Genomic DNA, 60,948 nt, shown 5'->3' on the forward strand with positions numbered 1-60,948 from the left:
CTGGTGCAACCACTGTGGAAATCAATATGGAAATGCCTCAAACAACTAGGATTGGAAGTCCCATTTCACCCAGCTATTCCCCTGCTGGGTATCTTCCCAAAAGAATTAAAAGAATCATACCACAGTGATATATGTGCACCCATGTTCATAGCAGCACAGTTTGTAATAGCTAAAACTTGGAAACAACCCAATTGCCCATCAACTGGAGACTGGATAAAGATGTGGGTTTTTTATAAAATGAAATACTACTCAGTCATAAAGAACAAGAAACTAGAGACATTTGTAGGTAAGTGAATGTGCATTGAGGCCGTACTCTTAAGTGAAATAAATAGGACACATGTGTAAATACCAAATAGTTTCTCTGGTGTGAAAAACTAAAAGTGTAAATAAGGATCAAAATGTATAATTGATATTGTGAAATAGGAAGAAGAGGTCTAAAGGAGCAGGGGAAGTGGGAGGGGTAGGGGAAAGGAAAGAAGGGAAAAGAAAAAATAGGAGAAAAGGGAAAAAAACGGAAACAAAGTCTTTGCAAATAGGGAAGGGTGGAGGACCTCAAGGGAGGGCAGGGGAAGGGGGAAAAATAAGAACCAAGATGCATCATGTAAAGGTACAAGATCCCAGTGATGAATGTAACTGTACTGCATATCAAAAATTACCAATAAAGTTAATGAAAAAAAAAAGAATCCATAGATTTTACTGAGAAGTGTGCATTAAAGTCCAACAAATGGGAAATTAAAAGGGCACCTTGCATTATCTAATGAGGTGTCACTGCTTCATGGATGAGCCTTAAGGATTAAACTAATCAGATGCAATGTTTCATTCTTCAGTTTCGTTTAAATTCACTTGCAGAAAGTCATACAGTTCAGTTATGGATTTGGGAAAATCATCTTCATTCATATGAAGACCCCACACACAAACACCTAGAAAAGCAAATTAAGATTGCAAATGTAGAATCTTCAAGATTCTAAACTGTGTGAGCTAAACAAACTGCTAGCAACACTGAGTGTGAAGTCTATCAGATCAATTTTCAAATACCAGGGCCTACTGGATCCTTCTCCCTTTGGATAAACTTCGGCATGGAAAAATAACCCTTCACTGAGATTCCTTAATATATTTACATTATACATAAATATTAATGATTAAATACCATTATTATTAAATAATATTCAATAATAATCACGTTATATATATTGTGTTGTATATGTTACATGCAAGGAATGATCAACATAGACAAAGAATATGTACATTTTTTAAAAATTATTACAGTAAAAGACACATTGCCATTAATCTCCCTCAAAATACTCCTCACTTCAAATACATTTATCCCGTCATTCTTGACACTTTTTGAAGTAGTTCTAGAAGTCCTGTTTTGTGAGTGTCTTTATGAGGTGTGGCTGATATCATCCAATGGAAAGGTGGGCTGGTAAAAACATCACACTGTGTCTTCACCTATTCACTGCATCTGCCACTCTGTATCTTTTGCCTCTTCCCCCAGGTCAAAATGACCATGAATTTTAAATGTTTTGAATCCCTTGAGGACAGAAAGCAGCAACAAGAGCACAGCTAAAGATGCTCATAGAAGAGGACTTCCAGAATTGCTCCAGAAAGTGGCAAGAACGATGGGATAAGAGTGTTCAAAGTGAAGAGAAACATTTTAATGAGAATTGATGGCATTGTGTCTTTTACTGCAATAAATTTTTAAAAATTAAACATATTTTTAATCACACCTCATGTATACGTTATGAAGTTTTTGAAAATCAAATCCAGTGACAAGAATTATAAAATTTACTAGAACTTTAACTTGAAATCTCTTCAAGTTTTTAAATTCGCTTTCATTTTTCTTGACATATCATCCAATTAATATTCAAAATTACTTAGCACTGTTGCATGCATGTAGAGGTAGTTTATCTTGGTGGTTGCTGTCTTTTTTCCATCTCTAAATCTATGCCTTCTCTTTTGCTAGCTCTGATGATATTACTAGCAAATGCTCTGCTGCTCTCTGCAATGGCTCATTTATTTGCTAGTACAGCTACTTATTTAACAAGGATGAAATAGTTATTATTTCCAAACTCCTGCTGACATTCTCTTTGAATTCAGGGACACTTCTTCCATCCATAGCATTATTCACCGGACACTTTGTTTGTGGAATATTTTTATTTTACAGCTGCTGCCCTCTCCCATGAGAGTTGAATCCATTCATGTATGTTTTTGCTCCTATAACAACATTCTGATAAAGTATTCAAAATGGTTTCTGTGCACACAGTATTTGCAGTAAGAAATACTGAGAAATATGACTGAGAATTAGAAGATGATAAAAATAAGACTAGTGTTTGAGTAGGTCATACAACAAAATGTGTAATTTGTCCAATGTAAAACTAACTGTGAAGCTGAAATTGTCCTAGAAGGAAACACTACAATCGAATAAAAGAAACAGATACAGGAATTTATAAGCTTTTTGTCAAATGAATAGGAAAATATTTTTAAATTTTGAATCTCAGTAAAATATATATATATATATATATATATATATATATATATACATGTAACCCCTTTATATTGAAGGAAATTTTCAACTGAGAAAAACTATGGAAGTAGGCAAAATTACTGATACTTGTTTTCTTTTATTTTGTTTTTTCAGTTTAAAATAGCCCACTGATTCTGATACCCTCTTTAAGTACAAATAGAATTTAATGAAAGAGATGGAAGGATAAATGTATTCTTTCTTTGTGTTACTCTGAATATGATAATAAAGAAATGAGACTGAATGTATAAAACTCAAAATCAGGTATATTGCATATGCACTCAACACTTCCCTCATCAGAATGTGATACCAGGCAACTAGTGACAGCCTCTCTGCTCCAGACCTTCCAAAATTATTCAAATTGACAACTTAAATAGGATTTCTCAAAGCCTAACTGATCCCACCCTGACCCCTCCATAAGCTGCCCCTGCAGTTCCAGTTTGTCAGGTTGGACAGTTGTGAGTGCAGTACCTGTTGGGACTCCCCAGGCACCTGCATGCCATCCTCAAAACCTGAGATCCATCCAGGGAAACCACTAGGTGTCCGGGGCACCTGTGGACCATCCAGATGGAAATGTTCAACAAGCAGGTATATTTTTCAGTTCTACATGTTAAGGAGCAGATACCAGAAAGAAAATTGGGTTCACAGATGGCAATTGCAAACATAGGAGTGGGCACAAGCGTTTAGAAAATAAGCGTTCAGTGAACAAAAGAGAGGCCTGTGTACTGAATCCTGCAAGGGAAGATCAAGCACTGGTCACATGCTAGGGAAATACCACGCTCACAGCAACTTAGACAGCCATTATTGGGAACAAACAGGGAAAAGACCAGGAGCTCTTGCCACAAGATATGTATGAACCTTTCTATCAATATGAAGGATTTAGAAATGAGTGAGAAGTCATATTTCTATTCCTACGTCCAGAAAATCAACTAAAATGTACATTTGACATATATTAGGACAAGTGCAATATGGAATTTCTCAGCCTCCAGAATTGAGCAAGCCAATTTCCCTTAAAAATTCACCTCATATATCTACTCATAGATATATCTTATTGGTTCTGTCTCTCTGGAGAATCCTGACTAATATATACTCTGTTCTCTAATCTGTATTTTAACACTTTATTATGTGGGATCTGGTGAGAAAAAGAGAAAATAGGTCTTTTTATCTACCCATATATTTTCCCCATACCCTTTGTTAAGTATCTTCTGATCTTGTTAATCCCAAAATTCTATGGTTAAGAGAAACTGCTAGCCACTGCCCCTGAGTCCACCCAATGTGTGGATCCAGCCACATGGACACCATTGCAGCATGGGAGGCAGTGGCGGCCAGGAAGAGGGACACCATCCTTTATGCTGGCCACCAGTGCTCTACTCTGCAGCTTCCTGCTGTGCATGAGAAAAGGCAGCTACAGAGAAATGAGCACTTGCAAGGAAGTACAGTTTGTAAAAGTATGTAATTTAAATGGTGCGTAAGAGGATTTATGTAAACTTTCGATTGCACATGTCCTAATATAAATATTAAAAACTGGTTTGGTAGGCCTAGTGGAAGCGTGAGGGTTTTTTCCCCTTTGCAATATTTCTAAACAGAAACAAAAGTATAACTGATGTCAGGCATAGTATAAAAACCAGCTGTTTATACTGTGTAGTTTGATAAATCCTTCTGATGAACATTGGTAGATTTCACAGTGTATAATGAAGCATTTTGAGGTTTCTTGTTTTATAACTAAAAACTTCAGAGTGATCTGTGGATCGGTAAAAAGGAGAATGACAGAGACAAAGACTGTTTTCCTACATGAGTGGCCATGAAGTGAAAGTAATGGATGAGGGACTAGGGAATTTGTTTCCTTCTGATCCTAAAATCCTCTCATTCTATGCATGAAAACTCAGGCAGTATGAAGTTTGCATACTAAATGTTCCTATGTTACTGTTTAAGAATGCATTTAATACATTCTTCCTGACATAATCTCCTTTGTTTTCTTGTCTTACTCCTCCAATAATGATCTAATTAGTATTAAAATCTGGTGCGTACTGTGGATGGTGAAGTTTTACAAACATTATCTTTACTCTTTCAAAAGCCCCTAAAATATATACAGTATTATTTTCATTACCCAATTTTAAAAAACTAAGTTTAGAGAGTTTGAGTACTTTGTGCAAGGTCACAATATGCTAGAATAGACATGGCACTGGGATGTGACCTCTGATTTATTCCTTCCACATGCTGCCAACTCTTGGAGCAGATGGGTCAATGGACATTTGTCTGACATGGATTTGGTGAGGCATTGTAGTTGTGTGAAATCAAGCATTGTCAGGTCCAGTCATGGCCCTCCCACCAATTACTCATAAAAAATAAACACCATATGACCAATTGCTATAATTCCTCAATTTAAAAATAATAATTGAAAAGCTATAAGAATTCAGAGAAAGCATGAAATGTGCCCTACTATACATATTGTGTAAACCCTCACTCACAAAGCTACCTCCTCCCTGACCAGCTCCAAAACCACTAGTACTCTCCTAGTCACCTTCTAAATTTCATCTGTGTAGTACACAGTTTTATTCACACATTTATGTCTGTTTGTAGAACAGCAATGATGGGGAATTCTCTGTAATAGTAGTAAGTGTATCAGTATTAAATATGAAATGCAAGGTACACATGTGAGTTTTTTTGAAAATTGCTTCTGTGAAATTCCAACCTTGTTGTTCAAATAGCTAAATATAACCTTCTATATTTAGCCCTTTTTGAGCATAGATTAGACTTTTAGCAACAGTACTTCTATCAGTGTTTGATTGGCTTGAAGCCATATACCTTCATTCAGCTGTCTCCTGCCACAGCTTGCAGGAAGGGTAGGCCTTGGGTAAAACCGGGTCAGGTAAGCTGTACTGCCCTTGGACAGGAGCATTAGTTCAGTACATATCCTTTAGTGGAGAGAGGTGAACTTGGGACAATGGGGATCAGCTTACTGGGTGCTTTGTTGTTTTCCTTACAAGCGATTCTTTTTGGTTTCCTGACCTTATTTGAGTCACTAATATTCATATAATACAAACTCGAGAGTCATCATTATACAAAGTAATTATTAGGTAATTTTCTGTGTTTTCCATCTATCAAAGACAACTAATTTAATAACATTATCTATCGGCACACTCAGAAACACAAATCAGCAAATATGCAAATTATCACCATCAATTCTTATTGGTGCTAAATTATACATATCACAATTCATTCATCACATTGTGTGTTTCCCAGAGCTAATAAAATTTTGTCAAGATCAGAATCACATTCTATTGTATATAAAATCATCATAGGGAATTTCCTTTTCGGGCTGAGGATTTATCTCAGTGGTTCTGCCGCCTGCCTCACAAGCACAAGGACCCGAGTTCGATCCCCGGTACCAAAAAAAAAAAAAAAAAATGCCCTAGAGAATTTCTTTTTCTTCAATGATCCATCTTCAGGGCCTATTTTAGACTATAACAGAATTTAGAATTTAATATCAACTTTATAGACTCATTGCTTTGGATTCTAAGGTTTTATAGAACCCCAAAAATGTCCATAAATTTTCCATTTGTTGCTAGCATATTTACACAAAGGAGGTCCATAATTTGTATAAGATTTCTAAAATATTCTGTGATTCTGTGAAATTCACAAACATAGACACATTCCCACACTGGTGCCATGCAAATGAACTATGCTGTTGCAAATAAAATTCAATCTTGACCTCATTCCCCTCTCAATGCACCTATTTTACCCCTATTGTTTTCTCTAGCCTGTAAATGCTAAAGGAGATTTAGTTTTGCAATACCTATATAGTTTTGAATCTCATGTGTTTCTTATTAGAAATTAATAAAACATTTTATCAGTGCTAATCAATGAAATTCAGCAAGTATTTATCAAATACATGTAACACAGCACTGTGCTAACCCCTATGGACACAGATGGCAAAGTGGAAGCAGAAACACAAATTTTTACGATGAGTTAGCAATCATCTATATTGTAGGATATTCAGTAGCCAAATGACTGCTATGTCCAAAAATACAATGTGGAGCCTTACATAATTTTACAAAAGAAGACTAGAATTTACATTTTTGAAAAGCCAAATATTCCAGAAGAGGGAACAAATTAAGCCATTAACAATCTTACTTTAACTCATGTCATCGAATAAATTTTTTCCTTTATATAGCAAATCAAGAACCAATTTCTCCGAATGAATTGAAAGAAGAGTAATTCATATGAGGTATGTTGTATAAATAAAATGGGAAAATTTGAGCAGGATATCAACTAGGAGTATAACAGGTATGATCTTGTTAACCACATACTGTAGAAATTGTCTATGTACTTAAAAAGAAGAGGTGGAAAGTGAAGAGATAAATCCAGAAGAAAATGAAGTCTTGGCCTTAATAGTTTTGCAAAGTTCTAATCAGAATATGAATGTAAGAACTCCATCCTCAACAATGGGTTTTCATATTTTAGAAGTAATTCTTCTAAAGGGATGCACAACCTCCCACAGTATCAGCATCCCTTACCAGAGGGGTACAAATGTTTACAATTAATAAACCTGCATTGGTAGATTGCAATCATCCACGGTTCTTGGCTCACATTAGGATTTACTCTTGGGGTCATACATTTTATGGGTTTGGATGAATGCATAAGGACAGAGTAGGAGTTTTATAAGTTTAATGAAGTTCAACTCATTAGTTATTTCTTCTATGCATTGTGTCTTGAGTATTCTGTCAGAGGAATCAGCACCATGCCCATGGTCATCTATAATGACTCCTTTGTTATTTTCTAGGAGCCTTGTAGTTTTTCATTTTATATTTATATCCATGACCAATTTCTAGTTGATTTTTGTAAAAGGTGTAAAGTCTACATTTAGGTGCATATTTTTACACATGGACAGCCAGACAGCTGTTCCAGCCCCTTTTGTTAAAAGGACTATCCTTATTGTATGGCCTGTGTTCCTTTGCCAAGATAAGCTTACTATACTTACAGAGTCTATTTCTAGGACATTTATTCTATAACATTCATCTGTTTCTCTATTTTTTTGCCAAGAACACACTGCCTCAATTACTGCAGATTTATGTTGAGTCTTGAAGTTAGGAACATCAGGCCTCTGACCTTGTTCTCCTTCAAAATAGAGCTGGCTAGTCCTCTTCTTTTACTATTCCATATAAAATTTATAATCAATTTTCATGAAATAACTTTCTGAGATTTTAACTGGGCTTTCAGTAAATCTATTGTAAGCTAAATGACACTTTGACAACACTGAGTCTTCTTATCATGAATGCGGAATCTCTTTCCATTTCTTCAGTTCTCTGATTTTGTTTGTAAGAGTTTATAGTTTTCCAATATAGATTTTGTGCACATTTTTTATTTATCCATAACCCTTTCATCTTTGTGGTTCTGATAAAAAGTAGTATTGTGTTTTTAGTTTCAAATTCCACTTGTTCGTTTCTGAGTAAGACATGACCTGTCTTATTCCCCCATCTGTCTCTCCACTCTTGGTTGAGTGGTTTATTCTGTGTTTTTATCTTTCTCAGATCTAAGATGTGCTTATTTCCTTCTGTATTTCAAAGTTTTACTTGTTAGAATGGAGTAGTGACTTCCAAAGTCCTCATATATAGAAGCAGAACAGAAACTGGAAGTCTGAGTAAGAATTTCAAACTAAGCACTGTGACATTCTCTGTGGTCTTTCTCAAAAAAAAAAAGATGCCAGAGATGTGTTTTACACAGTTAAAGCCAAGCACAGGGGCCCTGTGCCTGTATAGTGACAGAAAAGCAATTCTACTTTGATATATTTTTACACACTGTTCCTTAACTTTAAAAAAAAATAACTGATTCCCCTACATAGAGAAAGAGGATGAAAAGAAGGAGGAGGTGAGGAGGAAGCACGTGAGCAGGGGGGAGGAGGAAGAGGAGAAAAAGAGGGAGGGGGAGGAGAGGAGAGAAGGAGAAGGAGAGGAGGATGAGTTAGAGATGAAAAAGAAGAAGGAGGAGGAGGAGACAGAGAAGAAAAGGAAGAGGAGGAAAAAAGACACCCAGAGAAAGATTATTGCTAAGTAGATAATAAAGAGATGGATGGATAGAAATGGGGATAATGTTCAAGTACAAAGAGCATGCCTGATTTCTGTGGATGAAGAAGACACATAATTCTTTTTTTTTTCATTTAGTTTATTGGTACATTTTAGGTATACAATACAGTTACAGTCATCACTGGGATCTTGTACCTTTACATGATGTATCTTGGTTCTTATTTTTTCCCCATTCCCTGTGCACCCTTCACCCCTCCACCCTGCCCTATTTACATAGACTTTGTTTCCATTTTTTCCCTTTTCTCTTATTTTTTCTTTTCCTTTCTTTTCTTTCCCCTACCCCTCCCACTTCTCCTACTCCTTTAGACCTTTTCTTCCTATTTCACAATATCAATTATACATTTTGGTCCTTATTTACACTTTCAGTTTTTCACACCAGAAAAACTATTTGGTATTTACACATGTGTGTCCTATTTATTTCACTTAAGAGTATGGCCTCAATGTGCATCCACTTACCTACAAATGTCTCTAGTTTCTTCTTCTTTATGACTGAGTAGTACTTCATTTTATAAAAAAAACACACACACATCTTCTTTATCCAGTCTCCAGTTGATGGGCAATTGGACTGTTTCCAAGTTTTAGCTATTACAAACTGTGAAGGCACATAATTCTAATTTTATGCTCTGAATCAGTCTTGTTCTATTCCTAACTCTCCCTGGTTAAGGTTATACAAACTTTGCTTTTAGCACTACAATATTAAGAATAACCTCTCAATATGTACAGTATTGTGTAAGCACACTAGATATAGCATCTTTTTTCTAGCCCTTTACTATCTTGTCTCTAATGGTACTTTCCTCTTTACCTGGTAAATCTAGCCATATGACTCTCCTTTAATTTTCTCTTCAAACTCAATATTTCTACTTAGTATAAACAAAAAAATCTTTAAAATGAGTAGGTTATACTAAAAGTAATTTTTCCACATTAATTTTATTAATTGTAAAATCAAAAGTGAGAAAATGCATAGAATAAGGGCAACATGGAGCTTAATATGCAAAGCTTTTCATCCAGGTAACTTTTCATTTCATCTCTAGCATTACTTAGGAATCTATGTAGACACAAGTTGCAAAAAATAATATCCAAAATCCAATAATATCTCTGTACTTGTGCTTTTCTTCACTCAAGATATATATATCCTTATTTAGAATTCAAGGATAAATTTTGTTCTTACTCTGTGAAAACCTTTCATCTGACCTTACTGTTAGTGAAATATCCAGATTTTCTAGTTATTTGTCTTACTTGTTAAGGAAATTCCTAGAATGGGGAACAAAAATAAATATTCAGAGACAAGACTGATTTATGTTTTTATTCAACTTATCACTTTGTCCAGAGAAGAATACTCACATAATCTAATTCTCTACACCCCTGCATCTGTATTTTCTCTGCTGTCTGCCACAGAAGGGCAGTGAAGATGCATATTAATGAGACTGGCCATGCAGCCACCCAAGGCATTTTCTCAACCTGGAAAAATTATCTGAAAGATATTTACGAAAGTCTGAAAGGACAGTTGCTTATGCAACTGTCAGCTTAAAAAGTGCTTAGGAGATGAGAGAGAGAGAGAGAGAGAGAGAGAGAGAGCGAGCGCTAGACAGTGGTACCAAAACCTACGCATGGGAAACAGTATTTATCTTGTTCGCTGTTCTAAAGTCATATGGCACAGAATAAATTTTGCTCAAATGTCCTCTATTTACATAGCATTTTGTTTCAACAACATGGAATCTGAACCACATAGAAAAAATGAGCCGATTTATTGAGAATTAGATAAAAACATCTACCTGTGAGTGATTTTGTACTCAAGACTGTGTTGCTAAGAGATTTACTTAATGCTGAGTGAGGTAAATGTGAGCTGATTTGGATTTCACAAAATCAGAAAGAATCGTGTTCTCCATCAAAATATATTGCAAAATGCCCACATACAGAAAATTTCACATTAGATTTACTATAATATATTGATTTAAAATACAATTTCCTACAATTTTAAAAGCCTAGAGACATGTAAAAACAAAATGTGATTAACAAACATGTTTAATAAGTTACTATATGATATGCTTTTATTTCCCCTTTGTAGTAATGTCATCATTTCTTGAATAAAAATAAAGATGGAAAAATCGTCAGATTTATAGGATCCTGAATAATGAAGAGATTCAGAATTTTGTCAGTGAAATTATATTAAAAATCCTTGAAATTATCTTAAAGTATTGTTCTGAAGACTGAGGTGGCTTGTTCATAGTGAAAAGCCATAAAAATTCAGCAAGAGAAAAAGATGGTTACAATCAATAGTGAACTCCTTGTTTTCTGGAAGGAAAGTATTTTATTTTGTATATCCTTTTATTGGTACATTTTAGGTGTACAATATAATGACATTCATCATTGGAGATATGCACCAAAGTGGCTAGGGCAGGTGTTCCTTGGGTTATACGTGAAGGCATCCCAAAGGGATTAGAAGTACTCTGCAAATGCAAACCTAAGAGGGGTGAGCATTCATCATTGTTAGCAGACTGGACAAGGGTATTTCCCAGTGAGGAACCCAAGATAGGTAGGGACACAATCATTCGGGCTCTCGCAACAGTCCATGGCAAATGGTTTTCAGCCTTCACGGCATCTGGTCTCCAGAAAAGAAAGATAGTGCATCCTCAGTATTGAAAATGTCAGTTATTAGTCAATGCCACACATGCTCTTCAGACACTTAAAATGTGTAAGCCTGTCAAGGGATTTGGTGTTCATTTTCACTTACTGTTGTTGCCTGCAGTAATTTCACTGGACTGTCAGTTAAGAACTTGAGGCTTATGCTTGGCTCTTCCTTGATTTACCCCATCATCTGAACTTCCTGGGTTTTCTTTTGCCATTAATTAGTCACAGATACTTGGAAAAATTTTTCAACCCTCCTTAGCTGTTCTTCTTCAAAATATAACTAATAGCAACTAGGTTACAGCATGGGGCTCTCTTGTGAAGACTAAATGCAGTAGTATATGCAGATCCCTTAAGACAGTACTTAGAAAACAGGAAATCCAAGATCTCAAGGGAATCTACACACATGTGCCCAAATTTCTGACCTTGGGGTAGGAAAATGATATGTGACTATTGCTTATTGCTAGACTTCTTAGCAGTGAAAGATCCAAATCCAATAACCTAGTAATCTCCTGCCTGTTCATTGACCTCCACCTCAAGGCTTAACCAAGAGCCATTGTGAAGTGAGCTTTAGTAGGATTCTAACAGTCAGTATTTACTGTGCTGGACACCAGAGAATGAATGGTTAGTTTGGTGCATCCATGGAAAAAGCCCAATTCATCAGATATGATCTAGATCTACTCAAATTCCATGGATCCATAGTAGGAGCTCTGGTGTTAGTTTTATCCTCATTGTGAAGGCACTAAAATGGATTAGAGCAATTCTAGGGTTATAATTGCTTTTAAAATAAAGAGCCAGAGAATGAGTGCAACATAAAATATGGGTCTGCTGGCTTGAGAAATATTAGATTTCAATAATACTATAGTTTGCCCTCTTTACGAATAGGGTATCGTTCACCAAAATTTTCTGATAATGAGAAAAATACTTAGATCTAAACATGAAATTAAACATGTAGCAAGATTTTATTAACCACAGACATTAAAAAGAGTGCTCTTTTTATAAGATTTACCAAATGAAGTGTTTTGTCATCTCAAGGGTTTAAAAAATATTAAGACCTGAAGGTAACAGCTAGTTTCAAGAAAATCAATCATAATTAAAGAAGAACAAGCTGTTCTTTCTAATAATGTCCTCAAAGGGGAACCTGACAGTCCCCTTTGTCACAGACTTACAGACAGCACATCAAGATTTAATATAGGAAGTGACTGCACAGATGTTATGGGCATCCACCAAGGGCCAGGATGAAGGGCACACATTTGCAGTGAATTTGATGAGTATATTTCTCTCAGGATGAAGAGTTGCAAATTTGGACCCTTAGGATGAAATGATTTTGTGTTAGTTGGAAGAGTCTGATGAACTTCCAGATACTCTTTGAAACTTTCAACAAAAATTTTATTGTGCTAGATTAATATGTTCTACTTTTAGGGGCAAACAGCACAAAGTAAAGTTGTCTTTTGATGTCAAGTAACTCTTTTTTACTCGTGTCCTTTCTTCATTAAGAAATTGAGGCCTGGAGGTTCTATTTAACTCAAAATCTTTCTTTCCCATTGATGATATGAACATATGGCTCCTTAATCCCATTTCTGGCTATTTGGTTGCACTTTCAATTCTTCAAGATCCCATTTTCTCACCACGTCCCTGGGGCATTACTATTGTAAATATCTCTTCCTTCCCCCTGCCCCCTCCCCGCCCGGTACCGGGGATCAAACTCAGGACCTTGTGCCTGCAACGCAGGTGCGGTGCTACTGACCTAAATCTCCGGCCCATCTCTTCCTTTTTTCCTGCTTTTACCTTTTCCCTCTCAGTGATTGTCCAGTTTACCCAAATTTCTCACTTAATCTGTAGTATCTGGCCTACTCATAATTTTCCAAGTAACACCCAAAGTGATACATTTAAAATTTAGGTTTGTAGAAGCAAGAAAGAAAGAAATTCAATAAAGGGGCACCAAAAACAGATGAGTGGAAGAATTATTCTTGATTGTTCTTTAGCATAAAAAGGTAACTATTGGGCAAATCTCTCTCTCTCTCTCTCTCTCTCTCTCTCTCTCTCTCTCTCTCTCTCTCTGTCTGTCTCCCTCTTTCTCTCTGGATTGGACCAAAGGCTTCACACTTGTGAAATATGCAGTCTACTCCTGAACTCTATCATTGGCCCTTTTTATTGCTTTCAATACAGTCTCACTAATTTGGCCAGACTGGCCTTGAATGTGGGATCCTCCTGCCTCAGCTTCCCAAGGACATCAGATTACAGAAGTGTGCCACCACATCTTTCTCCTTATCAGACTCCATTATAATTTATGATCTGGTGATTTACAGCCTCCCATAGCTCCTACCACACTTTCTCAGCATGTTACTTTTGTTCTTCCTACCCCTTCCACCTCTATTCCACCTCCACTCTTTTCTACAGTTAAGCATACGTAGTTTTCATCTACATTCAAGTAGAAATTCGGGAATCCTTCCCATTAAATACCCTTATATTCTGAGTTAGGGGTTAGTCTCTGCTGCACATATAACACAGATGTGTCATATTCAATGTATTTAACTCATAATATTAGAAGTCCCTATTTAAGGGTCCATATTCCCCCCAGATGCATTCCTCATAATCAAAAACTACTTGTGCATATACCCTAAGCCCAGCACAGCATCTGGGAAATCAATTTAGTTAATCCTTTATTACCATCTCCCAGAAACATGTCTGAAAATTGTCTTTCTTTGTCTCATTCTGCCAGAACTTTTGGAACTTGACAATTTATTTTCCTCTACTTTTAAGACTTAAAGCCTTCGAAGTTCAAAGTTGGGAGTGAAAGATATAGTAATGCATGAAATAGGTAAAAAGATATAGTATTTTCTACAAATTCATATTCTAACAATCCAAGACATCTGTTTGATACTGGAATGCCAAAACTTACTAACACCCCGGGCTGGAAAAAGTAGCTCAGTGGTAGAGCCCTGGCCTAGCATGTGTGAGGCTCTGGGTGTAATCTGCAACAACATCAACATCAATAACAACAGTCATTATGCAATGGTATGTTTGGTCATTGGATGCTAATTGCGGGATTTCCAATAGTAGTATGCATATGATCTAGGAAAAAAAATCAAGTTCCATTCTCTACATGGGGCAGTTTTGTTTAGTTATATCCCAAGAAACATTCACAGAATATACAGCACTGATTTTCCATTTTTCATCCCAAACTGTATTCATCAAGTTTTATGCTAAAATAAGAGTGAAAGTTAGAGCTGTGTACTTAGACAATAAGTAGCTCTCAATCCCATGATTGCAAGAGCTCTGTAATACATATCTACATTCCACAGTGACTTGCTAACTGTTCTTATCAACTTATCCTAGCTATGAGCCCCAGAGGGGAAATCAACTACTTCACCTACATTGTAAATACCTCAGCCTGTCCTACTTTCTTAGAACACCCCTAGCATTTACCTAAGGGATTGTCTCCTTTAATTAAAACATTATAATAGTCCTCCACAATGCTCCAGAGATATAATTAATGGCCTTTTAATTATTAAGAAATACTCCACAAAACCCATGGGAGTGCATTTACATCCACAATTTTTGCTAACTCATCTCAGTAAAGGACTCTCTCTTGTGATTTATTCTTCTTTCACCATTGCTAAACCTCATTCGATTGGTGTTTTATTCACATACCCTTGTGATGCACTGCTGCCAAATGAAAGGCAATGTCAAAACTAAGAAACTGGTCCTAAAACATTACCTGGAGTCTTCATTAAAAATCATAACACTGGGGCCAGGGATTTGGCTCAGGGGATTTGGCTCAGTGGTTTCGCCTCCTGCTGCGCAAGCAGAAGGATCTGAGTTCCATCCCCAGCACCAAAAAAAAAAAAAAAAATCATAACACTGGTCCAATAAATTATTATGAGATTCAAGTTGGGTAGGCCCTAATATCACCTTAAGTATCTCCCCCAGTATAGAAAGATCTTCTAAAATTTAATTGACAGTACTTCAGCTGCCACCTGAATATGTCTGCAAGAGAACATTTTTGCTTATGTTTTATATATTTTAATTAATGGATGCATATTTTACTTTTTATTACATTTATTTGTTTACATTTTAACTTTAAACATTTTCCAGATCTACATGGTATTTCTCTGTCCTTATCTTTCTTTCATTTAACAGATCTCAACATTTAACAATATCATCATCCAGAGGATAAACACATATACCTTTGAATCTGGGCTCTATCACTTCTGGACAGGATCACTTAATATCTCTAGGCATTAATTTCTTTCCTGTAAAGTGGGTAGAATAATTTCAGGGTTGTTATATTCAGAGACAATCTACATATGAATTCCAACCTCTTTCCTTTTTTAGAGACTGAGGCAAAGGGACCCTGTCAAAGATCTCAGGGTTTACAAAAAAAAGGCAGATAGATAGTGAGCATTGATTCATACAATATTAAGTATCTCACTAGAGCTATACTCATCATGTAAGCCCGTGTGTGTGTGTGTGTGTGTGTGTGTGTGAGATGGTTCATCAGACTTTTCCTAATTATCTAAACATAACACTTCAAAAGTTCTATCAATATGTATGTATAATCAACCTCAAAAACTATAAATGATCAAAAAGAAAAGAAAATCGTGCTCCTTTCTAGGAAATATTGTGGGATTTAATTTCCCTTTTTTGGTGTGTGCTACATTTATATAGGTGTGTTACACTTATATCTATATATTACACATTTGTAAGTAAAAGGGAGTCCATCGTATTTTATGACATTTTATTTTCCTTCAATAATCAACCTGAATTGCTTTCCCTTCAGTAATTTCATCCATTATTTATGTATGCATGCAGCTTCACCATATGCCATGTTCTAGTTCAGGCAAAAAGTCAAAACAAAACAGTTCTGATTTGTATGTTAATTCTATAAAGACTCAAGCATATGGGGACATCCAGTTGATCACATTCTTAAATACTGTTCTCAGGAATTTGATGTTCTGGGATTAAACCCACATAAAGGGTGGGGACTATATGTAAAATTGGTGCTGAATCCCTCTAAGAATTTTTTCATGCATTACATACAGAAAATTCAACCAAATGAAAAAAATAAAATATTCTTGCATAAGATAAAATTATTGTAATGTCAATTGTCATAAATATATAATTTTAATGCGATTCTAGCAAAAAATTCAATAGGTTTCATTTTTCTCTGGAGGTAAGGATGTTAATTCTTGTCTTACTGTTTTGTTACTATAACTGGATACCGCAGACTGGAGATTTGTAATCACTAAAGGTTTGTTCAGCCCAGGGTTCTGGAAGTGCAAGGTCAAGGAGCCTCAGCTAGTGAAGGCCCTCTTGCTGATTCAGAGTCCTGAGGCGCAGCAGAGAAGATACAGGTGCATGCAAAGACTGAGCCACACATTTTTTGAAAAGATCCACTCTCCTCATGAGCCATTAAACCATTGATCTATGACTGGATTAATTCATTCATGACCTCATCAACTGAAGTTTCCCCTAACACTACGTATTTAAAATTTCAGAAAGGGGCTTAAATTTCTATATTTGTTTTGATGTGGAAATTAAAACCATAGCAGTACATGTATAAAAATAAAACAACAGGTGTAGTGAAATGCTGAAAATAATGTTAACATGCTCTGGCTACCCCTAAAAGATATTAGCAAATTATACGCCATCCATAATTAAAAGATTATGACAGTGCTGGTGGTGCACAATTAGATAATGCATAGTAAAAGAAAAAAAACCCTAGAAATTGACCCATGTACAAAAATAAATGAAATACAGTGCATTGTATATTTTATTAAATTGTATTTAAAGTGTGAATAAAATCACAAAGACTGTTATTAGATAAACTGATTTGGGAAACTGATGTAAACTCAGAAAAAAAGTTAAAACTGGATTTGTGCCACTGTTACGTAACTGGACAAAAAGTACTGAAAGATCTAAATCTTAGAAACAAAGTCACAAAATCTCTAGGAAAAAAAGAAAGCACTCAGGAAGCACCAACTATGACTCAAATGCAGAATTTTTAAATCAGACACATAAAACTAACTAAAAATTAAGTTGTGTATAGGAAAAATAGTAAGAGCAAAGTCCAAAGTCACACTAGGTAAACTACCTGTAACATACACATAGAAAATATTCCCAATGTATCCATAAACTTCTAAAAAGAAAGAAACCAATGCCTAGAAAAGGAGCCCTGCTGGACCAAAGATTTCAGACCTAGCAGATCTGGGAGAGGACTAGTCGTGAACACCCAGGTCCCGAGCGTAGATCCACGGAGACTTCAGAGGATTCTGTATTTCCGTCTAGTACAAGGCAGAGGACTCTGCCTGTCACAGTCCTTGGGGAGCACGTTTGGGTATCATATCCCTGGTTCGGGGGATAAGGGGACATCTTGGGCACGGTAGCCCTTGCAAAACACACTCAGGACTTGAGGGTACCAGAGTCTTTAAAGATGCTGCTGTGAAGTCTTGATATACTCTTCAGGTACGGGGACAGCAAGGATTCTGGGAAATGTAGTCCTCGGTAATGGGACCATAGCTGGGACTCTCGGCTTCGTAGCCAGGTTCCCACAGGGAGGCGTTGGGGTGTTGTACTTATTGGGGTAGGGGAGGAATGCTGAGGACTCTAGGTATGGTAGTCATTGCTCAGTCAATGTGCGAGGAATTCTGGGTATTGCAGTTCGTGGCCATGTTGAGGTTTCTGCATATTGTAGCTTTTGAGAGGATTGTAGGCTAATCTTCAGAGTTCCACAGCCCTTGGGGAAAATATGCCCAAATTTTAGGGTAGCATAGTCATTAGAATAGCACTCTGTAGATCCCAGGTACTGCAGTCTTTCCAGCGGGCCCCCCAAGGATTCCGGGTAATGTCCTTACTGGGAAAAACATGGGGAAGAGTCTGAGTATTGAGGACCTGCGTCTGAGCGGTGAATTCTGGGTATAGTAGTCCATGGACCTGTTACTCCATGGATTCTGGGGACTGTAGTCCTGTGGCCTCGGAAGAAGAGAAGAATTCTCCTTGTGGTAGTAAATGAGGAAAATCATGGAGGACTCTGGGTATGTAACCCTACCGCCACGCGAAGGATTCCGGGTATGGTAGTCCAGGAGAAAAATCATCCTGAGGTTTCTGGATATTGTAGTAGTTAGGCCCCATGGAGGAAATTCTTCACACTAAAATCAGGAACAAGATGAGGATGTCCACTATCACCACTCCTGTTCAATATAGTTTTGGAAACATTAGCCATGGTAATTAGACAAGAGAAAGAAATAAAAGGAAAAAAATAGGAAATGAAGAAGTCAAATTGTCATTATTTGCAGATGACATGATACTCTATATCAAAGACCCAAGGACTCCACCAAAAGTCTTTTAGACTTAATAACCAAATTCAGTAAAGTAGCTGGATACAAGGTCAACACACAAATATAAATAGCTTTCCTCTACATGAACAATAGACTCACTGAAAGAGAAATAGGGCAAATAATTCCTTTCACAATAGCATCCAAGAAACTGAAATACCTAGGAATCACACTAGCAAAAGAAATCAGAGACCTCTTTTCTGAAAACTATAGCACTCTGAAAAGAGAGATTGAAGACAATATCAAAAAATGGAAAGATATCCCCTCCTCCTGGGTAGGAAGGATCAACATAAAGAAAATGGCCATACTTCCAAAACTGCTATATAGATTCAATGCAATCACAATTACAATCACAGCACCATACTTCTGACACCTGGAAACAATCCAAAAATTCATTTGGAATGAGACAAAACCCAGAATAGCAAAAGCGATTCTAGGTAACAGAGACATGGCAGGGGGTATCACAACCCTCAACTTGAAATGATACTACAAAGCTACTGTGATAAAAACAGCATGCGACTGGCAAAGAAACAGACCTGAGGACCAGTGCAACAGATTAGCAGATGCAGAAACAACGCCAGACACACTCAGCCATCTCATCTTTGACAAAGAAGCCAAACACCTTCACTGGAGGAAAGATAGCCTCTTTAATAAATGGTGCTGGAAAAATTGGGCTTCAACCTGCCAAAGATTAAAACTAGACCTATATCTCTCATCATTCACTAAAGTAAAATTGAAATGGATTAAAGATCTAAATATTAAAACAGAAACACTGAACTGGCTGGAAAACAGGTTAGGTAGAAGTCTTGAAGATGTTGGTGTAGGAAAAGTTTTTATGAACAAAACCTCAGTTGCCCATGAACTAGCACAAACAATCAACGAGTGAGATCTCTTCTTACTAAAAAGCTTCTGCACAGCAATAGAAACCACCAACGGTGTGAAGAAACAACCCACAATGTGGGAAAAAATTTTCACCAGCTGTCCCTCAGACAAAGGTCTACTATCTCGAATCTATAAAGAGCTTTAAAAAATCAGAGTTCCCAAATTGAAAGACCCAATTCAAAAATGGGCATCTGAAATGAACAGACATTTCTCACACAAAGAAGTAGAAAGAGGTAAATAAACATATGAAAGGGTGTTCAACATCATGGGTCATTTGAGAGATGCAAATGAAATCAATGCTGAGATTTCACCTCACTCCAGAAAGAACGGCTGCTGTCATGAAATCAACCAATAACAAATGCTGGCTGGGCTATGGGGAAAGAGGAACCCTCCTGCACTGGTGGTGGGAGTGTAGAGTGGTGCAATCACTGTGGAAATCAGTATGGAGATACCTCAAAGAACTAGAACTGGAAGTCCCATTTGACCCAGCTATTAACCTGCTGGGTATCTTCCCCAAAGAATTAAAAGAATCATACTACAGTGATATATGTGCACCCATGTTCATAGCAGCACAGTTTGTGATAGCTAAAACTTGGAAACAACCCAAATGCCCGTCAACTGGAGCCTGGATAAAGAAAATGTGTTTTTTTATAAAATGGAGTAGTACTCAGCCATTAACAAACAAGAAACGTGAGGTCTGTGCATGCCCTACTGAGGTCCCAAGTCACATGGAAGACGCCAAATCACCCCGCTGCAGACAGGCAGGTCTGCGCACACCCTACCGAAGTCCCGAGTCAAGCAGAACACCCCAAATCAGCCCGCTACAGACAGGCAGGTTTGTGCACGCCCTACTGAGGTCCAGAGTCATGCATAACACGCGTAATCAGCCCACGCCCTGGCAACAATCCACTGGACCCCGCCCCCCGCTCCTCTGTACAGCCACCTGGTTCCACACTACAAAGACACAGAGGACACCGGACCACCAGACCACGGTACTGAGTCCAACTGCTCCCAGCCCAGAGGTCGGGGCTTCTGAGCCACCATCCCACTGCTCCTGGTCCAGAGGAAGGGGATTCCGGGCCACCATCCCTCCCGCTGCTCCCAGCCCACAGGAAAGGGCTTTTGGGCCATCATGCCTACTGCTGCTCCTGGCCCCTGTCCCACCTCTCCCGGCTCAGAGGAGGTAATCCATGCAGGTGCTAACAGCCCGCCCCCCCAGTCGAAATGAGAAAACATGTAAGTAACTCTCAAAACCAGACTTCCAGATCACCTACAGAACCCCAAAGGGAAATGAGATAGAACACTCTGATACTCAACCACCTGGGCCCACTGAACTGGCAACAAAAGGGGATCTGGAAAAAATGAAATCAGAAACAATTTCTCAGATAACAGGAGAAATTGTGCCCCTAGTGCAAGACATGATTAATAAATCTACAGAGGAGCTCAGGAACATGATAGAATCCCAACATAGGAAACAAATGGAATCCATAAAACAGATGCGAATAGGTTTCCAGGACATGAAAAACTCCATTGAAAGTCTACACAGCAGAATGAGCCAATGTGAGGACAGAATTTCAGATATAGAAGATAAGATTGCAATTAGTGGCAAGGAAAAGAAAAATTGTTTCAAAATTGTAAGGGAACATGAGAAATCAATCCAGCAGCTGCTAGATGATGCAAAGAAGAATAACGTAAGACTGATTGGAGTCAATAAAGAAACAGGAGAGAGTGCAGATGACATAAAAAAATCTCTTCACGAAAATAATGCCAGAAAACTTCCCAAGCAGGGGAAAAGAACTTGACATACAGATAAGTGAGGCATATAGGACTCCAAATAGCCTTGATCAAAAAAAAATCCACACATAGGCATATAATTGTGAAGATTCCAGAAACACAACAGAAGAAAAAAGTTCTACAAGCAGTTGGAGAAAAGAAACAAATCACATACAAAGGAAAGCCCATCAGAATCACAGCAGACTTCTCAACACAAACCATCAAGGCAAGAAGATCTTGGAGTGATATATTCCAAACCCTAAAACAAAACAGCCTCCAACCCAGATTGATGTACCCTGCAAAACTATCTTTCAAAATTCATGGAGAAATAAGATACTTTCATGACAAAGAGCACCTTAGGAACTTTGTGAGTACCAAACCAGCACTCCAAAGAATTTTACACAATATCCTAGGAACAGACATTGAGGATCACAACCCCAGGAAGCCCAGCAGAATGAACCCATCTGGCATGACAAGAAACTAAATGTAAAGAGGGAGAACCCAACAAAAAGAAAAAGTTATGGCAATGACAAGTCAATATGTTTCAGTTATAACCATCAACGTTAATGGTCTCAATTCACCAATCAAAAGAAATAGACTGGCAGAGTGGGTCAAGAAGCAAAATGCAACAATATGCTGCATACAAGAAACACTTCATTCAAATGAAAACTCATAGACTGAAAGTTAAAGGGTGGAAAACAATACTGAATGCAACAGGAACCCGAGAAAAAGCAGGAGTAGCTATCCTCTTTGTAGATCAAGTAGATTTCAAACCAACACTGATTAAGAGAGATGAAGAAGGACACTACATCCTTATAAAGGGAAGAATTCAACAGGAAGAGATGACAATCATAAATATCTATGCACCAAACCCTAGTGTGCCCAACTATATAAAACAAATACTAATGGACATGAAAAGTCATATATGCACTAAAACAATTGTAGTGGGGGGACCTCAACACCCCACTGTCACAAATAGATAGATCAACTAGACAAAAAATAAGTAATGAAATGCTAGAACTCAATTGAACTCTTGAACAAATGAACTTAACAGATGTTTACAGAGTCTTCCACCCCACAAAATCAGAATACACATTCTTCTCAGCTGCACATGGGTCATTCTCCAAAATAGACCACATACTCACACATGTTTAAGCAAGTGCAAAGGAACTGAAGTTATCCCCTGTATATTATTAGACCATAGTGCGAGGAAATAGGAGATCCATAGCAAAAGAAACAAAAAATTTCATAAAGACGTGGAAATTGAACAACACACTTCTGAATAACCAATGGGTCACAGAGGAAATTAAAGAAGAAATCAGACAGTTCCTTCAATTAAATGACAATGACAATACAACATATCAGAATCTATGGGACACAATGAAAGCAGTCTTACGAGGGAAATTCATAGCAGTGAATATGCATATTAGGAAAACAGAATGAGCCCAATTAAATAACCTGATGCTGCACCTCAAGCTTCTAGAAAAAGAAGAGAAGGACAACCCCAGAGCTCATACAAGGGAGGAAATTATAAAGATCAGAGAAGAAATCAATGCAATGGAGACTAAGAGAATGATACAAAAAATCAATGAAGGCAAGAGTTGGTTCTTGGAAAGAATCAACAAAATTGACAAACCTTTAGCCAACCTTGTCAGAAAAAGGAAAGAAAAGGCCCACATCCATGCAAATAGGAATGAAAAGGGTGAAATTACAACAGACCCAGCAGAAATCCAGAGGATCATCAATACCTACTTCCAGAGCTTATATGCCAGTAAGATGGACAACACAGAAGAAATGGACAAATTCCTAGATACATATGAATTACCAAAGTTGAACGAAGAAGACCTAAAAATTCTGAACAACCCAATATCAACCAATGAAATTGAAAATGTAATTAAAAACTTATCAACTAAGAAAAGCCCAGGCCCTGATGGCTTCACTGCTGAATTCTACAAGACATTTAGCAAGGAACTGCTGCCACTACTGTTTATTTAAACTCTTCAATGAAATTGAAAGGGAAGCAATACTCCCAAATTCATTCCTGGAAGCAAGCAGCACCTTGATCCCCAAAGCAGAGAAAGACCCAACTGAAAAAGAGAACTATAGGCTAATCTCACTAATGAACATAGATGCAAAAATCCTTAATAAGATAATGGGAAACAGAATGCAGAAGATCATCAAGAAGATGATACACCCTGATCAAGTGTGATTCAACCCAGGGATGCAGGGATGGTTCAATATATGCAAATCAATCAATGTAATACACTATATCAATAGAGCCAAGGACAAAAACCATATGATTATCTCCACAGATGCAGAAAAAGCATTTGACAAAATCCAACATGCATTTATGATTAAAACCCTACAAAAAATTGGAATAGATGGTCTCTACCTCAAACTGACAGAAGCCATCTATGAAAAACCAACAGCCATTACCATACTAAATGATCAAAAACTGAAATCCTTCACACTAAAATCAGGAACAAGACAAGGATGTCCACTATCACCACTCTTGTCCAATATAGTTCTGGAAACATTAGCCACAGCAATTAGACAAGAGAAAGAAATAAAAGGAATAAAGATAGGAAATGAAGAAGTCAAATTGTCATTATTTGCAGATGACATGATACTCTATACAGAAGACCCCAAGAACTCCACCAAAAGTCTTCTAGACTTAATAACCAAATTCAGTCAAGTAGCTGGTTACAAGGTCAACACACAAAAATCAATAGCTTTCCTCTACACAAACAATAGACTCACTGAGAGAGAAATAGGGCAAATAATTCCTTTCACAATAGCATCCAAAAAACTGAAATACCTAGGAATCAACCTAATAAAAGAAATCAAAGACCTATTCTCTGAAAACTATGGCTCTCTGAAAAGAGAGATTGAAGACAATATCAAAAAATGGAAAGACATCCCCTCCTCCTGGGTAGGAAGGATCAACATAAAGAAAATGGCCATACTTCCAAAACTGCTATATAGATTCAATGCAATCACAATTACAATCACAGCACCATACTTCTGACACCTGGAAACAATCCAAAAATTCATTTGGAATGAGACAAAACCCAGAATAGCAAAAGCGATTCTAGGTAACAGAGACATGGCAGGGGGTATCACAACCCTCAACTTGAAATGATACTACAAAGCTACTGTGATAAAAACAGCATGCGACTGGCAAAGAAACAGACCTGAGGACCAGTGCAACAGATTAGCAGATGCAGAAACAACGCCAGACACACTCAGCCATCTCATCTTTGACAAAGAAGCCAAACACCTTCACTGGAGGAAAGATAGCCTCTTTAATAAATGGTGCTGGAAAAATTGGGCTTCAACCTGCCAAAGATTAAAACTAGACCTATATCTCTCATCATTCACTAAAGTAAAATTGAAATGGATTAAAGATCTAAATATTAAAACAGAAACACTGAACTGGCTGGAAAACAGGTTAGGTAGAAGTCTTGAAGATGTTGGTGTAGGAAAAGTTTTTATGAACAAAACCTCAGTTGCCCATGAACTAGCACAAACAATCAACGAGTGAGATCTCTTCTTACTAAAAAGCTTCTGCACAGCAATAGAAACCACCAACGGTGTGAAGAAACAACCCACAATGTGGGAAAAAATCTTCACCTGCTCTTCCTCAGACAAAGGTATCTCAAATCTATAAAGAACTTGAAAAGATCAGACCTCCCAAATTTAAAGACCCAGTCTGAAAATGGGCATCTGAAATGAACAGACATTTCTCAGACAAAGAAGTAGAAATAGCAAATAAATACATGAAAAAATGTTCAACATCACTGCTCATTCGAGAGATGCAAATGAAAACAATGCAGAGATTCCACTTCATTCCAGAAAGAATGGCTACTATCATGAAATCAACCAATAACAAATGCTGGTGGGGCTGTGGGGAAAGAGGAACCCTGCTCCACTGCTGGTGGGAGTGTAGACTGGTGCAACCACTGTGGAAATCAGTATGGAGATACCTCAAAGAACTAGGACGGGAAGTCCCATTTGACCCCACTATTCCACTGCTGGGGATCTTCCCCAAAGAATTAAAAGAATCATACCACAGTGATATGTGTGCATCCATGTTCATAGCAGCACAGTTTGTGATAGCTAAAACTTGGAAACAGCCCAAATGCCCATCAACTGGAGACTGGATCAAGAAAATGTGGTTTCTTTATAAAATGGAGTACTACTCAGCCATAAAAAATGAGAAATTAGAGACATTTATAGCTAAGTGGATGCACATTGAGGCGCTACTCTTAAGTGAAATAAATAGGACACACATGTATAAATACTGAATAGTTTCTCTGCTGTGAGAAACTGAAAGTGTAAATAAGGACTGAAGTGTATAATAGGTAATGTGAAATAGGAAGAAAAGGGGCAAAGGGGAAGGAAGTGGGAGGGCTAGGGGAAAGGATAGAAGGGAATGGGATTAATATGAGAAAATGGAAAAATAGGAACAAAATCTTTGTAAATAGTGAGGACTGGAGGGGTTGAAGGGAGGGCTGGGCAAGGGTGAAAAATAAGAACCAAGAGAGGCTATGTAAAGGTGCAAATTTCCAATGATGAATGTCATTATATTATATACCTAAAATGTACCAATGATTAGAATGAATAATCGATAATGTAAAATAGGAAGAAAAGGTCCAAAGGGGTAGGGGTAGTGGGAGAGGCAGGGGAAAGGAAAGAAGGGAAAGGAAAAATGATGAGAAATGGAAAAAATGGAAATAAAGTCTTTGTAAATAGTGAAGGGTGGAGGGGGTGAAGGAAGGGCTAGGAATGTGAAAAAAATAAGAACCAAGATGCTTTATGTAAAGGTTCAATTCCCAATGAGAAATGTAATTGTGTTGTATACCTACAATGTACCAATAAAAGAATTTTATAAAAAAATAAAAGAATTTGCAGATGTGATTGTTAATGATGAAGACATTAATTATACTGGTTTACCTGGAAGGGTCCAGAGTTTCCCAAGGGAGGTAGAATATCAGATACATTAGATGCAAGGCCCAAAGCAGAGAGTTTAGAGAGAAGGAAGGTGGTTGGCCCCAGCTTTAAGAACAGAAGAAGAGGCTCAGGGTAAGGGATGCCATGTTTAGAAGTTGGAAAAGGCAAACTAATTCACTGTAACAGCCTCAGAAAGGAAACGGGCTGCTAATACCCACAGGTCATGGAGACTCACTGTACTTACTTCTCTGGAAGAACAAGATTACTAATGGCTACTGTTTCAGGCCATGGAATCCATAATTCATGACAGCAGTAACAAGTAATTCCTGCAAAGAGTATGACACAGGACTCTGAGTGAATCGATGATGCTCACACAATCAATGTCAGTAGCCACCGTCTCCCATCGCGGAACAGATGATGAAACTGAGATGCAGAATTAGCTCAGTTACCTCAGCAGTCATGTCTCAGGTGTGCTCTAACTTTGTGTTTTCCCCCTTTTCCCTTAGTGCTGGGTAGTGAGCCCAGGCCCTTGTGCATGGGAGACAGGTGCTCCACCATGGAGCTATTCTTCCAGCCACTGTCTTCATGCTGTGAAGCTTCTCTTAATTGTTTTTTAAAACCTGAGGATATGACATAAAGGAATGATCCAAAATAGATCATAGAGGTGAGCTTAACCACACACTGACATGCCCATAGATGCAGAGCACTCAGATCCATTGCATAACTGGTATCCAGTTCTTTTCCTGGCAGCAGAACCTTTCTCCTTTATAGGATGCATGGAACGCAGTAGGCAGAGATGCTTTGGCCAGGCCATGAGCAGAGACTCTTACTGCCACACAGAGATCCTATTTTAACTTAACTTACCACATTGAACAGAGTGCTGGGGCCTCTGAATTGCATGTGGCTCACATGTTTTCTTAACCTGCTCCCCTCTGTCTGGCTGAAGTTGCCCAATGGTGAGCATCACACAAGTCTCAGAGTCTGTCTTACTTGGCTTCAGAGGGGGCCCAGGAATGCAGATCTCACTGTTCCTTGTGTTTCTGACAGGCACCTGCACACCCCAATGTACGCTTTCCTCCAAAGTCTGTCCTTGCTGGACATCTGCTACTCCTCCAAGATTCCTCCCAGGGCCCTGGTGGACTTCTGGGCCTGGGGCCACACGGTGTCCTTTGGCAGATATGCAACCCAGTTCTTCTTCCTGTCCCTCTTTGGCACCACTGAGGCCTTCCTGCTGGCCCCCATGGCCTACAACTGCTTCATTGCCATCTGCAGCCCCCTGCACTACCCTGTGACCATGTCACCCCAGCTGTGCGCATACCTCATGCTGGGGTCCTACTCTCGGGGGGCCCTGAATGCTCTCACACAGATGACCATGACCTTCACACTGTCCTGAGGGCCCAACAAGGTCAATAACTTCTTCTGCAACGTGGTTCCCATCTTGTCCCTCTCCTGCTCCAACACCTTCATCAACCAGCTGGTTCTGCTTGACCTCCGCAGCTCCATCATCGTCTGCACGTTCCTCATCACACAGGTCTCCTACATCGACATCATCTCAGCAATCCTGAAGATCCGCACTGTGCAGGGATGCCACAAAGCCTTCTCCACCTGTGCCTTCCACCTCACTGGGGTCTGCCTGTTCTTCGGCACCATCTTCTTCATGTATGCAAAGCCCAGCGCCGCGTCCTCCATGGAGCAGAGCAAGGTGGTGCCTGTCTTCCATGCTGTGGTCATCCCAATGCTGAACCCACTCATCTACAGCCTGAGGAACACCGACGTGCAGCATGCTCTGAGCAGGGCCAAGCACAGGCTGTCCTGGCAGTGATGGTGCCTTGGGCCCGAGGACCAACCTGGGGTCCACCCAGAACCACCATTGTTCTGGGGGTCAGACTTCAGGGTGCTATTTTGCGGGTCCCTGTGGATGCCCTGTCTGCATCTCAGGCTATGGTCTATGAGAGTTTTGGTTGTGTTGATGTCTTCACCAGCAACAGAACCATGGCTCATGAGGGAAAATGTTGAGGACTGGAAGACTGGGCAACTGGGTGGATGTTTGTATGAATTTTATCCTATATATTACATAGCACCCTGGTAAACTTCTAATAGAAAATATCTATGTAAAAATTGTATACTCATAAAATCAGTGAAATGTTTATCTTGGATACAATTCACTAAGTATAAATAAAGTTAAAAAAAAGAACCTAGAGACATTTATTGCTAAATGGATGCACATTGAGGTGCTACTCTTAAGTGAAATAAATAGGATACACATGTGTAAATACCAAGTAGTTTCTCTAGTGTGAGAATCTGAAAGTGTAAATAACAACTAAAAGTTATATTAGATAATGTGAAATAGGAAGAAAAGTGGCAAAGGGGAAGTGGGAGGGGTAAGGGAAAGGAAAAAAGGGAATGGAATTAATATGAGAAAATGAAAAAATTGAAACAAAGTCTTTGTAAATAGGGAAGGATGGAGATGTTTAAGGGAGGGCAGGGAAAGGGGGAAAAATAAGAACCAAGAGAGATTATGTAAAGGTGCAAATTTCCAATGATGAGTGTCATTATTTTGTATACCTAAAATGTACCAGTAAATAAAATTTTTTTTTAAAGTCAGTGAACATCAAACATATCCTTTAAAAAAAAAAAAGAACATGGGGGACTGCCCCATTGGTTATGCCCAATGCAGGCTGTAAGCAATGTGGGCTGTAAAGAGTTAACCTTGCAATTGGCTTATTTTAAGAAATGAGGGAGCTGTGGATTTAGCTCTGTGGCACTACACCTGACTTGAAAGCACAAGGTCCTGAGTTTGATCCCTGGTTAAAAAAAAAAACAAACAGTTTTGGGCCAGGGATTTAGTTCAATAGTTCTGCTGCCTGCCTTGCAAGCGCAAGGTCCTGAGTTCAATCCTGGTACCAAAAAAATTAAAAAAAGAAAGAAAGAAAAGAAAAAGAAATGCCATGAGTTACTCACTTTTGAATACTCCCTACTTATCCAGAGTAGCTGTCTGCCATATCTGTCCCCCTATTTCCCCCCTTTCCCTGCCTTGAAATACATTGTCTTCTTTCATTTAGAAAAGAAAAGAAATGAATCTGACCAAAGCATATGAGATAACACACAGCCAAGATCAGTGAATCTTACCCAAATTCCATTCCCAGCCTAACAGAAGAATACTTTGTCTCTTCTTTTACAAGCCTTGCCTACATCAGCAACATATTCCTAGCAACCACACGTAGCCCCCTCACCCCAACTTAACAATAACTGTGTCACCAATAAATATCAACAGTTCTGGCTGTTCAGGATCTTTGCTTCTCAAGCACTGGTCATCCCAGCTCCCCGTCTCTGTCTCTATAATTCTATCTCTATGTCTTTCTTCTCACCATGTGTTGTAACACCAAGCAGGAGATCGAGACCTGATGTGGAGATTTCTGATATTAGAAGGCTTAAGGTGTTGAGCTATAGTGAAAATATGCAGTCATCATTATTGGTATTGACTGTTATCCTGGAATAAACACAAAGAATGTGCTCATGTCACAAATTTTAATTCATAAACATACTGCCTATTCCTTCATTCTTTTTTATTTCTATGCTTACTAGAAAGAAAAGGTAAACAAGACAGGATGTTATTGAATGAGAGTCAAAAAAGATACATTTCACAGAAGGTTTGAAAAGAATCCCTACCCTGATATAATGACCAAGGTTTATTTGGCCAAAGTTATTGAGATTCCAGTTTCAAATTCTGATAATAGATTGGGTTACTATATATTGCATGAGGGTCAAGGTAAAGAGAAAATAAAGGTCACCCACCTCTGTCCACTTAGCTCAGATATTTGGATAAGAAGTTTCTTTCATATGTAATGGAAAGATAAAAACAAAACCAGAAATTCTACATATATATTTTATCAAAAGTCAAAATGGCCCGCCATCATTCCACCGCTCCTAGGACAGGGGAAGTGAGCCGCGCCAGCACCAGCAGCACCCCCTCTCCCTGTAGAAATGAAAAGACACATAAACAAGCCTCAAAAACAGACTTCCAGATCACCTACAGCAGCCCCAAAGGGAAATGAGATGGAACAATCTGATACTCAACCACATGGACTCCCTGAACTAGCAACAAAAGGGGATCTGGAAAAAATGAAATCAGAAATAATTTCTCAGATAACAGCAAAGATTGTGCCCATAGTGCAAGACATGATTAATAAATCTAGAGAGGACACAGATTAAAAAAATAGAAGATCTAAGGAACATGATGGAATCCCAACATAGGAAACAAATGGAATCCATAAAACACATGCAAATAGATTTCCAGGAGATTAAAAACACCATTGAAAGTCTATGCAGCAGAATGAGCCAGTGTCAGGACAGATTTTCAGATATAGAGGACAAGATTGCAATTAGTGACCAGGAAAAGAAAATTTGCATTAAAATTGTAAGGGACCATGAGAAATCAATCTAGCACCTGCTAGACGATGCAAAGAAGAGTAACATAAGACTACTTGGAGTCAATGAAGAAACAGGAGTGAAGATGACATAAAAAAAACTGTTCACGGAAGTGATGGCAGAAAGCTTCCCAAGCAGGTGAAAAGAACTTGACATACAGATAAGGGAGGCATATAGGACTCCAGCTAGCCTTTATCAAAAAAATCTACACATAGGCATATAATAGTTAGGATTCCAGAAATCCAACAGAAGAACAAAATTCTACAAGCAGTGAGAGAAAAGGAACAAATCATGTGCAAAGGAAAGCCCATCAGAATCACAGCAGACTTATCAATCCAAACCCTCGAGGCAAGAAGATCTTGGAGTGATGTATTTCAAGCCCTAAAGGAAAACAACCTCCAACCCAAATTGATGTACCCTGCAAAACTATCTTTCAAAATTGATGGAGAAATATGATATTTTCATGATAAAGAGAACCTTAGGAACTTCATGAATACCAAACCAACACTCCAAAACACTTTAGGCAATATCCTAGGAAATGACAATGAGGATCACAACCCCAGGAAGCCCAGCAGAATGAATCTGTTGGGCATGACAAATTAAACGCAAAGTGGGAGAATCCAACAACAAAAAACTCATGACAAGGCTTTTACAACTTTTAGCTTCATAAAAGCAGCAAATAAATACATGAAAAAATGTTCAACATCACTGGTCATTTGAGAGATGCAGATGAAAACAACACTGAGATTCTACCTCAGCCCAGAAATAATGGCTGCTATCAAGAAATCAACCAATAACAAATACTGGTAGGGGTGTGAAGAGAAAGGAACCTTTCTCCATGGTTGGTGGGAGTGCAGACTTCTGCAACCACTGTGGAAATCAGTATGGAGATACCTCAAAGAACTAGGACTAGAGGTCCCATTTGACCCAACTCTTCCCCTGCTGGGTATCTTGTCCAAAGAATTAAAAGAATCATACCACAGTGATATATGTGCACCCATGTTTATAGCAGCACAGTTTGTAACAGCTAAAGCTTGGAAACACCCCAAGTGCCCATCAACTGGAAACTGGATAAAGAAGATGTGTTTTTTTATAAAATGGAGTAGTACTCAGCCATAAAGAATGAGAAACTAGGGACATTTATAGCTAAATTGATCCACATTGAGGCCATCCTCTTAGCTGAAATAGGACACACGTGTAAATACCAAATAGTTTCTCTAGTGTGAGAAACTGAAAGTGTAAATAAGGATTAAAATGCATAATTGATAATTTGATATAGGAAAAGGTCCAAAGGTGTAGAGGTGGTGGGAGGGGAAGGGGAAAGGGAGGAAGGGAAAGGAAAAATTATGAGAAAAGAAAAAAATGGAAATGAAATCTATGTAAATAGGGAAGGGTGGAGGGGGTGAAGGGTGCACAGGTAATGGGGGAAAAATACATCATGTACAAGTACAAGCACCCAATGATAAATGTAAATGTCTTTATGGGAAGCTTAGTTTTCTTCTCTATAATTATCTTATATTGAATGAGGGCTATAAAACTGCTGTGAGTTTTTAACTATTCTTTTCTTTCATAACTTTCTTCTTTGGAAATATTTCCTGTTGAATCATAAGGAGGAATGTATTACTAAACCCTAAATAATATTACTCTCTTGAGTATATATAAGGTATCTTAAATATGGTATCAAGTGTACAATAAAACACTCTGATCAGTTCAATGTCAGTTGCCCTTCATAGTAACTACTCTGGCACTTAAGAAGGGCAGAATGACCACAGAAAGCTCTTCCACATTCACTGCTTATGAAGCATTTCTATTCACTGTGCACTCTCTGATGAATAATAAGGGACAGATTCTTACAGAAAGCTTTCCCATAATGATTTCAGTTGTAGAGATTTTCCTCCAGTATTGTTTCTGAGATGCACAATAAAGAAAGAAATCTTGTTAGATGCTTCCCTCATTCGTGACATCTATATGGCTTCTCTCTCATATGAGTTCTCTGCCATGCAATAAGGACAGAGCTACAGAGAAAGTAACTTTCATATTGAGTACATTTATATAGCTTCACTCCAGTGTGGATTCTCCAGAGAAACAAGATTGACAGCTTTGACTGATGGATTTCCCGCATTTATTGCATTTAGTATGTGTCCTTTGAGGCCTAACAACAAGGTGAACTATCTGGCTATAGGATTTTTCACATTTATTACACTCATGGGATTTAATTACAGGATGAATAATTTCATCTTTGGTGAGGGCTGAGCATTCTTGGAATGTTTTAATACATTCCTGGGAGTTAGAAGGTTTCTCTCCTATGTGAGTTCTCTGGTGGGCAATGAGGTGAGAGATCCAGTTGTAGGATTTTCCAAATACACTTAATTTATAGTGTTTTGTTCCAGTTTCAGTTCTTTTGTATTTACTAAGAGCCAAGTAATTCTTAAAATCCTGTTCACATTTGTCTTATTCAAAGGGATTCTGTCTTGTCTACATTCCCATGCAGACACTGAGATGGGAGCTCCAGCTGAACAATTTTCCACATTCCCTAAACTCAGATGGTTTCTCTCCAGTCTGACTTTTGTTGTGTTGAATGAGATAAGATCTCCAGATGAAAGATATTCCACATCTGTTATACTCGGAGAGCTTCTCCACAGTGTACATGATCACACATTAAAGAAGAAATGAGTCATATCAGAGACTTTCTCCCATTCACTGTATTTATATGCTTTCCCTACAATACCAATTTTTGAAGTTCCATAAAAGATATTCTTGTATTCTTTGTAATCATACTGATTTTGTCCGCTATGAAGTCTTGGGTGTTTATTAAATGATTGGCTCTGGTTAAAGATTTGGTTGCATTCTTTACATTCAAACATTTTTTTCTTTGATATGCTTTCTTTATAATTGCCAATATGTATGAATGTATTGAAGGATTTCTTAGCATCAAGACATTTGAAAAGATCTTCTCTAGTTTGCATTTTTACAGCATGAACAGGTGGAATGGCTTAGTCGAATGCTTTGTCAAAATCATTGTTTTCACAGGTAATCTTATCTGCATGTACTATGACTGAGTTACATTTCCATTTTTTACTCTGAGTGTCAGGTTTATAAAAATGTTCTAACAGGAAAAGTCTCTGAGATGGAACAAAGATTAAGCTCTAGCTGTAGTCTGCCCCATGTTCACAGAATTCAGAAGCTCTTTGAGACAGTACTGTTTTTGAGTGAAGACCTTTTGCCTCATTGCTGCACTCTGGTTCATGCAGTACTTTTCTAATTGGTCTTTAAATCCTAAAATTTCTAATGTGAATAACCAAGTGTCATCCTGTAGACATCTTTTCAACTTCATCCCAGAGGTCTGTTCTTCTTCAAAAACACTTGTGCTAGAATAAGTACTTTGTTTTCAAGATTTCTCATCCACTCTGTACAAGAGCTCTGAGGATATGTTTCTCCACTGACCACAGCTCTTCTTACTGCAATAGGGATATGACCTCAGGCTTGGGGGTCTGATACCGCACAGACAGCAGATGCCCATAGGTCTCCAGCATTATGTCACAGTACAACATACTCCACATCATATCCAGCTGCCTTCACTCCTCATGGGTAAAGTCCACAGTCATGTCCTTGAAGGTCAACTCTTCATATACTTGACAAGTTGGCAGTGAATCTAGCATATCCTCTACTCTTCTGGGCTCCCCTCTTTATGCCATATGGGGTCCTAAGGACAGTGAGCCTAGGAGACTCACAGTTTGACAACGCCATCCCCAGGTTTGGTCCATAAGGGCACCTTATGAGTTCCACAGATTGATGGATCCATCCTAGAGAACTGATCAAAGAGGCTGCAGCCCAGAGGTACAGCAAGTCCCAAAATGCACTATTCAGGCCTCAGTGTGGGGCGGATACCAAGGTCAGCAATAAAGCTGGCCCCACCATGCTGATCCCAGAAATAGCACTGGCCTGGGATAGGAGGGTTGCAGGCCAAGGACACTGGGGAAAGGCACTTGGCACAGTAGGGGCAACTGCAGAATTTGCCCCACCAATTGCCCCACACTCATACTGCTGATGCACTGGCCTCCTGGAGGCCTAAGCAAAGCTACTTCTGATTTAATGTCTATTCTTTTCTTTTTCTTTTCATTCTTTCTCTTCATTTCTTTTCTTTTCCTTTGCTGGTTGTGTTTAGTTTGTTCTTTTCCTGTTGCTTTCATGAGGATTGCTTAGGTTCTTGATTTGCATTCTTTTTAAATGCCAGCTTCCTTCTTACTGCTTTCAGCAACTTCTATGTGTGTTGATATTTTCTGTTTTCTATTCCATTTTCCTCAAATATTTTCTTTTCTTTTTCTTTGTTTAATTTGGTGATGCTACCAATCAAACCCAGTGACCTACCTTGGTTTTAAAAAAACATGCTTGGCACAGCTCTGTAATCCCAACATTCGGGAGTCTAAAGCAGGAAAATAGCCATTGCCAGAGATCAGCTTGAAACTTCACTGAGTAGGCTATAAACATTATTGAATTGGCTTATTAATTAGCTATGATTACATTGTGCGTCTGTCCTAGGCCTATGTGACTTGCTAGATGAGCCTTCGGCTGCCAAGCAGAAAAACAACTCCCTATGGCAATGGCCACAGTTGGGGCCTCCATGGTCGGTGACACTGTGGCACCTCTGATACCAAGATAACACTGCAGCTGGAGACTCTGACTCCTGTATGACAAATCCTCCAGAGCAAATGTTAGTTATAGGAAACAAACAGGTTACTCATTAACCACAACCTGGTTTTTACAGGAATGCATTGTCCCTCTTTTTGCAACCCTAGCTCATGTCAGTGCCTTAGCCCTGCTGTTCCCTATATCTGCTTTTATACCCCCTGCAATGTTGTGTAATCAATAAATAGTGGCGAGTCCAGACCCTTGTTGTTTTAGTCTTGCAAGAGGTTTAACCATCCCAGACCCCCTTCATGCAGTAAACCTTTCTCTTGTCTTATTCTTTTCCTCACCATACCCTCAGTCAGGTGGTTGGGTAGTTCTGCAGCCCCTGATGGTCATGAGTTTCAGACTAGCCTGGGATCCACAGTAAGTTTAAGGACAGCCTGAACTACAATGTGAGCCTCTGTGTTGAAAAGCCAAAAAAAAAGAAAAAAAAACCTTTCTACTGTGTCCCATTTTTATTTCTGTAGTTAATTTCTTCTTTAAGCCATTGGTTGTTTGAGTTTGTTGAGTAATTTCCACATAGTTTTGCATTTTTTTCATTAAGTTTTTACGTTTTAGGTATACAACACAGTTGCATTCATCATTGGATAGTTTTGCATTTTCTTGGGCATTGTCTCAAATATTTCGAGAGCTCGGGTGTTAGGTGCATATATATTTATAATTGTGATATTTTTCTGAGGGATTTGAGCCTTTTTATTACATGCTGTCCTTTTTTGACTCTGGGATTTTTCGACTAAAATTCTATTTTGCATGCTTTAAAAATTGCCACAATTGCTCACTGTGAAACACAATTTGCATCAATTACCATTGGCTTCCTTTCTCTTTCAATGTATGTGTAAATTGCATCTTTTGTAGAAATCATCTAGTGGGTCTTGATTTTTTTATTCTCTTCAGGGAATCAATGTTTTAGATTGTTGAATTTAATCCATGTATGTTTACGTATATCAATGATGTGCTCCTCAATTACTTGGTACCTCTTTTCTTAACTGCCTTCTGCATTTCAATAATGTTTTGGGGGTACTGGGGATCAAAGACAAGCCCTAAACAGAGAGTCAAACATAGCATAATGGTGTATTTAATATTGTGATAGAACTTTTGAGCTGCAGTGTTGAATATATTTGTTCATGGAAAAGAAAATCATAGTACAATTTGAAGTAGGCAAACCCAAGAGAAACTTATATTTAAGTGAAATTTACTTTTACTATTGTAAAAGCAATGGGAAAAAGAATTTAATAATTCACTGGATCCAAAGAGCAGGGAAAAGTCCTTAAATTTGGGGAGGATATAACTTCTGAGAGAAACACTTATGGAATACCAAAATCTGAATCTCTATAAACCACCCAAGTCATAAATGATCTGTGTTTTTTGGTGTTTTTATCTCTTTAACAAGATGGTCATTTTAATTAAATTGCCATATTAATGACTTGCTTTAAGCCAAAGTAATTTCTTCCACCCTGACCTGGATCAGTCAGTGTGGAACCTAATGTAGATGCCCAGGACAGGAGTGCAGAACATCTCTCTGCACCTGGAAGTGCATGAACCTTCCAGAGCTGACCTGGCACCAAGTGAAGGGTTCTCAAATAATAAAGGAGGAGTAGCCAGGGTAGGAACATCTGTGCCAGAGAACAGACTGAGTTCAGACATTTCCTCTCATGTCATCATTGGTAAGGATAATTTTGTTTGTTTATTTGGTTATGTTTTATGGAGATTGAACCCAAGGAGATTGCTCTAATCTACATCCCAAGCCCTTTTATTCATATTTGTATTTTTTTCTTAAATGTTAAGACAGGTTCTCCCTAAGCTGCTCATGTGTCCAGGCTGGGCTGAAATTTGCCATCCTCCTTTCTCTGCTTCTGTCAGTGCTGAGATTGCAAATGTGCCATCACACCAGGATAAGGATATATTCTTATAAGTTCACCCCTGAAGTTGATTATTAGAGACTCCATTTGGCTGCTTACAGCAGCATTGCAGGGCTCCATACAAAGCCCTAGTCTGTGCTGTGCTCTCATCATTAGGGTGTGTTTTAAAAGGATTCAGAAATCAGTGGACATCTAGCAAAGCCAAGCTTAATATAAAAATATGAACTGGGAGAGTTTCAAGAGAGAAGAGAGATGGGGTAACAGGAATATTAGCCAGGAGATTGTGCTGTTCAGAGGTAGCTTTTTGACCTGGGTCAGTGACATCTAAACTCTAGGTGAGCACAGAGGCAACTGTAGCTAAGGAAAGAGAAGCAGGGCAGGAAGCAGTCTGGTTCCCATGATTTTGAAACCAGCTTGTTGAAGAAAGAACAGGGCAGGTGTCTGGTGTAATTTGAAGGTAATGAGAAAAAAACAGAAGAGCTGACCTGTGTCCAACCTATGGTTTGGGGTTGTTGTTTTTTTAGAAAATCCAGCCAAGTACAATGTCCATTTATTGTTGAACAACACTGTTTCACACATATATCAAATGGTACAAGGGAGGAGCATGGCTGGATAGCTGTGCCTAGCAGGAACCTCCACCTGGGACAATGGAAAAACAGCTTTCATAGCACCCATTGGCCCAGCCCCATCTCGCATTGCTCTACTCTCTCAGTTTCCAGCCCATTCCAACTCTCTGAGATCCCAGAATATTCCCCAACTACACCACAGTCCCTGGTACTTCACAATAATGGCTGGGAAGGTCACTAAGCAAATGACACAAGACATCCACACTCATCATTCAGGGACACGTCCACCCCCAGGATTTTGGCTGCCCATCAAGTCTGTTTGTGATGCCTCTTGTTCATTTTGGCTTTCAGACATATTCATATGAGAAACAAGTGAGAAACTGGATTTTTCTCCAGCATTTCTGATCTCCCACACTTCTGCCATGAACTTGCCCCAGGAAAAACATTCTTCGCAGGGCATGGTAGCACAACACCTAAATCCTAGCACTCTGTGAGGCTCAGGCAAGAAGACTGTGAATTTCAGCCCAGTCTGGGCACCTTAGTGACTTAGTGACACTGTGTCTCAAAATTAAAACTATAAATAAATAAAAATAAGAGAATAAAAAGTGGCTCCCAGAGCTAAGTAATCATGGGGCTGGCTTCCCTTACCTCCAGTAGCTTTGTGGTCCTGTCTGAGCCTCCCTGTCCCTCCTCCCCTCTACACCCCCTAGACTCACTTGAGCTTTCCTTTAGTAGCTCTCATGAGAAGCAGGCTGCCAGCATCACCACCCAAGTGGCCACAACTATTAGTACTGTCACAGATCCTGCCAGGCCAGTGCCTTCTACCTGCCCAGCCTGGCACCCATCAACTTCTGCAAAGAAAAAAGAGATGGGGGAATGAAATATGAGAAAGGAGAGGCACAGGGAAGGGAAGGACTGGCCACAGTCACTGGCTGTCTGAAGTAGAACTATTTGGGAACAGCTTGACTCCATGGAACCTGTTCTTCCTTATGATACACAGCATTTGATTTTTGCCAAGCATCAGAAGGAAAGCCTCGACCTGAAAATCTTTGTCAAGTGTAATTTGAAGAGAGAATTAAAACTTCTCTATACAAGTTTCCACTTAATAAAGAGGAAACTTGCAAGCTTGTTGGTACAAAAAACATACCATACTGAGAATGCAGAAGACAAACCAAAGTGAAATTTCTTTAAAAATTGTGTAGGTGACTGCAGTATTGATTGTGCCCAAGCAGGCTGTAAAGAGTTAACCCCTCAGTTGGCTTCTTTTGAGGAGTCCAGCCAAAGCCTACATGCTGAGGTCAGAGTAACTTGCACCCAATTTCTGTTCCCACAATTAAAACTTTCTTGACTAGAAGGACAAGGATTTAATTATAACCATATATTTTGTCTATGCTATTCCTAATTTGAGAGTGCTTTATCTTTTTCCTTTACAAGCCTTGCCTGCATTAGTTTCCATGGAAACTGCACAACGACATGTCCTCACATGTAGTTCCCCTTTACCATGTAGTTTGCCTTTATCCCAACTGATTACCAATAAAACTCAGTGGCTTGGACTGACCATCACATTTGACTGAATGAGCAGCATTGGCTATCCTGGCTCCCTGGTTTCTGTGTCTCTTTAGTTCTGTCTTTCAGGGTTTGTTTTTTTTTCTTCAGCCTTGCGTTGTACACTAAACAGGAGACTGGAACCTACTGCAGAGGTCTCCAGTAAATCGCATGTTACTGAATTATCACTCTCATTAGTTCGTGGTAACATGCCTGGAACATAGTGTTATAATGTTGAAGATGTTCAGAGGTTCTGTAATTCTGAATTTCCTATTAGCTATGACATTACAGATAAAAGCCATGCAAAAGATGCCTGTGTTATTAATTAAAAGTTCCATGACCTTTTCCTATTTCAAATTATCAATTATTCATTTTAATCACTTTAGCCCTTATTTACACTTTCAATTTCTCACACAAGAGAGACTATTCGGTATTTACACGTGTGTGTCCTATTTATTTCACTTAAGAGTATGGCCTCGGGAGACGTCAAGCGTCCGTGGCCGGAGCGGCCGCAGGCTGGGCGCGGCTCAGGGGGCTGCAGTGATCCCGGTGAGGAGGAGGTGTTCTCGGCAGTTCCGCCCTCCGCCGCCGTTGCCGTTGCCGGGCTGCGCCGCTGCCGGGACGCTCCGCACGCCCACCATGACGAAGGGCGAGAAGAAGTCTTTCAACGAGAGCCTGGCTGAGTGGAAGCTCTTCTTGTACAACCCGACCACCCGAGAGTTCCTGAGGCGCACCACCAAGAGCTGGGGTCCATGAAGTGCCATATTCTCAGTCACCTGCTCTTATTCTGGGTCATGCCTCAGTAAATGCTCTACTCTGGAGATCTGACTCCCATCCCATCTTGAGTGTCTTAACTATAGGGGAGAAGGTTGGATCTTGCTCTTCTACCTAGTTTTTTATGGGTTCCTGGCTGCACTCTTCGCATTCACAATGTGGGCTATGCTTCAGACTCTGAATGATGAGGTTCCAAAATATCGTGTCCAGATTCCTAGTCCAGGACTTACGGTTTTTCCAAAACCAGTGACTGCACTGGAATATACATTCAGTGTGTCTGATCCAAGTTCCTATGAAGGGTACGTTAAAGACCTTAAGAAGTTTCTAAAGTCACATTCTTTAGAAGAACAGAAGAATCTCACCAACTGTACTACTGTTGGAGTACTTTTTGAACAGAAGGGTCCAGTGTATGTTGCATGTCGGTTTCCTGATTTCTTCAAGCCTGCAGTGGCAGAAATGATCCTGATTTTGGCTATTCCCAAGGACAACCTTGTATTCTTGTGAAAATGAATACAATAATTGGATTAAAGCCTGAAGGATCACCAAAGATAGACTGTATTTCTAAGGATGAAAACACAGCAATTGTATCAACTTATCCTAATCATGGAATCATTGACTTATAAGTATTTTCCATATTATGGAAAGAAACTGCATGTGGGCTATCTGCAGCCATTGGTTGCTGTCCAGGTCTCCTTTGAATCTAACAGCACTAAGAAAGAAGTAATAGTAGAGGGCAAAATTGAGGGATCAAGGAACCTAAGAAATGAGGACAATTGTGACAAGTTTTTGGGAAGAGTTGCATTCAGAATCACAGCACGCACATAGTCTGAGTAGGATGTCTCCACAGAATAAATGTGTTGTCTGTCTTCATTTTGTGTCCGCTGGACCTCCCATTCTAGAACTCTGAGACCACCTAGGAAAAAGGTGGCACTGCCTGACCTAGGTAACAGCATAGCGCACTTCCAGATCACAGTGTTCAGTGTCCTCCAGAGTAACTGCCTGCTGCCTCTGCTGCCCTTTGAACCAGTGTCCAGTCACCAGATAAGGACCAGTGAACACTGATCCAAGCATGTGGGTGGGGGTCTTATCCTCTTTTTTAAATGTAGTTTAATTGCCAAGTGTCTAAAGCTTATTGTGCTGTGCAATGTAAATATTTTATGGATTTAACACTAGTTAACTCATATTTTGATGCCAACAAAGTTTTAGGGGTAAAATGGTACCTGGCCAACATTAAGTAACTTTATGGCTGCAAGAAATGTGTGTGGAGAAGCTCTGTATGTGAAAAAGAAAAAAGAATAAAAGTGAATCTGAAAATGTTAAAAAAAAAAAAAAGAGTATGGCCTCAATATGCATGCATTTAGCTATAAATGACTAGTTTCTCGTTCTTTATGGCTGAGTAGTACGGTGGTGGGAGGGGAAGGGGAAAGGAAAGAAGGGAAAAATTATGAGAAAAGACAAAAATGGAAATTAGAAATCTATGTAAATAGGGAAGGGTGGAGGGGGTGAAGGGTGCACAGGTAATGGGGAAAAAATAAGAACTAAGATACATCATGTACAGGTACAAGCACCCAATGATAAATGTAACTGTATTGCATACCTAAAACATACCAATAAAAGAATTTTTTTTTAAAAAGTTCCTTGAAAGAGATACATTTTGTATCTTCAACCATGTTGACACCAAAGTATACTATCATGTTATTGGGATGGGGTCCATGGGAGCAAGACCTGTGGCTGCCTTCATTACTTTCTTGTTCCTGGGACAAAACACAGAACACTCACACATTAAAGGAGGAGAGGTTTATTTTGGCTCACAGTTTGTAGAGGTTTCAGTCCATAGGCAGCTGGCTCCAAAGCTGGACAACATGGTACAGGGGGAAGGCAGAGGAGAAGCAGAGAATTTGGGAAGAAGGAAGGGAGAATCACCCTTCCAAGCAACACCCACAGTGATCTGGCTCTTCCCACCAGGTTTCACCTCCCAATATCACACTAGCTATAAGCTCATCAGAGGACTAATCCTGTGATGAATATCTCACCCCCATGATCAAATTACCTCCCTAAACCCCAACCTATGAGTGTATGAGGATTAGGCAGAGATCTAGATATAAACCATAACACTGGCTGCGTTGAGGGAGCTGCCTGCCACCCTCCCCCCCCAAAAAAAAAAACAGTGGCTGCAAAAATTCAAACAAAAAGTTTCAAACATACTCGTATAAATAGGCCAGACTGCTCTGAACCTCCCATGGATATAAGTAACAAAGATTCTTGGGAGATTAAAATTACCTATATTTATTTTGTTCATTTCCAAGAAGACAAAAATATCATCTAGAAGCAACTGTACTCTGGAGTCCATGCCTCATACCCACATTCCGCGGTTTAGCATAATGAATTCCCCCCTCACCATTCTCTTCTTTTCTGGAATGGTGGCTATGATTATGTGGGGGACACTCCATACTACTGAAGACGCTCAGTAAGAATTAGGCTGGAAACTAGTTCATGGTAACATTTTCTATCCTCAAAGAAACGGGGTGCTTCTGTCAGTTTTCCTAGAATCTGAGATACAGATTTTAATTATGATATTTGTGACTATTTTTTATCTTTCTGGGGTTTTGACCTGCCAACTGAGGAGCACAGGTGACATGCACTTTGGTCCTGTAGGTGCTGCTAGGCCCTCCTGTGGGCTATTTGTAGAATTCACCAGATTCTGAGTCTTTTTGAGGTGAAAAGTAGAAAACATTTTATTGACATAATTTCTGTCCTGTGATCGTATTTGCTGACTCCTTTATAATAGGTCTAATCCTCTGGGGAAAGGATCTTCCGTAGTGATTCCTTCTGGCACACTGGTTGCCATATTGACCCTATGGTTGTGCATATCTGTTCTTCTGATATGTACTCATGCATACTCTGGTTTTAAGAATAATAACATTGAACACTCAGTGTCTTAGTTACTTTCTCATTGCTGAGACAAAATACCCAACACCCAAAGTTAAAGTAGGAATGGTTTATTTCAGCTCACAGTTCATTAAAGTTTTAGCCCATAGTCAGCTGATCCCAAGGCAGGCCAGCATGTCAGAGGGGAATGACAGAGGAGGAATAGTCTATGGCATGGCAAGAATAAGGCAGCAGGAAGCAGCAGTAGCAGCAGCATGGAGCCTCCCTTTCCCTTTTATGCCACCCAAGCTACAAACCTATTGATTAGTGTCTCCCACATTAATCCCCAGGGTAGGGCTTCTGTTTTCAGTGAATCCATTTAGCCACACCCAGAGCTATGCTAATTCCAATCACTGAACTAATTTAGTAATCCCAGTATCACACACCCTAGACCCAGCCAGATCTGAAATGCCCCACCTCTAAGCACATGAGGCTTGGAGGGACATCTAGATATAACCCATAATATCCAATTTGAGTGGATATTATCCCACATTAGATTTCAGAACAGTCTTTTTACACAAAGCCCTAGCCTGGTATTATCATGGGAGAGATTTTGCCCTTTGACTGCATCTTCCTACAGCTTTTCTTCATTCTAAATAGCATTTGGTAACCCCTGATGTATTACATGGTTGGCTTCCTGTTTCTGGTGTTTATCATTTTGGTTATTATGTGTTCTGAAGCAACTATCCTTCTTTGTTATTTCCACATCTGTGCAGAGAATTACCATTGGTGATGGTGTGCATTCCTTAACTGTGGCTTTAGTATAGGGCATTTCTTAATCAATGTAAAATGTAGAGTGCATTTCTTAATCTATGCAACACATTACTTCTTTTCAAAACTGCAAATCACAGGAACAGCAAGTATAATTCTGTACTTCTGTCATAGCATGGCAATAATTTTGATCTTGTTTCTTTTTATAGGACCAATTGGCTTCTTTGTGTGCTTTTTGTTTCCAAAATATACAGTGCATTTGTATTGTGATTTGATTAAATATGTATTCAGTTCTTCTCAGTGAAGAGCAAATTTAAATATTATGTATATATTATGTAAATATGATAGCTATAAAGATGTCAGTACTTCTTCCTTTTTTTTTTTTTTTTTTTTTTTTTTGGTATTGGGGATTGAATTTAGGACCTTGTGCTTGCAAGGCAGGCACGGTGCCACTGAGCTAAATCCCCAGCCCAGGTGTCAATACTTCTAATGGCATAATAGAGGGGATCACAATCTAGTGAAATCCAGGACAGTTCATTATAAATAAGATTTTCTAAGCTTATTAGGAGGAACTAATTATTATTCTCTGAAGGAACTGACATTTTACCATGGTAATTTTGAAGGATGATTCCTATGATGTGTTCACTGGGCAGAATGTGGCTGTTACAAAATTTTTTTTTTTTTTGGTACCAGGGATCGACCTTGGGTCCTTGTGCTTGTGCAGCAGGCGGCAAAACCACTGAGCTAAATCCCTGGCCCCCAAAATCTTTTATTAGTTGTTAATGATTCATGTCTTCTTACTTTTCTATGTTAACCTCATTTTTTCCGCAGTATTGGCCTTTTAAAGTAGATGACTCTGAATCTCTCAGTTTATAAATTTGTTATCTTAATATTGTCAAAATTTTAAAAAATTAAAAAGTGTGCTAGAAATAGAGTTCATTGCAAAGATTCTAGGTTCAAACTCCAGTACAATAAAACCAGCTAACAAACAAAAAAACAAAAACATCCCACTTCATTTGCTTCATGTTCATCTAGATAGTGTTCTCTTCTTAGAGTTTGACCTCAGTTACTTTAGTGAATCTCATGCACCAGGACTTATGTGTATAATCATCCACATCTCCATGGTGCTGCTACAAGTGTCAGTCTTCATATACAGTGGACCCTTAACTTACGAACTCAATTTGTTCACAAGGGCTGGTTGAAACACAAGTCGGTCAATTAAAGGCTCCTCTACACAGCCTTCAAAATCTCTCTCCTGTACACATGCAGATCTCAGTATCCTTAGAGAGACATTGGCCCAGGATGTCTCAATTAATCCCACCCAGGAAAGGATGTTGTAATGTTCCTTCCAGGACTCTTTAAGGGTTAAATCTTTATGTGAGACCATGTGGAAGCACAAGTGGCCGGCATTCAGGTCTTAAGTCAAATAGTAAAATTCCAGTTGAAACCCAAGTTGTTTGCATGTCAGGCTAGTCATAACTCTAGGGTCCACTGTATTTGTATGTAGCAACTTATTTGAATAACAAAACAAAAACAAAAAAGAGGAACCTGTGGCTCTCTGTATTGAGGAGAATTAACATGAAACAATTGTCAAGCATGTGTTGTGTGTTCTGAATGTGGATGATAAACAGAAACCTCACAAGTGTCATCACATTCTCCCATGCATTTAAGAAAATACAAAGGCTTACAGTAGTGAAATCAGCTCCAAGGCCTGCAGTCTCCTCAGCTGTAAAGCAGAGGGTTTGGCTCTGTTATGAAACAGTTTGAGGATAGATGGCGTGGCAAGGTGGCACAGAACTGCATTGAGTGAGGTAGGAGGTAAAATAAGGAAGAGTAAAGAGACAGCTATGTGTCAAGAACTGCGAAACCAGACAGAGTGAGGATGACTATGTCCAAGTAACAGAAAAGGAACAGACAAAGGTTTTTGCGTCCCACAAATTCTTCAGAATTTACCCAAAATCAAAAGTTCATGACCTTGGCTTGTGCCTAACACCATTTACATTGCTGTCGTGGCACCCTTACCCCCTTGTATGGTCCCAGCTCTGCCTGCTGACAGTTTGGATGAGGCAGGTACCCCCTGGTACATCCACATTGCTGCTCATGCTGCTGTTAGATCTTTGGCATCTGAGAGGAGCTACAGCCTCAGAGACTTAGATACAAGCCCAGAGAGGATAGATTGGAAGGCGGCAGCTGTTTATGTTCAGTGCCTCAGCCTGTGTTACAGGTGGGTCTGAGTATGGCCTCAAATTTTCACTTTTAATAAATCTTCCCTTGTTACTCCGAGTGTCCTGCTCAAGTTCCTTGGGATACCAAGAGCCTGGAAACAACTCCCTGGACCCTCCACCTCATAACCCCAGCGCTGCAGGAGGGTCTCCATTTTTTAGCATAGCCTGGGAAAATTAGTGACTAGGGGAGACTCTGTCACACACAAAAAATTAGATAAATAAGGGCTGGACGCACATCAGTGTGAATGCTCTGTGTTCAGTCTCCAACCCTTCCTCCCTCAAATCAGACAATGTTATACTAAAGCTATTCATCTTATAATGTCTTTAATGGCAACCTGTGGTCTCTCCTGACTCCAATCTGATTCTCGCTTAATCAAGGACAAATTCAAGTTAGGTGGTCATTGTGAGCCAGGTGAGGCTCCTTCCTCACACTGCCAGCAGCCTGGAGTATGGCAGTGCGAGGGCCCAGGAATGAGGTTTGGGGTGAGGGGCTCAGCCTATTGTCTAAATGTCCCAGTGTCCTCAAGTCAGACTGGGCATAAAATTCTACTGACATTAAGTCTGTGAGAGGGATCAGATAAAAGTGTAAGCCGCAGCAGTGCTGAGTGGAAAGTAGGAAACAGGAAGGTCATTTAGGTGAAGCCAGCTGTCTTTGTAAGGCTCTGCCTTGTCTAGTGTGAGGCAGAGACTGGGCAGGGCAGGGACAGCTTGGGGCTGACAGTGGGAGTGGGGAGATTGCCCAAGCCTTGAGTGGGTGAGTATTGGTGTGATTGGGCGAGCCAACCAGGTGTGTGTAGGGTGGGTGGGCTCAGCGGGGTATTTTATAGAGCTCTGCTTCAGAGCCCTCACTTCCACACTTACCTCACCTGGGACAGTAGGTCTCAGAGCGACCTTGGAGAGCAGTGTTACTTGGAGAGGGTGTGCTGGATATTTGACATGGCTTCCAGAGGTAAAGTGTTGGGTGGGAAACTGCAAAGTGTCGAGTGTGTAGCAGGCTGTGTAAGGTACTAGTGTCTTGTAGGGATTGGAAACGTTATCTCTTAAAAGTGCAGGTCGGAGGATCACAAGTTGGAGCCAAGCCTGGGCAATTTATTAAATTAGTGAGAAGCTGTTTAGGAAGTTTTAAAAGGCCGGGAAATGCAGTTCTGTGCAAAGGCCATGAGTTTACTTCTGAGTACTAAAAAATACAAGAAGCGGTCTAGTAGGCTGGGGACCACCCATGTTATGAAGGTGACTGTGTATAGTGGCTAGAGAGAGGAATTGTGGAGTAGGACTTTCTGAGAGGGTAAAGAATCCAAAAGGGACCTGAGATTATAGTTTTTCTTCATTTGCTTATATGTGCAGATATACAGTATGATCAAAATAAGTGGTGAAATATTGAATCAAAACTTTATTATAGGAAAAAGAACATTGCCATTAAACTCTTGGCCCCCAAGGAGGCAGGGTCGCCTCAGGGGCACGTCCTGCTCTCCACCGCCCGCCTGCTCCTTGAATCCCTTGGCGGTGGCTACCTACACTTGTGAGATTCAGAAGCCAGCAGCCCGGACACTAGCAGTGACTCCCGCGGTGGGAGAGAGGGCAGGCGCCACCTCCTCGGTGCCAGGCTCGCAAAGCAATAGGGTGGGCACAGGGCAGCCGCGACCCTGCCATGGGGCCCCCGTCAGACCTGAACCCCGAGCCTAGGCATTGGCCACCGCGGGGGTGGCACGACTATGTGAGGAACAGGAAAAGGGAGAGGGTAGATGAGAACTATAATGCTCTTAGGGAAAGACCCAGAAACTTGATTTTCTTAATGTTTTAATTTGCCCAACATTTTCATTCTTTAAGTATACTTAACTAGTAAATAACTACAATAACGTTTACCTACAGTAAGACTCCTGGAAATAAAAATTTAGTCTAACAAAAGCCCGAGCAAGTGAAAAGTCAGCGAAGTGAAGCTGAAGTGTTCCGCAGGCCGGAAGGGGAGCTGCGGGGTACAGGTGACTGGGAGCTGGGCATTTCGGATCTGCCTGGTGAACCAGTGCAACACCGTGCGGGCTGCAAGGCTTGTGTGTCTTCGGACACTACCTTCCAAGGTCTTCCACCCAGCATTCACCAAGGCCTCCTCCCCCGTTGTAAAGAGTTCCATCACGGGGAATCAATGGCTCTTAACACCCAGCAGGGAATATGCCGCCAGGTCAAGAATTGGAATCCGCCTTGGGAAAACTGCCCGAGCTCAAAGAGGCAGCATTGGAACCATCAATGGAAAAAATCTTTAAAATTGACCAGATGGGAAGATGGTTTGTTGCTGGGGGGGCTGCTGTTGGTCTTAGAGCATTGTGCTACTATGGCTTGGGAATGTCTAATGAGATTGGAGCGATTGAAAAGGCTGTAATTTGGCCTCAATATGTGAAGGATAGGATATGTTCCACCTCCATGTACTTAGCAGGAAGTATTGGTTTAACAGCTTTGTCTGCCTTGGAAGTAGCTAGAAGTCCTGTTCTCATGAACTTCATGATGAGAGGCTCTTGGATGACAATTGGTGCAACTTTTGCCGCCATGATTGGAGCTGGAATGCTGGTACAATCCATACCATATGAACAGAGTCCAGGACAAAAGCATCTCACCTGGTTGCTCCATTCTGGTGTGATGGGTGTGGTGGTGGCACCTCTGACCATATTAGGTGGCCCTCTCCTCATCAGAGCCGCGTGGTACACAGCTGGCATCGTGGGAGGCCTGTCCACTGTGGCCATGTTTGCACCCAGTGAGAAGTTTCTGAACATGGGAGCGCCCCTGAGTGTGGGCCTGGGTCTGGTCTTCACGTCCTCACTGGGATTGTTTCTTCCACCTACCTCTGTGGCTCGTGCCACTTTGTACTCAATGGCAGTGTATGGTGGATTAGTTCTCTTCAGTATCTTCCTTCTGCATGATACTCAGAAAGTAGTCAAACGTGCACAAATAACACCAATGTATGGAGTTCAAAAGTATGATCCCATCAATTTGATGTTGGCAATCTACATGGATACATTAAATATATTTATGCAAGTTGCAACTATGCTAGCAACTGGAAGCAACAGAAAGAAGTGAAACTACAGCGTCTGGCTTCTGTTGCATCAGACCTCTCTTGTTTAGTAGGGGAGATGCTCGTTATGTACTTTGAACAAGCCACTCTGGTTGAGGTTTAGAGGATAAGGACATGTCTACACATTTAAAATGTTCCAGTAATGCAACCCTCGGGTCGGCTTTTTCTTTTAGAGAATAAATTCAGTAATTCTCTTCCAAGTAACCACATAAATATGTCCAATTCTCGTGTTTGAGTAATTTTAGAAAACTATTTAACAAATGTGAAAACTAGAATTTGGGTTAGGAGAATTTAAGTATTTTGTTTATTTTTGAGTTTATTAGAGTAAGTGAAAATTAGCAAGTTTGTGTTTGCCGATTTATTTTTCAGCACACAGAATATTGAAGTAATGTCATAAGCAACATAGAGGTTTTGGTGTAGAGACCAGAGAGAAATAGTAGGTTACCCATGGGATTTTTCCCCCATTCTTAGGATTTAGCATTTTGTGATTGTGATGAGTCAGTGATAGACTTCTGGGTATTTGGAACAAATGAGTGACTGCTGTGTTTACATTTGCCTTTGGAACAGAGAGACAGGGGATTCATCCTCCTGCTCTGCTTCTCAGTGCTGTCTTCACACTGGAGATGCCCTCCTGGTGAGGACATGTTGGGACAGTCCAGAGTGTTAGTCACATGGGCAGTCCCTAGTGGAATTATGTATGTGTGAGTTTTCCTTTCGAATCTCCTAAAGCAGCATATCCTTAAAATGTCTCTAGATAAAATGTTCAAAGCATGAAATTTGTTGCTTTTTCAAGTATACAAACAACATGTTTATAGTTGTGGAGGTTTTCATGCATAAGTATTGATGTCTAATTGAATACATGCTTGCTTAGTTCTTAAGGTTTTTGACGTCATTAGAAAAACCTTTGGCTTACACTGGAGATTTTTATGAAAGCAGTTTTTCTCCTAAAACTGTTGGTTTCTTGCATTCCCTTCCAGATTAAGCACTCCAAAGCAAAGCTAGCTGTCTTTATGAAAAGTATGAATAAAAAATGTGTGAGGAAAGTGCTTTGTTAGTTTCCCCAGGAGAATTTTCTTTTTGTCCTACATAGACCATTATTTAGCTTCCTTGTGACATTTGTTAAGTTTTTTGATACAGAACTGGAAGTCTTTAGAGTGAGAAGAAGTCTATATGATTACTGAGATGATTGCTATTTTTTATAAATATTTATTGCAATAATCTTGAAATAACTGTTAACCATCTCAAAGTACATAAAATGCTTATTTATGAAACAATAAAGCTTCTGGCCAGATTTTTAAAAAATGAGTCTAACATTGAAAATTGCCTTGCAAGTATTAATCATTAGCTTAATGCACGCTAAAATGTAGCTTTTAAAATGCATTTTGCATTACTACTAAAGCCATAGATGGTAGTCCACCCTCTATTCATGGCTAAATATTTACAGGTTATTTACAGCATCTTTAATGAATTCTTGCTTAAACAGAGTGAAATTATGTCCTGGAAAAGTAGAAGCTATTTGTAACTAGAACAGCACAACTGTGAAAGTTCTATGAATATGAATTTTAATGATAAGGGGTGAGCTTGAGTCCCCACTAGTTAATGGATAATTTAGAACACAGGACCAATGTTCAAAGATCACCTAAAAACTACAGGTGATTTGTTCTTTAGTCAGTTATGGTCTACAGTGTACACATTTTATACTTAAAAACTGTTTTCTTTCTGTTCACCCTACTGCCAATCCAAACCAAGACTACAAATCATATTAATGCAAAGGAGCTTTCTTTCCCAGCTGTAACTCACGCAAGCCTTTCTGTGCTCAATTTCCCCCAGAAAAAAACGTTATTATGGTACTGTTGTGGCGTTCTTTAGAGATGTGTAATTTCAAGAGTATTGTCATTAAATAAGTTTCCAAGTTCTTGAAAAAAATAAATTCTCAAACTACTCCCTTTTGCTTTGAATACGCTTAGCCCATATTTCTTGACAGTTTCTGAAGCAGCTCTAGAATTCCTCTTTGGTGAGCATCTTTACCAAGTATGACGGAGTCAGTGAAAGATACTGGAGAGTGCCATTCACAGGAAAGGCAGGCACATATGGACATTACTGGGGCTCCTTTTTATAATTGGAACATTTCTGTAGATTGTAGGACTGGGCTCAGCACAAATGAACCACATCCATGGAGCACTAATTTTGCATAGGCATCACAACCCACAGCCTAACCTTCACCTCATAGTCTGCATTGAGGAGACACTGTTGAGGAAATGGGGCAGAAAAACACCATGGTGTGTACTTTCCAGGCAGGCCCTGCTTCCATCGGAGTTTCCTCCCCCTATTTTGCAGATTAAATACCTGATTAAGGGATAGAAGCTGTCCTTGTTGGGCATCTTCACTGCAGACTGACACTGCAAACATGGGTCTCTTTACACTGTAAGAAGCATCTCCAAATGGGAAATTTAGGCACATGAAGGCACTTATAGCATTTTATCCTCAGAAAGCTCTTGCTTTAGCTGAGTGCCAGTGGGATTATTTCTGACCAGGTTAGGGAAGCCTGTGATTTTTCTGCAGTATAGAGACCCTGTGGGCTTCACTTCTCGCTTCAGATCTTTCCTGGGTCCCAGGGTAGCATTTTGCTTCTTCTCTCCCTCATAGTGCAGTATTCCAGTGTCTGGACACCAAATCTGGGACAGGCTCTTTCTCTGCTGCTCACCACTCTGCCATCTTCCTGGAAGTCCCACTATGGAGTTTAGCAGTATTATTTCTTTTTACTTTTCTTTTTTCTTTTACTGGGCATTTAACTCCAGGCCCTCATCAATGACAGGCAAGTGCTCTGGTTTTCTTCATTACATTAGCTACTGGTCTACTTAATTCAATAACAAAACCAGGCCTTTATATAATGTTTACGTCTTGTTTCAAAGCCATGATTCTTACTCTGGACATGGTGGTGCATGCCTATAATCCCAGCACTCAGGAGGCTGAGGCAGGATGATCGCCTTAAATTCAAGGCCAGCCTGGGCTACATAGTAATTTCAAAGTCAGCCTGAACTACATAGTGAGACCCTGTCTCAAAAAACAAAAACAAACATGATTCTATAATCTTACACTGAAATATATGAAATGCTCACTGTCAGTCACTCAGTAGTTTTCCAGGTATCTTCCATTGACTGATGCTCAGTGTTATGCTTTGGATGTGACACATAAGACATTCTGTTAGAACCTTAATCCCTACTGCCACAGAATTAATGGCTGTGTCCTTTCAGAAGTAATCAGATTATGGGAGCTCCAACCTCAAGAATGCAATGATGCCAATAGCTGTCACTTCGTTTTGTTCTCTGGAAGTGACTTTGAATTAAGGCGAAATCTCGCTGGGTCTACACTATTCATGAATAGGTTCACATCTTATAGGTCTGGGCATTTGTTTGGATTCGGGTTTATATTTTATCCAGATAAAGCAGAACATGTCCTTGAGCATCTGGCCCATTGCAAGTGTACTCTTAGGGACACTGTGCTCATTTACACTGATGCCACCATCACCACTGTGCTCCCACAGACTCTTTCCATTCCCCAAAGCTGTCACTTTGTGCCCATGAAACAATGACTCGTAGTCCTCTCTCTCCTCAGTCCCTGCAAACTACCATTTTACATAGGTCATAAATTTGACTACTTTCAGTACTTCATATGAGAAGAATTGTTGGATAATATGCTACTTTAATATTTTGGAAAATGGCCCTAGATGTAATACCACATTGCATTTCCATCAATAGTATACAAGTTTTCAATTTGTGTATATACTCAGCTTCATTTTTCCTGTTTTTTAAATAATACCAATCCTAAAAAATATATGGTGATATAGGTCTATGGACTTGATTTTCATTTCCTTAGTGATGAGTGATGTTAGACATTTTGACATGGCTGTGTTTTTCATTGGTCTCTACTTTTTATAGTCCAGTAACTTTTGTCATTACTAAGAAATATTTCAATTTTCTGGAAATCTTAAATAATGTCCTTTTATTTAGTTAATTCATTTATTTTTAAATGAGTCTTACTGAGTTTCCCTGGCTGTTCTCCTGCAGAGCAAGGAATCCTTCTACCTCAAAACTGAGAGTGTTAGAAGTGCAGGCCTATGCTACCACACTTCTATGAATAATCTCATTCAAAAACATGATTTCTTCTTTATTAAAATAGGCTTTTACTTTATTAGTAATGACCACTATTAATAGGTATGAGGCAACAGTCTTATAAGTCTTAATTTATGAATTGTTACTCCAGAAATGATCTTTTTCTAAATGCTACCTGTCATGCTTTCCTTTGTGTTTCCACATTTTTCAGGATCTTCAGGCAAAAAAGATGATCTTAATGAAACACAAGAAAGAAAATGTGGAAGACGGAAAACAAGACCTCCACACCGATTTACAGAGGATGAATTACAGATTCTGAAACAAGCATTTGAAGAGAATCCTTACCCAACTTTCACGGCCAAGGAAGAACTTGCCAAGCAACTGCACTGCCATTTTTATGTCATTCAGGTAAGTCCAATATTCAAGGTTGGGCATGGATAATATTTTTGCAGATAATACAAAAAATGGAAGGGATTATGAAAATGTTTCATAGAATGCTATTTCATGTCATCATTTTAAGGGTCATTTTTATACAATTCAGTGCAGCTGTGTTTACATAACATATGCATTCTATGAAAAAAAATCTTTTCTAAGACAAGCTCAGAAGCATGATCCAATTAAGTAGTGTTCATAGTTTTCCAGGCTGGCTGGAGACTGTAAAGTTTCAGATCAGAGAGCTGGCTGTGAAACTTCTCAGCACTGGAAGACTTTCTGTATTTTCAGTGTAAAGCTAACAGTGTATTGAGGTATTGGCTATGTAGTGGGAGAAGAACAATAAAGGAATGGTCCCACATTTTGGCTTAAGCAAATGGAAGATTGGATCTATGTATACTTCATACAAGGAGGCTTGGAAGAGTAGAAGCTGTGTGCTAGAGACATTGGGAGTTTCCGGTTGGACATGCGACTTTGAGTTTGCCAATCAAACCCCTAAGAGGTGACAGTAAATAAAAGGTTACATATAACAATATCAAGGGCAGAAGGAAGGACTAAGCTTACTCTTGTCCACCAATTGGCACCTTCCAGGATTCTATGAACTTCAAAACCTTGCACGGCATAAAGCTGTATTTTTTGGAGAGGTAATTTATGGCAAGGTTATTTTTGCAAACTATCATGAAAGCTGCACAAAATTGTTCCATCTGCTAATTGTATGAGTCAGGGCTGGGGATGTGGCTGAGAGGTAGATCAGATGCCTGCATAGTGCAGTACTTTGGTTGAATCCCTAGCATTTCAAACCTAAAGTACTATTTTATATACATTTTTCAGTTTTCCATACGTTTTTATTCTGTCATAATCTCTAGATCATTGATTATATTGGTTGCATGGCAAGAGGAAAAAATTTCCTCAGTGGAAATGAGAAAGGGAATATAAAAATATTCTTGGAGAATAAAAGAAATATGTACGCAAATTCTCTATAAACAATTCACTTATAATAATATAAAATTCATAAAGTGGAAAAACTTAAAAGAACATACAAATCAATGATTTTACAAATCAAAACACAATCTGAGAAAGGTAATATGTGGAAAAGAGTTTTGAGTTAAAATGCTTGGTGAATTCACGTGCTTGGTGAATACCCATGATGTGATCCAGAAGCTGGGGTGGATAAGGACAGGGTCACAGAGGCTTGGACAACACAAAACAAAGCGGTGTCTTGTTTCTTGGTGGCATCCTATGAGATGTACCTCCAGGTTCTGTAACCTCTGAAAAAAGTTTCACTCTGGAGCCTATGTGTTTGTGCATACTTGTTTTGTGAGGTGCGAAAGCAAGCATGTTTGAAGGTGTCACATTCATTATGAATATGGGAATTTTATATTAGGCAGTGATGAATGTGTATCAGTGAGCCTTTTAGCTGATATGCCATTGCAATTCTGAATGTGGAGACAGAACCTAAAGAAATAATCAAATATCAAAATACTCCCAGACACTCCTGCCTGTGCTCAAGCCTCTAAATGCCCCACCACCAAACTACATTAGAATTGGATAGTGTACAACAGCATTTTATCACTTGCACACTTATTGCAGAAACTTGGGGGACTATGATTTTCATAGAAAATTATCATTTATGGAGGAGAAAAAAGATTAGAGTTGTTCTATAATGTGTCTAGGGTCACATAAAATATTCTCCTTTTCTATGAAAAACTTACTTCCGTGAATGAACTTTGAATAAGATGAAATTCAGAATATAATTGAGGATGCATTGATTTTTATGATATGGTACTACAATGTGAATAACATAGAGAAGGTGTAGGAATGTCTTTCAGGGAGAATAATCTCTCTAAATGCTGAAAATTATAAATAGGTTGCAGAGTGGTCAGGGGAAGATTTTGAGAACCTTGATTTGCACATCAAGACTGGTCACTGGAAACCATGGAAGCAGTTGGGAGTTTGGAATTGTACATATTTTAAAAGTTCCATAATTACACCTGCACCCAAAGGCAAGATGGTCTTCATTGTCATGTCTTCTCATGGTCAGGAAGCAAGTTATTAATAATTCTGAGGCTAGGCTGACCTAGATAATATTCCTTCATTTTAGAAATGTTTTTAGATATTACTAGAAAACTAAATTTGACTAGTGTATTTTTCTCTTTTTCTTTAGAATTGGTTCCAAGATAGAAGATACAGACTACCACCTAGAGAGAAAAAGAGACTCTTTGCCATCTGGAAACTAAATGGGTTTTGTGTCAAAAGGTCTCAACCCCTGGGGTCCGCAAATAGCCAGGTACAATCTGACAATTCTTCCATGAATCAGACTTCCTTGCATGACCAGGAGACCCTACTACATAGAGCTGGCTACTCTTCACTGGAAACCCAGATGATTCCCAGTGGTCATGTTGGCTCAGGTGACTCTTTGGTCACAGGCATTAACAGGGAGCCAAGATATCCCCTGGAGTATCAAGGTGCCCCAGCAAGTGGCCCTTCTTGCGCCTACACACCATACTCTTTTATTTATCCTTACCCATCTATGCAGTGTTTTGAAAGTGCCAGGTATGAGGTAGGGCAAAGCCAGAATGCTCTGCCTTTTTTTCTCCATTATGCTTTCACTGGGCAGGAAACAGGTCATCAACAAGAGGAGTACAAGGCCCCTGATCAGTATTTGGTATTTCAAGGACAGTGGCCAAACCATTGGGGATACTATCTGCAGCAGCTGTCACAGCCTCAGTTTTACCAAGAGAATTACCAGCTGCCATTCCAGGGCCAATTTTTCCCATACCAGAATCCGAGTGAGTTAGAGCAACAGGAGCCCAATCTTCCATCAGAGCAGCAAAGTAATGGAGGTGCCCTGAGCTCTCTGCTACAGCAGGCACCTGTGCAAAGAGCAGACGGGTCTCCATAATCTCTTGGGCAAGGGAAGCAGCAAGTTCATGCAGAGCATTCCAGGTTTGAAATCCAGCACCTTCAGAATGGGGTTTTTCCAGATGTCCACTTCTGAGCCCCTAAGTGTGGCTCCAGGAAATGGAAGCCCTGAGAAACAGTTGTAGATAACCCTGTCTCCACAAAGGGAAAGGAAGAGAAAGGTCTTCTCTTTTGGAGACACTCTCATTGTTCTTTAGATGAACCCTTCCAGGCTGACTAATACAAAGATCTTGTAAATATGTATGAAACAGTACTGAGTCTTAAATCACTGAATTGCATATATATGCCATTACCACATTTGTAAACAATGGCACTTTTACTTCTAACAGTTGCCTTTATTTTTTTTTATTGCATGGGTTAGAACTGCCATAGACTGAAGAATCAGAACAGTGAGAGGCCTCAGGAGTGTCTGCATTTCCTCATTTCAAGTCCCATTTAGCTTGTGTATTATCAGTTTCGCCAAAGAACCCCTTTGGTTTCTCTTTCAGGTTTTTAATGCCCCCCCATTTGTATAATACTGGGTTTTTAAATTCCTCCTATCTTGTGTTGCAAGAATTGTGATTATTCTTTAAAATTCCTATAGTCATTTAAATAGATTTTTCTTATGGTAAATAAATATTTTTTAGAACTGGATATTGCCTTCTAGGGAATTCTACCTCTGCTATATCAACAGACCCTTTTTAAAATGAACAACTTGTATCTGAATAATTTTCCCAGGCGCCCTGAGAACTTATCCTTTTCCCTCAGTTGCCCAAGTAGTTGGACCTACAGCCATGTGCCTCCATGCCCGCCTAATGAACATTCTGTTCTGCCATAACTCAACTAATCCAAGCATATGTACTTCTGTATTACTGGATTACTTTTCCTAATATTTTGATTCAAAATGTTCCATGTTATATTCATAAATAAGTTGTACTCAATTTTTTTTCACTGGGATTATCTTCAGGGTTTGCTGGTTAAGTTAGTATGAATTTTGTGCTTTTCTCACTATGTTCTTAAATTCTTTTACAAAGTGGTATTTCTTCATTAAATTTTTAAAATTTTCAGTAACTGTGTCTGACCCTTTCTTTATGGAAAGATTTCTAAACATTCCATATATTGAATGTAAGACAGCTTTTCTTAAGTCCTCTTTGGAACTTAGATTTTTCCCAGAAAATGTCCATTTCACCAAAGATTTCAAGTTTCCTGCCATAAACTCATTCCAGATATCCCTATACCTCTCATACTTACATCCCCTACTCTACTTATTACTTTATAGTTGTATCTTTCATGTGTTTCCTGATCTTACATTGCTGCAGGTTTCTTCCAAGCACCAGCATAGAGGGTTTCAGAATGTGGTCCCAGTGGACCATCCTGAGGCTCCTACAGTTCCCCAGTCATGGAACCACTCTGTTCACTGCTGTAGGACTCAACCTGCCACAAGAAGTGTTCTCAGTGCTGGTGGAAAAGGAGTGATGGTAACCAGAGCGAGACCAGTGCTGGGTCCAGGGGATTTGCAGAGTTTCTTTTAAAAATACTTCAATATAACCTGGAAAGACCCTACAAGTGTACAGCAGTAATCTCATGCATTTGGGATTTGAGGTTGGCAGGAAAGGTCTCAGTTCTTCCCAAATGGAGGGAATCATGAAGAGTTTTTAGAGCCTTCCACTGTACCCCTTGAGGAAGGAACAGTTTGTTTTTTAAGTACCACCAGAGTCCCTTTTTAATTTCCCCTTGTCCTGAGGCTCATTTATTCTCCTATGGAGTATACACTGGTTTTAATGACTCCTCGGGAACTGGAAATAAGGCTAAAGTCTTATGGAGCTGTTAAGTCTTCCCTTTTTGCTTCTCTGTCAGCCTTTTGACTTCCCAAGGAGACTTCAGACATGTCCCTTTGATGTCCTTTACACTGAATGACTCTGATTTGCTTAGGAACGTGGACTGCCTCTACAAGTTATCAAATCTCCTTCCTTTGTTTCTTTGCTTCTTGGATGACTGACAAGGCTACTTCCATCATTGAACAACATCTCCTCTGAGTTTGGAAGGATGGGTCACTGGTGTCCTGGCTGCTTGCATAGGTCTTATTCACAAGAGTGGCTATTTTCTGGACCCTGTAGTCATTACAGAAGCAGGGTTAATAGTGGTGTGAGTTTTTTGTTTTGTTTTGTTTTTTTACCAGGGATCAAACTCAGGTCCTTGTGCTTGCAGAGCAGGCAGTGGAACCACTGAGCTAAATCCCTGGCCCAAGTGTGAGTTTTTAATAGCAACATCAGTAATATCTAAAAGTATGGCCTGTTACTTGGTAAGCCAATCTGCTGTTAGCCACATGCAGCCTTTTGTCTCCAGAATAGCTCTGGCCTGATGGGGAGTCAGAATTTCTAGACTTTGTCTCAAAGTTGACTTTGCAGCTGCAAAGAATCTCTGATTCAAGCCCAAGTATTGCTATAAATCCAGAGAAGGGTTTTGTAGAGAAGTAAGTCAAAACAGAATGAGATAACTGAATTGCCTCACCCCTGACATCTGAGATTACGCAGGGTTCTCAGAGAAGATAGCGATCTCCATAAATGAGCATTACAGGTTCCCCTGAGCCTCTTCAGTCATCAGAGCAGGAAAGGAGGGTGATTGCTGGTCTAGCCCCTCTGGAAACAGGAACAGTCAATTCTCTAGTGCCATGAGTCAGGCACATTAGCTGCCTCCTCGCATACAGAGCAGGGCCCAGTTGGAAGCTTGGTCCAGCCTTGTGCCCAGTACTCTGTCCTCTTATACTTGAAACAGGAACTGTTTCCCTGGCTGTCCCTGGGTTTTTCCCTAGATGACCTGGCTGGAGTCAAAGCATTGCCAATTGCAACAGCTATAGTTTTAGCCTTTTGTCCCTCCTCTGGGTCCCAATTATTGAAGGTAGAGAAGGCCATGTCCAGAAATTGGGCCATAGGTATCTGTGGATCCATCTGAATAGCTAGGGCTCATTGACAGGTGAAATTATGTTCTATTAGTGCTTCTTTCTCCTTGGAAGATGGATCTATTTAGTATATTTACAAAAGATGTCTACTAATCAGTTATGGAAGGCAGCTAGGTTTTCCTCTGCATGCTGTATGAGCCCTCACTTTATCATGGTTAACAGACTTTTTAACATACCTCTTCATTCCTATGGTAAGAGCAGCTAGCATATTGGATATCATTTTACTCCATAACTACTATCACAGTCCTGATTTGGTTCTGTTGAAGGGAAAATAGCTGTTCTGTGTTGGTTTCCTTCTCTTTTCAAAGCATATTGCTCATATGCATAATTCCTAGCCTCTTGTAGGATTCTTTGTCTTTCATCTGGAGTACAGCAAGTGGCCAAGATGAATCGGATATCTCCCCATGATAAATCAAATCCAAGGGGCATGGTGAGCAGCAGAAAAAGAACTCACTGAGATTTCATGTCCTGGCACTGGATTATAGTGGTGTGAGGAGGAGGAAAAGGAGAAAAGTGGGTTCCTGGGACCCAGGAAGGATCTGAAGCAAGAATGAAGCCCACAGGGAGAGCAAAGAGAGACTTCAACACAGAGGAGGGAGATGGCAGGCAGCACTTTCTCCCTGAGCCCAGACTCACTGTATGGGAAGAGCAGCTTGAACCAGATGCATAGTGACTACTGGTGACCCCAGAGGCCTCCACAGAGAAATGCACCAGTAGAATGGAGCAGTGAACATAGTGGACTACAGCAACTGGTGAATTATTTGGGTTCAGATGACCCCTAGGAGAGGGCAGTTGGTAGCCATCTTGGAGAAAGGCCAACTGAGCTCAGACTTAGAACAGCTGTGGGCCAGCTCCGTCTAGTGACTCCTGGCATCATGGTGAGGCTGCCAAGTTCAAGTCAGCAGGAGGTCAGGGAGCTGAGTTCAAGTGGACAGGAAGCACATAGACTATTGCAGGCTTCAAAAATCTGATTCCAGCCTCACAGCCAGAAACCAGCCTGAACTTCAGTAGAAATAAAGGTGCAGGCTTGCTAGGATTATCCTCTACCCTGCCATAAAGCCCTGGCTGGCTTGCTGGGATTAATCAACTTGGATCTGGACCCTATCTGCCCACATTGTCTATGAGTGACAGCAGAGACACACCTCTTGAATTGGACACTATTCTTTTGTTTTTTCTTTTCTGGGTTTTTTTGTTGTTGTTGGTTTGGTTTTTTTCTTGATTGTTTGTTCTTGATTTTATATGATTTCTAGATTTTCTTGTTGTTGCTCTGTTCTGTCCTTGTTTTTTATTTCTTCCTTCTTCCTTTCCCTCCTGTCTTCATCACCAGTTTCCCAAAGTTTGTATGATCTTTCTTTCCTTCAGCCTTGCTTTTAATCTCTTCCTCTTCTTTTATTTCTCTATTTTTCCCACACAACCCTTTTAAATCTTCTCCCCTAATGTTAAAATTGCCATATTGAGGACCTATTTACTGCACTGGTTCATTTTAGGTTGTTATGCAACCACAAATCTACTTCATGGAGTTAAATGTGGCAAATTAATAGTTACCAGTTTCTCATTTCTAGGCAGTGTTTGATGCTATTGTTA

At 39.5% G+C, this 60,948-nt stretch overlaps 1 protein-coding gene and 5 pseudogenes across 2 annotated transcripts; 5 read left to right on the forward strand and 1 right to left on the reverse strand.

Moving 5' to 3' along the window:
• Positions 1-27,127: 27,127 nt before the first annotated feature.
• LOC101699195 (olfactory receptor OR9H1-like) lies at positions 27,128-27,996 on the forward strand (annotated as a pseudogene).
• A 4,311-nt stretch (positions 27,997-32,307) lies between these two features.
• LOC106009511 (uncharacterized) lies at positions 32,308-34,243 on the reverse strand (annotated as a pseudogene).
• A 5,227-nt stretch (positions 34,244-39,470) lies between these two features.
• LOC106009510 (transmembrane 9 superfamily member 2-like) lies at positions 39,471-43,978 on the forward strand (annotated as a pseudogene).
• LOC101698843 (sodium/potassium-transporting ATPase subunit beta-3-like) lies at positions 39,894-41,369 on the forward strand (annotated as a pseudogene).
• Positions 43,979-46,759: 2,781 nt separating the features above from the next.
• Positions 46,760-57,472, forward strand: LOC147825547 (cytoplasmic polyadenylated homeobox-like protein 2). 2 transcript variants are annotated; one of them, XM_087184370.1, is made up of 4 exons: positions 46,760-46,848; positions 53,284-53,480; positions 55,669-55,791; positions 56,788-57,472. In XM_087184370.1, exons 1-4 carry the CDS (start codon positions 46,836-46,838, stop codon positions 56,863-56,865), a joined length of 411 nt encoding a protein of 136 aa, XP_087040496.1. In that variant the 5' UTR covers positions 46,760-46,835; the 3' UTR covers positions 56,866-57,472. The 2 variants fall into 2 exon arrangements, with proteins under 2 accessions (XP_087040496.1, XP_087040495.1); XM_087184369.1 differs by having other exon boundaries at positions 55,669-57,472.
• LOC101698464 (growth hormone-inducible transmembrane protein pseudogene) lies at positions 47,037-48,965 on the forward strand (annotated as a pseudogene).
• Positions 57,473-60,948: the final 3,476 nt, after the last annotated feature.

The sequence above is a fragment of the Heterocephalus glaber genome, unplaced genomic scaffold, assembly GCF_053883595.1.
Source record: "Heterocephalus glaber isolate CG9 unplaced genomic scaffold, H.glaber_assembly_v1.0 deba00001497, whole genome shotgun sequence".
NCBI classification, from domain to species: Eukaryota; Metazoa; Chordata; class Mammalia; order Rodentia; family Bathyergidae; genus Heterocephalus; species Heterocephalus glaber.

Bases quoted from the DNA above. Each gene is read 5' to 3' on its own strand.
- LOC147825547 (XM_087184369.1), top strand. The intron at 53,481-55,668 runs GTAAGTCCAATA...CTTTTTCTTTAG, and splicing joins GCCATTTTTATGTCATTCAG to AATTGGTTCCAAGATAGAAG.